At 43.0% G+C, this 72,089-nt stretch overlaps 1 protein-coding gene across 2 annotated transcripts; it reads left to right on the forward strand.

Annotated features, from left to right (window-relative positions):
* Positions 1–3,220: 3,220 nt before the first annotated feature.
* On the forward strand, positions 3,221–56,294 carry Snx19 (sorting nexin 19). 2 transcript variants are annotated; one of them, XM_004862646.4, is made up of 11 exons: positions 3,221–5,429; positions 8,251–8,389; positions 9,564–9,664; positions 9,781–9,900; positions 11,710–11,840; positions 13,048–13,144; positions 13,623–13,791; positions 16,314–16,443; positions 53,794–53,978; positions 54,782–54,869; positions 55,879–56,294. In XM_004862646.4, exons 1-11 carry the CDS (start codon positions 3,741–3,743, stop codon positions 56,009–56,011), a joined length of 2,982 nt encoding a protein of 993 aa, XP_004862703.1. In that variant the 5' UTR covers positions 3,221–3,740; the 3' UTR covers positions 56,012–56,294. The 2 variants fall into 2 exon arrangements, with proteins under 2 accessions (XP_004862703.1, XP_021098425.1); XM_021242766.2 differs by lacking the exons at positions 16,314–16,443; positions 53,794–53,978; positions 54,782–54,869; positions 55,879–56,294 and adding an exon at positions 13,894–14,014 and having other exon boundaries at positions 3,275–5,429.
* The last annotated feature ends 15,795 nt before the right edge of the window (positions 56,295–72,089 follow it).

Below are 72,089 nucleotides of genomic sequence, written 5' to 3' on the forward strand. Positions count from 1 at the left end.
GGCAGGAGATTCAGAGTGAGAAAGAGATGTGACAACAGAACAGAGGCTGGAGCCATGTGGAGCCATGAGCCAAAGAATACAGGTGGCCTCTACAAGCTGGAAAGAACAGAAAAACAGATTTTCCCCCTCTGGCCTCCAGAAGGAGTACAGCTCTGCCAACCCATTTTAGACTTTCAGAACTGGGAGGCAATAAATATGTATTTCTGGAAGGTACTAAGTTGGTAGCAATTTGGTAACATAGCAATAGAAAACTAATACAGGCGCCGATACACCAATTTGTAACCATAAACCTTTATTCTTCTCACTCCCTTCCTTTTCTCCAGTACACCTATCCTAGTCTCACAATTTGTCATCTCTCCTGGCTTTGTTTCCCTTCCTTGACACCCTGATTTTCAATTTTAGTGGCTCTCTGCTCAGGATGTCAAGGTCTTAACCATGTATTATTTATCGACCTTTTCATCTAACCTGATACTCCCCAAGTGGCAACAGACTAACTTCCTGCTTGCTTCTCTCGCACACTGAAGAAACCCAGGAGAAAATCACTCAACAATATCTATTAGTTTCATTACAAATTCATGATCTGTAACTTCAGCTACATCCTCAGTCTCTCTGTATTCCTTTACCTGACCTTCATTCATTCCTCTTCTATCCTCACAGGAATAATTCCTTCTTCTCCATTCACCTACTCCATCATTGAAACTCTCTTTAGGAAGTTACCATGTCTTCTGCTTTTTACATTGCAATGTAGCAGGTCTGATTATAGCCTGGCCTCTTGTCATGGTGCCCTTTGCTCTCCTTGTTCCTGTCTCTTCTCACATCCATGCTGCAACCTAAAAGACCTCCCTCCTTTACTCATTCCCTCTCTCCTCCACACTTTCATAAAATACACTTGGTTCTTTTCTATTTTGTGATGGAAGGGTGAACTTTTTATGAGCCACTCAATCTCCCAGTTAACCTCCCTCCTTTGTGTTCCCATTTTATCGCACACACGTCTACTGCAACAATCATAACACATCACATTAAACATGAGGTGGTGTTTAATTACATTTTCCTTTCTGTGCATCTCTCCTTTAAGCAAGATGAAAAGAATAACTATGTCTTATTCATCTTGTTATCCCAACACTCTAGAACTACACTGTTAATGTTATTAAAAATGATAAGACAAGAAGTCAGGACCTCACAAAATGGTAAATGGTGTGGCCAGACAGCCTCCCCACACCACAGTCACATGCACACACACACACACACACACACACACACACTACTGCACATCAGTTATGATTCTCACTTCCTTCCAGTGATTAATCTGTTTGGAGACTAAATATCCCAGACCCCTGGGCAGAAACTCATACCCATCTGAATGACAAGTGCATTGGCATGTCCACCAAATCTGCTTCAGAATCAGGAAGACACTCTTGGCTGCTTCAGTGCTGCAGACCATCTGGTCAGGTGGCATACTGCCCACTTACAAGGTCAGTCCCTACTGCCCTGAACATTCCAGATCTTGCAAGCAGAGCCAGGGATTTAGCTCAGTGGTTCTGCCACCTGCCCCAGATCTTGCAAGAGTGTAAACTTTCTCTGTGAGCTGCCAGGCAGGGTCTTCAGCAGCATCATTAGTTCCTCTATAATTTACTAATCTGTTTTAGTTCCCAACTAGGTGGCAGCAATATTTTTCTAGGGCATTGCTGTCATCTTCTGTTTCTGAGAACAGAATGGCCTGGAAGGACAAAGAGGGCCAGTGTCCACTTCTCATGTTCCTTTTCTTTGGGGAATCGAGTAGCAATGGAGTATGTAGTAGAAATATGAACTGGCTTTCTGGGATTGAAGGGGTGTTCCCAGTCTCCTTACTGGACACTTTGATCCTAAATTGCACTGCTTACTTTAATAGTTAGTCATAAACCATGTCTCACATCTAACTGATGGCTCATTTTGCATTAAAAACAGATCCTTGCACCAAGAGTAGAAATTGAGAAGAAACTACAGAAGAAACTACAATATGCTTCTTTTTGGCACAGTTTTTAGCTAGAGTTTGCCTGAAGATTCCTTTAACCATCTAGGGAGTGATGCTATAATGACAAAACGCTGCTAATGGCATAGAGTATGCTGAGGATGGGCAACTGATAGCAGCTCTATGCAAATGATGTATGTCCTGTGGTAATGCACAAAGAATAGCAGCACTGTAAATAGAATTCCTAAGGACTAAGATGGGGAAAGGAAGCAGGCATCACGCCAAAGGACACAAATGCTTGTTCACATGTTCAGTTCTATTGTCAGATATTTAACCTTCCTATAGGTAATTCTGTTTGTGTAAACATACTAAACCTCAAATCAATGAAATATAGAGAGCAAACCAAATATTGTGTACTACAAATTATCTAAAAACACATCTGCACCTCTGCCTTCATTTTCTATGCTTTTAGGAAGAGAGAGGAAGAAAAGAGATATGGATAGAAAGGAACACTCATTCTTAAGGGACAGAATAAAGGCTACCTTTTCTATAGGGTCCCAGTAACCACTGCAACTCATGATGATCTTTCCTTCCCCTGAATATCTGTAGGAGTTACCATGTTACTGCATCCCGTACAGACTCGCTTTACTAAATATCCTTTAATGTTCTTGTCATATATTCTCCCAGTTAGCCCCGGGGGGCTTGGGGACAGCTTCTCTTCCTCCATACTACCCATCACAGTGACTGAGCGCAGCAGATGCTGCAAATGTTTGACAGCTCAGGTAGTGCCATTAGTAAATTACCCCCATCACAACCCTGATTTAGTGATACAGTCTATGAAGTTTAAGGAATGAATTTGTCTCTGTGTTATGATTTGTAGTTTTATGACTAGTAGTTTGCAGCTGCTGAGAACAAGGCGGGCGGGCGGTGAATTGGGAATGGGGGTGGGGTGTGTCAGGCCAAAGAAAACACTTCCTCATGTGATTAAAACAAACTGGATCACTTTGTCCGAGAAATAAGTGATGTTTGTAGACAACATTCAATAATGAAGCTGGAGAACACCTTAAAGGCGCTGGAACTGAACTCTGCAGATCTTGCTGCAAGGCCGCACTTCAGGAAGCTTGGCCAGCCCTGTTGAGCCCTGGCTCTGGCTGGGAGACCCCCGGCCGCTCGCGGCATCACCACGACTCCCTACCACTAGGGGGCGTCGGCGGCACAGCACTGAGCTCACTGCCGCCTTCCCAGCATGCCCTGCTCCCGGGCCCGCGACCCGGAAGCTGTACCCCGCGGACAGCAGGCGGGTATCCCTGAGGAAGTTGGGGCTCCAGAACGCGGTGGCTCGGCCGCCTAAGCCTGCGTCGCCGCGGGCCGAGGCCGTCGGCAGGGTCCCCAATGAGTCCGGTCCACGCTAACCTGGGCGCGCGGCCCCCGGCGACGAGCGCCCGGATCCCGGCCGCCACTGAGCGCCAGCGTAACTGTCTCCGCCGCCCTCCGAGCCTGCTGGGAGACCCTCGGCCAGGGCATTCAGGACCCGCGGAGCTTCGCTCCAGGACAGGTTCTCCCCCTCTGGAACCGGCTGGTGGAGGGCTCTGGTGACGGCGGCCTGAGAAACAGGACTGCTCCGGTCGCTTTGTAGTGCCTGTAGGACTTCAAGAGCCCTAATCTCGGCGGAATCTCTGCATGGAAGCCCAGATCATCTGTCAGGATCACAGTTCATGCCCCCTTATCTGCAGTAAAATTGAAGTAAATTGAAAGGGGGCCGTCATCTAGAGAAGCCTTACTTCTTTCAGCCATGAAGGCAGAGACCAAGCCTCCGACCCAGGAGACCCTACCTGAGTCCTGCTGTAACCTCTGTAATCTGTGGAGTAGCCGGAAGCTGATGGCTGTGGGGGTCTTGCTCGGCTGTATCCTGGTCATCCACCTTCTGGTCAATGTGTGGCTTCTGTGCCTTCTCTCTGCTTTATTCATGGTGCTGGGAGGGTGGCTGGGCTCCAGTGCCATTGTGGGCGCTTCAGGTCAACTGCACTTGGAACGCTTCATTCCAGTGGCCACCTGCCCTCCGTGTCCCGAGGCAGAAAGACAGCTGGAACAGGAGATCGACCGCACCATCCAGATGATTATTCGTGATTTTGTGTTATCCTGGTATCGTTCCGTGAGCCAGGAGCCAGCCTTTGAGGAAGAGATGGAAGCAGCCATGAAAGGGTTGGTACAGGAGCTTCGGAGGAGAATGGGCATGGTGGACACCCATGCTCTTGCCCAGAGGGTTCTGACTCTCTGTGGTTGTCACCTGCAGAGCTACATTCAGGCAAAGGAGGCCACTGAAGAGAAGCAGAGTAGCCCAGTTCAGCCTTCCCAGCTCTGGGAGGCGTACTGCCAGGCTACTGCCCCACATCCTGCTGTGCACAGCCCTAGTGCTGAGGTAACACATACACGTGGCATTGTGAATTTGTTGCTTCAAGGTCTGGTGCCCAAGCCCCACTTGGAAACTAGGACTGGACGCCATGTAGTGGTCGAACTCATTACTTGCAGTGTAATCTTACCACTGATCAACAAGCTGACAGATCCTGATTGGATCCACCTTATACTTGTGGGTATCTTTTCCAGGGCCAGAAATGATCCCGTACAAGCAGCTAAAACACTCTGCACCCCTGGTGCTCTGGAGCAACCCTCAGTGCCCATATCTCTGCCACTGATTCTTGAGGTGGAGAATCTGCCAAAAGGGAGAGACCCTTCCCCAGGAGCAGCCACAGTGCTTCTAAACTACAGTGAAGCAGGCCCTTCCCCCGAGATTGAAGAAGGCCATGAAGCTATAGAGGCAGATTTGGGTGGGTTGCTTGAAGAAAGAAAAGTAGGAAACAACTCATCTCATTTTCTGCACCCAAATATTCGAGGCCCCTTGTTCTTATGTGAAGACTCAGAGCTGGAGTCTCCCCTCTCTGAACTGGGTAAAGAAACCATCATGCTAATGACCCCAGGCAACTTCCTCTCTGACAGGATCCATGATGCTCTGTGTGCCCTAGAAGATACTCAGGTTCTGGATCCTAAGGATGGTGAGGGATCTGAGGGCACTGAAGGAACAGAGGCTGAGGAGGGTCCAGGGACAGAAACGGAGTCAGGTCTGCTGGTATCTGTGCTAAATTCCTGCCCAGAGATCCAGATTGACACTGCAGACAAGGAGGTAGAACAAGATGTCACCTCCCTTACAGCTTTGCTGGAAGAACCAGTAAAGACCTACCCTGCACGACCCTCGTGCTTAGAGAAGGATCTCACAGATGGTATGAATTCCCTGGATCCTACTTTGCCACAAGTGTCACTTTCCTCCTCTCCACCTGGTCCTCTCAGCTCAGGCACCTTCAGCTTTGAGCCCCTGAGCAGTCCAGATGGGCCAGTTGTCATCCAGAACCTTCGTATCACTGGCACCATTACTGCCCGAGAGCACAGTGGCACTGGATTCCACCCATACACGCTCTACACTGTGAAGGTAACTGGATTAAAGTTGTGGGCACTGACTGGGTTGGGAATGGGTTTGGAAAGCAGAGTCAGTGAAGTTAATGTTCTCAGGGAGACAACTCTCACTTTTGCTGTGTTTAATTCACAAGCTTGTGGGAATGGTCTGAAGCTAATTAATTTGTAAAGCAGAGTAGACTCTTATTCTTTACCCACACAAACAGTCCTAGAAGCTCAGGATTCTTAGAATACTGACAGTAATAGTTTTCAGTGGTTCCTAAACCTGGCTGTATTTCATAATTGCTTGGGCTTTTTAAATACTACGTACCAGTTATGACAGACTGACAGATTCTGAATAGAATTTCAAAGAATGAGTCCAAGGATTCTATATATTTTTAAAAATAGAATGTGGAGGTAGCATGGAGGGCATTTTGAAGGATCTGCTGCTCTAATCTAACCAGCCCTTTTCATAACCTCTCTGCCAAGTGATTCCCAAGTCTGTTTAAACATCTCTAGGAATAAGGAACTCGTTATACCATCCGATGGAAATAATCTGCCTTGTCAAAACAAAGTGCAAAAGATTTTAGTATTTTTTAAAAGAACGAAAGAAACTAAGAGGGAAAAAATTTGGTAAGAGGATTCCTGGGAAAAACCCTGTCTATTGGATTTTACTTACCTTCTCCTTGAATTTCTTTCATTCTGAGTCCAAACATGGCCACAACCATGGGTACTGCCAATCCAATTAAAAGAGAGCGTGCTTTCCCTAATCTGCTGAACCCAGCTGCAACATGACCTAGCATTTGAACATTGTGACATTTTCAAGTTAAGAAAATAAAAGTAATTAGAAAACCATGTATTCATAAGCACATGCACATTCCTTATAAAATAGGTAAATTTTAGAAGTCTGGTCCTGAATAACTCAGACTAGCCTCAAAGGACAGGCGTATCTTTGTTAACATTTTGCCTGCCTTTTTATTCTTCTAATTCCGGATAATGTACAACTTTCTCACATAAAAGCGTTGGCTTCTGGTTCTTTCATCTTCTGTTTATAACTTTTTAACATTATATTAAACAGTTTTTCTTCCTCATTAGTAGAAAAATTAAGTTGACAAAAATTTTTTTGATCATATTCTTTCTCCTATTGTCTACTTTTTTGGGGGTTTTTTGGTAGCAGGGATTGAACTCAGGACCTTGTGCTTGCGAGGCAGGTGGCGGCACCACTGAACTAAATCCCCGGCCCATATCATTTTTTTATTGCAGATTTTGACACCAGCCACTACCTACTTAAAGTAGGCACTAGAAAAGGGTAAAATGTGTCTGATTTCTTTCACTTAACATTATAGTGTCAAGAGAAACCCGAAATGTAAACAAAGTGCAAAATAAAAGATAGATAATAGGGAACAGTGACATAGATCTTTTGCAAAGAAGGGCACCAAGAGGTGGAGGGGGAAAGGGGTTACAAAAAGGAATTAAGACGTGTTATGTAATACCAGCTCCCCAGAGTGGATGCAGTCATTACGTACTGCAAAATGTGTACCAATAAAACATTAAAAAGAAGGAAAAGGTAAATGAAAAATGATTAGCAAAATCACGTAGCCACTTGTGCATGGTTTGCGATTGGGTTGGGTTTAGATTTTAATGTGGGCATGGTTCTAAATTATGTATCAATATTACACTTTCTGATAGTAAAACAGTCTTCAGTTTACATGATGGAAGTGAACACATGAGAATTAAATATTGTCCCTCAAGGAGCAGACTATCCCACAGAAAGCATCATAACTCTCAGATTCTCCAAGTTTCAGCCTCCCACTCCCAAATTCCACCTGTCTGTCTTTCTTTTCCATACTGGTCTGAGGGACTGCTTAGCTCACCTCAGCTAATTGTGAGTACATCTCCCTCTCCACCTCTGGAAAATTTGAATACACCAGCCTTAAGTCCAACCATCAAGGAGATATTTGTTTCCCTCACTGGCCACAGTACAATCCCTCTGCCAAACAATAACAGTAACCTACTCCTAATAAGAGTAAGCACGTATATAATTCTCCCACAGCACTTCATTGTATCTGAACTATTTATGCACTGAGGCACAACTTCAATATATTCAGGGTGCTCACTCTTCCAGGAACATGTAGTATAAACCACCTTTCCCACTGCCAGCATGTGGAAGCAGCAGACTCGGATCCTGTACAGCATCTCCAATCATGTGATTTCCAGTGATATAAATATCATGTACACTGTACTTAGGAAAAATTTTCAGTTTACTTCTAAGAATAACAGTTAGGAAGATTAATCTGCCCAAAGCAAAACAATAACACATGCCCTGTAATTCATTCCAGGCAAGCAAATGACTTCTGCACATCTGCTGTTTGAAATTGTTCTTCCTGCTTTTAATAGAGATCATCACTTGTTGAGTTTATGGCAAAATGATTTTCCCCTTACAATGCCCAGCCTATAACTTAGAGATGATAGAAATGTAATCTCTTTTATAGGTGATATGCCTTCTGTTTTACTCTGTCTTTGGGGCTAAAACAGAGTGATAGAGCCATTTTTATAAATACAGCTATGTATCTGGGGGAGGAATCTTTTGGATAGAAGTCATAGGAGCAGTCAAACTCATTTCTGACTTTCTGGACCAAGATTATCAGAAAGTACATCTCATTCTTTAAGTCAGTTGCCTTTAGAGTTTGAGTTATTCCACTCAGATGCAGCAGGTTCTGCAAAAGGACAGGAACATCTCCCTCTCTTTATCTTCACTCTGCTGTCACTGCATGCTATTGAGCAAGTAGTCATTAAAGCCAGAGTAGAAGAATGCCTAGACCTGGCTCGTTTGGTCAATAACTCTGTTCCTTCAACAGTACGAGACAGCCCTTCACAGTGAGAACAGCAGTGCCCTGCAGCAGCTGGCCTACCACACTGTAAATCGCCGCTATCGGGAGTTCTTGAACCTGCAGACCCGTCTGGAGGAGAAACCAGATCTACGGAAGTTCATCAAAAGTCAGCATTTTCCCTGGCGCTGGACTGCCTATTTGCTTCTCAGCTGTCACCACCCTGCCCTGAATGCTTGATAGCCTATGGGTTTGTGGGGAAGAGAATCCAGGACTGGGGTTCTCTCTTCCCCAAGTCTTGCTTAGAAGTTTTGAGGTTTAGTGATGGACAGCTCTGATCACATTCTTTCTGAGGTAGTGCTTGGCTGCTAAATCCCTTGTTCTGAAGCCCCACCTAGTTTAAGCTTAAAATTAACATTTCTGCCTGTGCTCATGAGACAGTTTGAGTGGTTAAATTACTCTTTCCAGAACTATAGATTGATCACTCTTAAACATTAAAATGTTACCCAGAAATCTTTATCACTTTGTTTCCTTTAACAACCAGAATTTTTTTGTGCTGTTCGACATCTCCACAGCACAGAGAAAATAAGAAAATGTAATAAATTTAACTCTAAGGATAAGCTAATAACTGGCTGCTTTTAAAAAAAAATGTTGATTACCCAAATATTTTAGTAAGTTTGAGCATGTATTATGCATTTAATTTCTTAATAACACCTAATACTGAGGCAGGCTTGTTCATAACATTCTCTTCTAAGCACTTTACACCTGCTAGTTTGTTTAATCCTCATAACAACTATGAGACAAATGCTATCCTCTTTCCCTGAAAAATAAGACCTAGCCAGAAAATAAGCAGCCTTGAAATCTAGAGATCAAAAATGCCAGCCCTAGCCAGCCTATCCTTTCCTTACTTGCCTTACAGAGTAGCCCCTGAGCAAGAGGACAGTGATGGCAGGTAAGGAAAGGATAGGCTGACTGGGGCTGGCATTTTTGATCTCTAGATTTCAAGACTGATTATTTTCTGGCTAGGTCTTATTTTCAGGAAACCACTGTACATTATCCCCTTTATACAGAAAATAAGCAAATTCACAGAAAGATTATTATAGTAGAGCTTAGAACTTGGACCATTGGACTTCAGCCATTGTTAGCCACGTTAGCCATTGTTATGCTTCTCTTCACAATAATGAGAATACATTTATCATATCCCTGGGGATGTATTTGGAACTCCTGAAATTAAGTTAAAAATCCCAGGGAAATAATATTCAATAATTCTTTTCTTTATATTTTTTATGAATAAGCTCTTTGCGAATGTTTAATGGATGGATAAACTTTGTTTCGTTTTGAAGATGTAAAGGGTCCAAAAAAGCTCTTTCCAGATCTTCCATTTGGAAACATGGACAGTGACAGAGTAGAAGCCCGTAAGAGCCTCCTGGAATCGTTCCTAAAGGTCAGCATCTTCTCCTTCGGCTTTGTTCTCATTCTGACCCACACATACCCAGGGTAAGGTGGCGAGATCTGGGGACCAAAATTTCTCTTTAAAATCCTCTTGTCTTACTTTTGCAGCAACTCTGTGCCATTCCTGAGATTGCTAACAGTGAGGAGGTACAAGAGTTCCTTGCTCTGAACACTGATGCTCGTATTGCGTTTGTCAAGAAACCGTTCCTGGTCTCTAGAATAGACAAGGTACCAGGAGGGCCACTGCGCAGCTTGTGCTGTCTGTAAATGTGGAGTGTGTGTTGGAGTGGGGGATAGGCTTAGGAAATAAGGGAGATAGGACACGGGGGGAGGCAGCATAGAGCACTCAATAGAACATGTACTAGAACTTTGTAAGACCTTTCACCAAAAATTGGTTGGCTCTTCAACTTGCTAAATCATAGTGAGCAGTTGTTAATAGACAATTCCCTAACTCTGTAAGTGTACACATATCTCCTGGGGGAACTGTGGCATTGTCATTCTATGGAGGTGTGTAAGGGTATATGTGAACCTCCATAGTCAGGGGATTCCTTCTGGAGGGAAAAGTGATTCCCAGGGTTGATCAGTCAGGAAGGAGAGTCCACAGACAGGACACTAAGCGGGTTTAAATTGGTGTAATGCTTCCCTGCTAGAGACACCTTCTCATGAAAGTGTGTCAGTACCTGTGGAGATGGTAGGACGTCGGCGGAGCACATCCAAACCTATAAGCTGTAATGGCCAGCTGGTATCACCAGTCTCCAGGGAAGAAGCCTGAGGTTTGTGCTCATTAGAAGATGGCCATATGCTTTACATGGATGAGAAACACTGACTCATTGGCAGAAGAGGAGGTACCTCCATCTTCTCATCTAAGGCTGGAGGGACAAGTAAAAAGGAACTGAATAGGACAGATGTCAGGGGGCATCCACTGCTATGAGAAAACCACACACTAGAAGGAGACTGACAGAGTGCCACGCAGATGTGTTCTCTCAGTGATTCTTTCAGCACTTCCCAATTGGATGCCGGTTCTGAGGCAGGCACCATGCTAGTTGTCAGTGATACAGAAGTAAATGGGACATGTGAGAACCCTCCTACAGACCACAGTTCTTGAGCCCAAAGAGCAAGTCGTATTTTCTCAGCTACATCCACTAGTTGATGCAGTCCTCTGCTCTTCTCTGGTTTGTTCTCCCTGGTCTTCCTTGTGGTCTCCGTGATTATTAGATGTGCTAATTGTGCTCCCTGTGGGGGACTGTCACAGAACAAAGGCATGGTGTAGTGCTCCACCTATGGTTTAATTAGGAAGAGGTATGAGGAAAAGGAAATGGATTTATTTCTTGATAGTTTAGGATTTTATTTGTATATTTTCTTTTTTTACGCAAATGTCTGTTGCTATTTTCCCATTCTGAGAAATAGAGCCCATTCTTATTTTTCATTGAAATTATTTGGTTTGCTCTTATGAGTATCAAAGTTTATATTAACTCCAGAAAACTTTGATTTTTATCTGAGTGGTATTTATTTTTTGTACCTAAAGAAATTATTTGCCCTGACTAGAAAAAAGTTCTTTGCTCTATGTGAATTACTCTAAGCGTGTGTATATTATTTATGCCCTAGACTCTCTTTCTTTGTTCCTTATACTCCTACCTGAATTACCTCCACTTATTCACATCTTGATGAAGGTATTATCAGTTTGGAGACTAGAAATCACCTTTTTATGTAAAAAGGAAAAAAACTGAAAATGAAAAATATTCACCAGCCTGCAAAACTCCCAGGTTGGTTTTTATTTATTTCATGATTTGTTTAGGCTTATTTTTCCATAGCCTTATCTGTCTTACACTGCAATAAGAAGATTTCCATGGCCATAGAAAAAGGGGGAATGTTGTCATTGACTGGTGTTTGACATCACTAATAGATAAGGCTGTGCTAGATGGCTCGGCTCCTGGCTGTCTTGTTGCACAAAGCACAGTGAGACGATTGCTTTCCAGTTGGGTACTTTCCTTCTGGGGATTGAGTGGACTTACTGACCCTGCACCTCTGACCCTGCAGATGGTGGTGAGTGCCATCGTAGACACGTTGAAGACAGCGTTTCCTCGCTCTGAGCCCCAGAGCCCCACGGAGGAGCTGAGTGAGGCTGAGAATGAAAGCAAGCCACAGACAGAAGGCAAGAAGCCTAGCAAGTGAGAAGCCCTCCAATGGCCCAGGAACCTTTCCCCAGTTCTCAGGTTGATCCCCAATCCTGAGCAAAGGTCACTTCTATTTGCAGGCCCTAGAAGAGAAGAGGGAGGTCTGATGTACTTGCTTTTAGGTGAGAGACCCGGGGCTCCCTGATGCTCCACCAAGGGAGCCAAATGTGATGCAGAGGCAGCACTGCTGAGTGCTTGCTCTTCCTGTGAGAATGGGGGCGGGGGGGGCCCAGATTACCTCAGAGTTGTGACAAGAAGGAAAACTCTAGAATATGGATATTCTCTTTTCTGTGTTCCTGAGAAATTGAGATATTTCTTTCCTACTAAGAATTAAGGCTCATAACTATCTCTCTTTGCCATCATTTCTGGAAATCTTGGCTCAGAAATACATTTACTAGCAATAAACAGGAAAGGGCTAGAATGGAAATCTGCAGGGCCTCTTTTAGTAACTGGTTGACTGCTGCTGCTGTCTCCTGCACTTGGGCTCCAGCTGTTCCCTGGCAGCCCTCCACAATAACGTGTGGAAGGCAAGGGCACTACACTTACCCTTACTGGAAATTTCATGGGAATCTTAATCATTATAAAGAAGCAGGAGGGGCAGTCACTGATTATCCTTGTTTGCCACTGTCTCTATTCATGTTGAGGGCCAATACCAGACTCAAGGGCTTAGTCTTTTTAAACTGGGCCCATGTTTGAAAAGATGACCTTGATACTTATGCTGGTGAATCTTCTAGTTCTTGACACATTTTTTATCACTTACAATTCTTTCTCTGGTTTTCTTTAGAACACAGGGGAATAAATGATTCCACAAAAGGGTACCAACGATAACAAAAATCCTTAGTCTATGCTATTTATTTAATCTTCAACAAATTTTTAACATTATGTGCATAGTATGTACTTACCACTTTTCTAGCCTGTGGGACCATGACCATGACAAACTTGCTCCTATTTCTTGGCAAAAGCCTTTTCACAAATACACTGAAGGCATAGCTTACTGTAAAAGTGGCACTATAAAGAATTGCCAGAATATACTTTGTTTGGAGGATTTCAGCACCTAGTCTTTCCTGGCTACTAGGCATAGTAAGCTCCCAAGAATAAGTATGAGTGTTCTTGTTTTGGTGTGTTACCGGTACTTGACAGCCTTCTGTTCCAGTATCAGAACCATAAATTACATTGTTTCTGCCATTTGTTTCTCTACCAGGCCGAGACTGAGGTTCTCATCCAGCAAAATTGCTCCAGCACTGCATGTGACAGAAGCACACGACAGGATTCTCTATTGTCTCCAGGAAAGCAATGCGGTGAGAACCAAAGCAGCCCAGAGAACTGCAAGGAGTAAGATGTGGCCTATTGATCCTGCAGTTATAGGAGGTTAAAACAGTCTCTAAAGTCAAGACATGGTGTCCTGCTAAAGGATTTAACGTATCATCTGGGTCTCAACTTTTATGTTAAACATGTGCTCTTTGAGTGGCTGAATTCCTATCAGTTGTGAGTTGTCAGGTTGGCTTCTTAAAGGCAATAGGTGTGGGATAATGAGTGACAGGAAGAGAGTCCCTTTCTGGAAGAGAACAGAGATCTGAGTGTTCAGAAGTGGTGGTGCTATGCCAGGTTTGTTTGATTTGCACCTTGGGTAAAGAGAAACTTCCCTGAAGTAGTCTCATTCAGTGGATTCTGTGCCCATAGCTCTTTTGCAAGTGAGATGTGGGGAAACCTAGAGTGCTGCACTTGGGCCCTGCTTCCTGCATTCTTTATGTGATGTGCCACTGGCTATTTCTTCAGGAGTCAGAGATCCTGTCCATGTCTGGAATGGAATCCTTTATTAAAAAGCAGACAGAATTACTGGAAATCCAATCAACAGGAGCCCCAGGACAAATCCCCAAGAGATATGTGGACAGTTGCTTGTCAGGTGCAGCTGTGCCAGCCCAAGACCTGAGCAGCAGTGATCCAGGTAAGTGGCAAGGTCTCTGCTCCCCCAGAGAAGGGAGCCAAGGTGGAATCCACCAGGACTTGGGAGAGTTGAACTTTGTAGCTTTACTTTCTGTTGTTCTAGCTGAGTGAGTCATGTGTTGGACTCCAGCATGAGAGTTCTGGGCCAGTGATAAGGAGGACACAGTCCCCACCACCAAGGTAAGTAGCAGAGCAAGGCATAGACACAGGTAGTTTTTACCCAGCAGGAACAGATCCATGATATAATGTCAGTGTTTCGTGTAAGACATTTTGGCATACTCTGACATATGAGATTGCTGTCTTTATCTGGAGCTCTTTCCTCAGTGTCTGTGATACCAATTTCCTAATTTTCTTTGTGTCTATTTTGTGGTCCCTTTGTGGTCCACTGTTTTTCCTTATCAGCCTTCCGGAGGTTCAGTTTTGGCTCTCTACTTGTTCTCTGCACATTCTCCCCAGATACCTATCCATACTGCTGGCCTCTCCTCTCACACATCTGCCAATAATGTCTGTATACTGGACATCATAGAGTAACTGAAACACTCTGCTGTCCATAGTAGAATACATCTTTTTCACCAGATATGTTCCTTCTGCTTTATTTACTGCTATGGCTGATGATACCACCTCATTCTCTTGAGTAGAGCAGGGAGAGGAAAGAGGTATGCTTTCCACTTCTGCTTTCCACTTGTAAGGATTTGAGGCAGGGCTGGTTTGCTTCCAGGAGAGGAAGAGCAGATGTATTTAGGGAGGAAAACTTCAGAGGCTTAAATATTAATTAGTATACTTGCTAATCTAAAACTTCAAAGAAGAAAAGTCATGGATTCCACCAAGACTCAGAGATGTGGCTTGGGAAGGAAAGATCACAACAACAACAGAAGCCAACTTCACTGTTGTCCCTTGGGGCCTATGAACAAATCACCAGCCCTCTGCTCTTTGGAGCTCAATTTAAGTACATGACAAGTGGGGTTTGCAGGCACATCTCACTGGCTAAGTGAAGCAAATGGTATGGCAAAGCATCTGAGACCCCTTTAATACATCATAAAAAGAATGAGCAAAACAATATCATTCTACCCAAAATAAAGCCTACAAATTTTGAATATTGTATCTCTAAAGGGATAGTTTATGCTGGAGCCCTTCTTCCTTCTAGCCTGAAAGAGTCAAAATGGTCCTATGAAAGAAATGTATTATTCACTTCTAGACAAATAAGCAGCACTTTGCTTTCCACTTTTTTTTATTGCTATGACTAAGTGTTGCCACTTGGTGGCACCTTCAGGCAGATGCTTAATCTGAGGAGATAACTGTACTGAGAAGGATGCGATTTCCTAAGGAACAGGCCAGCCCATCTTTGAGCAAATCACCAGAGAGCAACTCATCAGCTCCCATGCCCCTTGGACACAGGACAGATAGAGAAAATGGACACAGGACAGATAAGACAACATGTTTCAGATGGGGTTTACAGGGAAATGGAATTCAGTTCAAGCACATCCATGCAGATCTGAAGTCATTCATGTTCTAAAGGACCCCTAACGGACGAGAGCTTGGGCAAAACTGTGAGATTTAGACTAACAGAAATGTTGGTTGTTTATAGTACTAAACACGGGTAAGACCAGGCATCTCACATGCACTGTAGAATATTATGTACTCCTGGGGAAGTTTCCAGGGAAGCAAATCAGAAGTGAAATGGGTACATCTACCCTATGTGGCACAAGTTTAAAGAGTAGATGTTTCTGACAATAGAGTATATGTGTTCAGGAAACTCCAGGTTAGCATGAAAATAAGCTCATTTGTGGCCCTTTAGATCCTCAAAACAGGGAAGAAACCAGTAAATGTCATGACATTTTTCCAGAGGTGTGGTGCTTTTCCTAGAACCACATGTTATCTGAGAATCAAACTAAGCCTCTTGAATCTCCACCCTTCAGGTCTTTGTAATGGAGATGTTTTTTCAGGAGAATGTAGCCCAAATCTTTCTCAAATCTGCCCACAACATTTCCATGATACATAGTGGAAGGCGAGGATGGAAGGGACAAACCCGTGCCAGTTCCAGTTAGTCACCAGTTGTGAGGTCTCACTTGGAACAGAATGAATTCAGCATGCTGAGGAAATACAGAAGAAATGGAAGCTAGGTAAATAAAATAATTATATGTAAAATCTTTTTTAAAAACACTAGGTAAGCTGGGCGTGGTGGTGCACACCTGTAATCCCACCACTTGGGAGGCTGAGGCAGGAGGATCACTGAGTTTGAGACCAGTGTGGACTACATAGACCCTGTCTCAAAAAACCAAAACCAAACAAATGAATAAACAGTATGAGAAACATAAGCAAAAGAATTGTGAAGACATGCAGAGCCATAAGTGAACTTTTTAGGTATAAAGTACATTTCTCTTGATTTCAATGCAGAGGGATTATAAAAGTATGTGATGGTCCATATGAAGGTGGAGGAGACCCAGCTGCCACCCAGGGCACTGAAAGACATTCCTGATGTGGGGTTCTCTTCTGAGTTACCTGTGATGCTCTTCTGTCCCTCAGGAGCAGAGACAGAGTTAGCTGACACAGCCCTGGATCTGATCTTCTTGCTCTTGATGCAGCAGTGGAAATGGCTGTGCACTGAAAACATGCAGAAATGTCTCCATCTTGTCTTTGGAACCCTTGTTCAGAGGTAAGGCTGCTGAGGTCTCCTTCTCATTAGAAGCTCAGACTGCTCAGAGTGGAATGTGATGTGGACCTCTGCACTAGAAAAGGGAAGCATGGAGTCCAGGGCACCTGTGGCCATGTGAGAAGATAGATTCTCTGTTACGGGTGTTGAGATGGCCTGGAGAGTATCAAAAACTTTTGTTAATCACCCTGTTTTCTAAAGTTTGAGGGTGTCTGGTTCTGTAAGACTGCTGGCATAATGCGCTTAGCTACAGATGCTGCTTGTGACCTTCAAATGCCTTATCTGAACTCTGCCTACTATGGAACAGATTCTCTACCCAGTTATATTCCAAAGTTCAGTTCTGTTCGCCTTGTTACAGGGGATTATTTCTTTTAACTGAAAATGTATTTCCACTGTGATGATAAACGGGGGAAAGACGAGAGAAAACAAATTAGTGCTCTGGATATAAAGATTGTTTTCTCCAAGAGAGGTATAAATATTCACTACTGAAGAAGTACTTATTGATATAAAATGGGAAAACATGGAGGGAAACTTGGATTTGCAACTTGTCTTTTATAATACAAGCTTTGTGATTCCAATACAACTTGATCTCCTGGAAGATTTATATACAGATCAAGTTTTTAACTGCTGATTTCCCAACCATGCAATGGATATAGGCTTTGCTAAACTGAAAAAGACCTGAGACACTGTCTCTGAGCCAGAGACACATGGAGTGCTTAAGTTTTATCTGCTCTTATTCTAATCTCTCTCTTATGAGAAGTCCTGGGAGATCCCAAAGAAAGAAGCCAAATACCTCTCCGCTAACATGTGGTTCATGCCAACAGGTCACTCAAAATAATCTTCTTTTGAAAGACAACTCTGTTATCTGTTCTACACCAAGTAGGAGATCCATTAACAATCTGTTCTATCTCCCCATACTCAAAGTTATATTGACTCAGTGAGGCTCAGTGAAAGAAGAGGATGCATATTTGTGTTTACTGAGTGCTTATCTGTCAGTACTTGCCCTCAGCTTACATATTTTTTTATAGTGATCAAGTGATATAGGTAGCCCCATTTTACAGAACAAGAAAATAAAGCTTAGCAAATGATGTGCCCAAAGTCAAAATGCCTCAAGAGTAATTTTAAACTGCATTTGTGTGACCCCAAAGCCAATGTGCTTTTCCCTGTGCATTGTAGCCTTACAACTGGTCCACAAGTAAAACCTATGTGTGAAATGCTGACTGGTCGCTGTACCTTTGAGCTTTCTCTGTTGTCCCTTTTCCATGTTCAGCTCTACCAGTAGGAAGTTTTTTCTGAAAAACAAATTCTGTACTCAGATTTCTCAGTGGTGCCATGTTGCCTGCAACACTGCTTCTTCCAGCCCATGTCCCAGAGTTCTAGGGTGCCACAGATGTACTTCAAGGAGACGTCTTAGAAACTGAGTGGACTATTATCCAGTTAAAGCAGTTTGCTTTGATCAGGTTAATGTATTGGGGAGCAAGGAAAGGCTCTTTTTATAAAAGGGCTCCACTATGTTTGAAATACATATTTAAAGCCTGAGGTGCAGCTCAGTGATAGAGTTCATGCATAGCATGGACAAGCCCCTGGGTTCAATCTTGAGCACACACACACAAGAAAAGTTTAAAATTTACGTTTATTCCTTTATATTAAAATTTTAGTTCCTTTCTTACTAACATGTTCTGGCCCCAGTCTTACTTCTGTTCTCCCCCTCCAAACAATCCTTCATTGTCCGAATATTCTGTGGTCTCTTTCCTCCAGGCCTTTGTTCATCTTCTTGTCTCTGCTTGAATGACCTTTCTTTCCTCATTCTTCTCCAGTTGCCCTGCTAGGTCCCTAATTGTCCCTGTTTTCATGTGCTTAACCTGACATTAAATATTTTTCAGATACTGAGCATTAAAAGTCATTGATTCTGTGAAATTCTCTATGGTATCCTCTCCCACTTTCCCCTAGAATGAAAGAGCCCTTTTCTCTGCCCTCAGAGTTTTAATAATAATACTTATGTCACAGGTATCGTATAAATTATCTGCTTTCCCTAAACTAGTGGTTCTCAACTAGAGGGCACCTTTATCCCCCTGGCGACTGTTGGCAATATCTGGAGAAATTCCAGTGTCACTGCCGGGAAGAGGAGAAGGAGTACCAACTGGCATCTAGTATGTAGAGAGAAGGTGCTGTTTACCATCTTGTGCTACACGGAACAGCTCTACCCCTTCCCCCAAACAAACATGCAATGTCGTTCCCCGAATGTCCATGGTACTGTGACTCAGAAACCCTACCCTAGACTATTAGTCCTTTAAGGGACAGAACTGGCTTTGTGTCCTCAGCAAATTACACAGGGCCTGGGCAGATGGACATTCATTAACTATTTGATAAAGGTATAAATATTTCCTTCTTAATACCTTTATATTTGAAAATATATTCCCCTCATGATTTATTTACTCATCTATGAGTATAGCAAATTAGGCCTTCATTTCTTTTCTCCCTCTGTTGAGATTCCCTTTCATGGCCTTCCCAGTGCTTTAAAAAATGGAAAGATCCCAGAACTTGGTAGTCATTTACATGATGAATTGGTTTCAGAACACAAGAAATTATTCAGTAGGAACATAAAAGTATAGGTACATCAGGAGAAATTCAAGAAAGATTGGGATCCATATTCAAAAGATAGGAGAGGTTTATCTGAAGTTTAGATAACTTGAATATTGAAGGACCTGGACTAGTTTAGGAGATTCACTGAAAACCTGGTATCTCACATGGCAAGAGTCTTTGGAAATGTAAGCAGGAAAGTTAAATGCAAAGGAAACAGACCCCCATGGATGCAGTAGATGTGGGTAAGACTTTCAGGGTTCAAATGTGGGCTAACAAACTTCCCAGCCAGATTGCAGTACCTCAGTGGAGGTGAATGGGATCTAAAGAAGTAATTATGCTCCTAGTCTGAGCTGTTTTTAGCTTGATGGTAGAAATTTGTTCAGGCTGTTTTGTAGCATTTATCCCACTTTATCTTAAAGTACCTATCTCTGTATCCCATTGAGGATTTATTTTGGTCTTATAACTTTATTATTGAAAAAAATTTTACTAAGGACTGGTCAGTAGTGAACAAAACAGACACAGCTCCTGCTTACTTATGTCTTACAATTGAATGGAGGTGAGCATTTAACTCAGGACCTTCCCCATGATCACAGAGCTGACGACTAGTGCTGGAGCCAGTATTCAAGCCCTTGTGCTCCAAAGCCCAAGTTCCATCTACCACAGTAGACTACTATTCTGTATTTAAATTCTCTGAGCTTTGGTTTCCTTATCTGGAACACAGAATCAGTAAGACTCTCTGTCTTTAGATGTATTACAAGTGCCCAGTAGACATTGGTCTTCAGAAATATTTGCTCTTTAGAAAAGGAAAGAACTAAAATGTAGTTTCTATTTCTAATACCTCTACCTAGTGGCTCCAGATGAGCTACATTTTTTCAGTCTTCAAGACACCCACCCTATACCAGTCTCTTGCTGCCTGCTACCACCATGTCTTCTGTGCCTGTCTCTTGAGTTATATAGAATTGGCCCTCTAAACAATGAAGGCTTTATAAGAACTGTCGAGGTGATTTTGTGCCAGTAGTCTCATTTGTTAAAGCAACAACCAAAACATTTCCAGTCTCGGAACAGAAAGCAAAGTACCTGGGCCCCTATCCAGTACAGACAAACACATGTTACGTGTATAGTACAGTAGCATTTTCCATGTGCTCCTGGCGACCTGGTGGGGAGAAATGCTGGAATCTATTCCTAATGAGAAGAGCTTTGGAATCAAGCTAATTTCCTTCCCTTTTCATCCCCATTTCACTGGACTCAGTTACCTGGATGGATCTCTGTCTGATGAATGAAAACTAGCAAAATCTATCCACAGTTTGTGTCATAAATAAAATCAGAAGGCTTATAGCTGAATTGACCTTGATTTTCTTTTTAATTTTTGTTCTTGGTTTTGCTGTCTGTTTTTTTATGGAGTAGCATCACTATTTGGAAAAGTGGAAGAATTCTGAATATATTTAGTGAATACTGTGCAAGAAGCAGATTTTGTGTCTACTGTTGAAAACCTTGCAGTACCTGTGGTCTGTCATACTTGTTCACCATAGATGTTTCCAGATAATGGTATTTTCTACTTGCTTGGTTATCTCATATCCCTTCTGACAAAATGTTCTTCTAATCAAACTGTATCTTCACCCCATTTTGTTTTCTGTTAGTTGCAAGGAAGATGGAACTACACTTGCATTGTCCTCACCCTAAACTTCCATAAACTAGAATCTTCACAGCTAAGGCCTTCAGTCTTCCCCTACAAATCATTGTTGCCATCTTTGTCATGATATTCCTGACCCTTTTCTTACAGTTCTTGGCTAACTGCCCAGAGTTCCAGAAGCCTTCTTAAGAAAGAAAGCAAGAAGTCAAGGTGAAACTAATCCAAGGATTTGACCCCTGTGGCCCACAGTCTTGTACCAGCAAGTCACCAAGTGATAGTAACAGGGCTCACTTGGGATTCAGAGTGTAGAAGCTTACAATCTCTTCAGCTCTCAGAGATTGGGAGATTACTTTATGCATACATGATATTGAATATTACAAGCATATTCTATCATTTAATCCCTTGCAAAGCCCTATAGAAGAGGTATTATGATCCCCAGTTATAATGTGAGGAAACTAAGGTTTACAAAGAATTGGGGTTTTTAAATCAAGATTACAGAGCTCATAAATATTACAGTGTATGCAGAATCTGAACCCAGATTTCTCTCATTTTCAGCTGTGATGATTCTCCAACTTTCAGGCTCAGACCTTTGCCCTATAATTTGGAGGAATGAAAGCTAACCGAAAAATCTTCGGTTCAGAGTAGTAGACATTCCCCAAGAAGAGACTGTCAGATAATTAATAGAATCCAAATTGCATCCCCATATCTTCACACTGACATGTAATAAAAAGGGCACTGTCATCTCTAAAAATCAGTCACATTCTACCCCTGGGCAGCCTGCGATTCTTATTTTTGTTTTTTTGGGTTTTTTTATGTCACCACTCTGATTTTATTGGTACATTGTAGGTTATACAACACAATTACATTTCTCATTGGGAATTGTACCTTTACATAATGCATCTTGGTTCTTATTTTTTCCCCATTCCTACCCCTCCACGCCCTCCACCATTCCCTATTTACAAAGACTATATTTCCATTTTTTCCATTTCTCATCATTTTTTCCTTTCCCTTCTTTCCTTTCCCCTGCCCCTCCCACTACCCCTACTCCTTTGGACCTTTTCTTCCTATTTTGCATTATCGATTATTCATTCTAATCATTGGTACATTTTAGGTATACAACATAATGACATTCATCATTGGAAATTTGCACCTTTACATAGTCTCTCTTGGTTCTTATTTTTCACCCTTGCCCAGCCCTCCCTTCAACCCCTCCAGTCCTCCCTATTTACAAAGATTTTGTTCCTATTTTTCCATTTTCTCATATTAATCCCATTCCCTTCTATCCTTTCTCCTAGCCCTCCCACTTCCTTCCCCTTTGCCCCTTTTCTTCCTGTTTCACATTACCTATTATACATTTAGTCCTTATTTACACTTTCAGTTTCTCACACCAGAGAAACTATTCAGTATTTACACATCTGTGTCCTATTTATTTCACTTAAGAGTATTCCCTAAATGTGCATCCACTTAGCTATAAATGTCTCTCATTTCTCATTTTTTTTGGCTAAGTAGTACTCCATTTTATAAAAAAACCACATTTTCTTTATCCAATCTCCAGTTGACAGGCATTTGGGCTGTTTCCAAGTCTTAGCTATTACAAACTGCGCTGCTATGAACATGGGCCCACATATATCACTGTGGTATGATTCTTTTAATTCTTTGGGGAAGATCCCCAGCAGTGGAATAGCGGGGTCAAATGTGATTTCCACTCCTAGTTCTTTGAGGTATCTCCATACTGATTTCCACAGTGCTTGCACCAGTCTACACGCCCACCACAGGTGAAACAGGGTTCCTCTTTCCCCACAGCCCCGCCAGCATTGGTTATTGGCTGATTTCATGATAGCAGCCCTTCTTTCTGGAGTGAAGTGGAATCTCAGCATTGTTTTCATTTGCATCTCTCAAATGACCAGTAATGTTGAGCATTTTTTCATGTATTTATTTGCTATTTCTACTTCTTTGTCTGAGAAATGTCTGTTCATTTCAGATGCCCATTTTTGGATTGCATCTTTAAATTTGGGAGGTCTAATCTTTTTAAGTTCTTTATAGATTCGAGATAATAGACCTTTGTCAGAGGAAGAGCAGGTGAAGATTTTTTCCCACTTTGTGGGTTGTCTCTTCACACTGCTGGTGGTTTCTCTTGGTGTGCAGAAGCTTTTTAATAAGAAGAGATCCCATTTGTTGATTGTTTGTGCTAGTTCACGGGCAACTGAGGTTTTGTTCATAAAATCTTTTCCTACACCGATGTCTTCAAGGGTTCTACCTGACCTCTGTTCCAACTGGTTCAGAGTTTCTATTTTAATATTTAGATCTCTAATCCATTTTGATTTTAGTTTAGTGCATGGTGAGAGATATAGGTCTAGTTTTAATCTTTGGCAAGTTGAAGCCCAATTTTTCCAGCACCATTTCTTCAAGAGGCTATCCTTCCTCCAGTGAGGGTGTTTGGCTCCTTTGTCGAAAATGAGATGGCTGAGTGTGTCTGGCGTTGTTTCTGCATCCTCTAATCTGTTCCACTGGTCGTCAGGTCTGTTTCTTTGCGGGTATCATGCTGTTTTTATCACAGTAGCTTTGTAGTATAGTTGCAGGTTGGGGATTGTGATACCCCCTGCCATGTCTCTGTTACCTAGAATTGCTTTTGCTATTCTGGGTCTCTTCTTGTTCCAAATGAATTTTTGGATTGTTTTCTCGAGGTCTATGAAGTATGCTGCTGGGATCTCAATTGGAATTGCATTAAATCTATATAGCAGTTTTGGAAGTATGGCCATTTTCACTATATTAATCCTTCCTACCCAGGAGCAGGGGATGTCTGTCCATTTTCGGATATTATCTTCAATCTCTCTTTTCAGAGTGCCATAGTTTTCAGAGAAGAGGTCTTTGATTTCTTTCATTAGGCTGATTCCTAAGTATTTCAGTTTTTTGGATGCTATTGTGAAAGGAATTATTTGCCCTATTTCTCTCTCAGTGCGTCTGTCATTGGTGTAGAGGAAAGCTATTGATTTTTGTGTGTTGACCTTGTAACCAGCTACTTGACTGAATTTGGTTATTAAGTCTAGAAGACTTTTGGTGGAATTCTTGGGGTCTTCTATATAGAGTATCATGTCATCTGCAAATAATGACAATTTGACTTCTTCATTAGCTATCTTTATTCCTTTTATTTCTTTCTCTTGTCTAATTGCCGTGGCTAATGTTTCCAGAACTATATTGAATAAGAGTTGTGATAGTGGACATCCTTGTCTTGTTCCTGATTTGAGTGTGAAGGATTTCAGTTTTTGACCTTTTAGTATGATATTGGCTGTTGGTTTTTCAGAGATGGCTTCTATCAGTTTGAGGTAGAGACTATCTATTCCAATTTTTTGTAGGGTTTTTATTATAAATGCATGTTGGATTTTGTCAAATGCTTTTTCTGCATCTATGGAAATAATCATATGGTTTTTGTCCTTGGCTCTGTTGATATAGTGTATTACATTGATTGATTTGTGTATATTGAACCATCCCTGCATCCCTGGGATGAATCCCACTTGATCAGAGTCTACGATCTTCTTGATGATCTTCTGCATTCTGTTTGCCAGTATCTTATTAAGGATTTTTGCATCTATGTTCATTAGTGAGATTGGCCTATAGTTCTCTTTTTCAGTTGGGTCTTTCTCTGCTTTGGGGATCAAGGTGATGCTTGCTTCCAGGAATGAATTTGGGAGTATTGCTTCCCTTTCAATTTCATTGAAGAGTTTAAACAGTAGTGGCAGCAGTTCCTCTCTAAATGTCTTGTAGAATTCAGCAGTGAAGCCATCAGGGCCCGGGTTTTTCTTAGTTGATAAGTTTTTAATGACATTTTCAATTTCATTGGTTGATATTGGGTTGTTTAGAATTTTTAGCTCTTCTTTGTTCAACTTTGGTAATATATATGTGTCTAGGAATCTGTCCATTTCTTCTGTGTTGTCCATCTTATTGGCGTATAGGTTCTGGAAGTAGGTATTGATGATCCTCTGGATTTCTGCTGGGTCTGTTGTAATTTCACCCTTTTCATTCCTAACTGCATGGATTTGGGCCTTTTCTTTCCTTTTTCTGACAAGGTTGGCTAAAGGTTTGTCAATTTTGTTGATTCTTTCAAAGAACCAACTCTTGGCTTCATTGATTTTTTTTGTATTCTCTTAGTCTCCATTGCATTGATTTCTCCTCTGATCTTTATAATTTCCTCCCTCATATAAGCTTTGGGTTTGTCCTGTTCTTCTTTTTCTAGAAGCTTGAGGTTCAGCATCAGGTTGTTTAATTGGGCTTGGTCTGTTTTCCTAATATGCCTATTCACTGCTATGAATTTCCCTCATAAGACTGCTTTCATTGTGTCCCATAGATTCCGATATGTTTTATTGTCATTGTCATTTAATTGAAGGAACTGTCTGATTTCTTCTTTAATTTCCTCTGTGACCCATTGGTTATTCAGAAGTGTGTTGTTCAATTTCCACATGTTTATGAAATTTTTTTAGTTTCTTTTGCTATATATCTCCAATTTCATCGCACTATGGTCTGATCATGTACAGGGGACAACTTCAATTCCTTTGCACTTCCTTAAACATGTTCTTTGTGTGAGTATGTGGTCTATTTTGGAGAATGACCCATGTGCAGCTGAGAAGAATGTGTATTCTTATTTTGTAGGGTGGAAGACTCTGTAAACATCTGTTAAGTTCATTGGTTCAAGAGTTTGATTGAGTTCTAGTATTTCATTACTTATTTTTAGTCTAGTTGATCTATCTATTTGTGACAGTGGGGTGTTGAGGTCCCCCACTACAATTGTATTAGTGCATATATGACTTTTCATGTCTGTTAGTATTTGTTTTATATAGTTGGGTGCACTAGTGTTTGGTGCATAGATATTTATGATTGTCATCTCTTCCTCTTGGATTCTTCCCTTTACAAGGATGTAATGTCCTTCTTCATCTCTCTTAATCAGTGTTGGTTTGAAATCTACTTGATCTGCAAGGAGGATAGCTACTCCTGCTTTTTTTCGGGTTCCTGTCGCATGCAGTATTATTTTCCACCCTTTAACTTTCAGTCTCTGAGTTTCCTTTTGAATGGAGTGTGTTTCTTTATGCAGCATATTGCTGGATTTTGCTTCTTGACCCATTCTGCCAGTCTATTTCTTTTGATTGGTGAATTGAGACCATTAACATTGATGGTTTTAACTGAAACGTATTGACTTGTCATTGCCATGACTTTTTCTTTTTGTTGGGTTCTCCCCCTTTCCATTTAATTTCTTGTCATGCCAGATGGGTTCATTCTGCTTTGCTTCCTGGGATTGTGATCCTCAATGTCTGTTCCTAGGATATTGTGTAAAATTCTTTGGAGTGCTGGTTTGGTATTCACAAAGTTCCTAAGGTGCTCTTTGTCATGAAAGTATCTTATTTCTCCACCCATTTTGAAAGATAGTTTTGCAGGGTACATCAATCTGGGTTGGAGGCTGTTTTCTTTTAGGGCTTGGAATATGTCCCTCCAAGCTCTTCTTGCCTTGAGGGTTTGTGTTGAGAAGTCTGCTGTGATTCTGATGGGCTTTCCTTTTTATGTGATTTGTTTCTTTTCTCTGACTGCTTGTAGAACTTTGTTCTTCTGTTGTGTTTCTGGAATCTTCACAATTATATGCCTATGTGTAGATTTTTTTTGTTCAAGGCTATTTGGAGTCCTATATGCCTCACTTATCTGTATGTCAAGCTCTTTTCCCCTTCTTGAGAAGTTTTCTGCCATTATTTCTGTGAAGAGATCTTTTGTGTCATCTCCACTCCTGTTTCTTCATTGAGCCCAATCAGTCTTATGTTATTCTTTTTTGCATCATCTAGCACCTGCTGGATTGGTTTCTCATGTTCCCTTATAATTTTGAAGCAATTTTTCTTTTCCTTGTCACTCATTGCAATCTTACCTTCTATATCTGAAATTCTGTCCTCACATTGGCTCATTCTGCTGTGTAGACTTTCAATGGAGTTTTTCATGTCCTGGAAATCTATTTGCATCTCTTTTATGGATTGCATTTGTGTCTTAGGTTGGGATTCCATCATGTTCCTGAGATCCTCTCTAGATTTATCATGTCTTGCACTAGGGGCACAATTTCTCCTGTTATCTGAGAAATTATTTCTGATTTCATTTTTTCCAGATCCCCTTTTGTTGCCAGTTCAGTGGGTCCAGGTGGTTGAGTATCAGATTGTTCCATCTCATTTCCCTTTGGGGTTGCTGTAGGTGATCTGGAAGTCTGGTTTTGAGACTTATTTACATGTTTTCTCATTTCGACTGGGGCAGGGGGCTGTTAGCGCCTGCACAGATTACTTCCTCTTAGCTGGGTGAGGTGGGACAGGGGCCGGGAGCAGCGGTAGGGATGGTGACCCAGAAGCCCTTTCCTGTGGGCTGGGAGCAGCGGGAGGGATGGTGGCTGGGAAACCCCTTCCTGTGGACCAGGAGCAGTGGGATGGTAGCTCAGAAGCCCCTTCCTCTGGGCCAGGAGCAGTGGGACAGAAGGTGGCCCAAAAGCCCTTTCCTCTGGGCTGGGAGCAACGGGAGGAATGGTGACTGGGAAGCCCCTTCCTCTGGGCCAGGAGCAGTGGGACGACAGCTCAGAAGCCCCTACCTCTGGGCCGGGAACAGTGGGACTCAGTACCTTGATCTGGTGGTCTGGTGTCCTCTGCGAACAGACTGAGCATTAAGAAGAGAAGCAGAAGGGCCTGGGATTTAGCTCAGTGGTGCCACCACCTGCCTCGGAAGTGCAAGATCTACTATGGATCAATTTATAATTTTCAACTTTGCAGTCGTACAAAAGTGATATGCATTCAGTAGAAACCGTAGTTGAATTTCAAATTTTGATGTTTTCTCAGACTTCGTATATAGTGTGATCCTCTCTGGAGCTGCTGGGCAGTGGCAGCCAGCTGCATCAAACGCTCCAAGGAGCTGACTGCAGCGAAGAACACCCGGGAAGGAACACACCGGACAAGTTGGAAAGTAAAACAGACCTTAGTCTGGCCAGATGGCACCCCCAAAGCAAAGTAGCTTAGAGAGGTGACTAGCCCAGAGTCTGAGGCTCTTTTTATAGGGGGTTTCAGGGGAAGTTAACAGGCGAAATTTACAGAAGAGGAACCGCGATTCTTATTTTTAAAACGTGGTTTATGTAGTGCCACACTCTTTGGCTTTGTTTGCTTTAGTATGCACCTAAGCTGGGGACTTGATAGGAGCTGCAGCACCCTCCCTGCTTCACCCCCTGCCCTTCCACAAGGGGTACAGAGTGAGGTCCAGTGTCCCCATGTCCTCCTGACTGCTGCCTGAGAGGCCACATGTCTGTTCTCTCTGAAGCTGCAGGGAGCTGAGCCACAGCCTTTTGCTGGCACTTGAACTCTTTCCTCTAAGTTCTGTGTTTTATGTTGCAATATCATTTCTCTGCTACCACAGGTAGCTGCAGCCACTTCTTTAGTTATCTTGAACACAGTGCAGTCTGGGCATCAGAAATGGTTCAGCCACCTAGATTTAGGTGCATCTCTTCCTTAAAATGTCCTCATTTTCCGACCTCCAGCATTATTATCTCCAAGCAGACATTGATTTCTTCTGCTTCCAGCTTCCTTTACTCGCCTTGTTTCCTTAAAAGACCTGTATACCTAACTGCCTTGGACTCCCGGGACTTCTGCCAAATTATAAGCATACTCTCTCTAGTCTGCAAGGAGGAAAAAAAAAGTAAATTCAACCTTATGACCCCTCCTTCTAAGCTAAGGTTGGAGGAGTTTTGATCCGAGCCAGGCTTATAAATCTCTCTTGATTGTTGATGGTGTGGAAGGAGTGCAGGGGGCAGCTCACAAGAAGTGAGATGCCCAAAAAAGGCATTGTTAAGTCAAAGGCAAGTCTTGCACGCATGCGCGCCTGACCTTGTATGTCAGCTTCTGTGCTGGGAACATCCAATTATGTAACACAGACACCGCCTTATTTGGGAGGGGAAAGGGAGTTAGGGTAGCAGTGTTAGCTAAGGAAGGAATCCAGCTTGTACAGACTGCTGATATCTGAAAACATAAGAAACTTTACAGTATCCCTGCAAGCATCACAATCAGGGTTAGGGAATTGGAAAACTGCTCTGAGCTAATCTGGGTTGCGGGGAAGAGGAGAGATGTATTGTGCTCCATTGATGGTAGGAGGTTTGGGGCAGGAGGACCCAGCCAAGGTAAGAGTGGTATTATTTTGGAGTCTGATGTAGAGTGAAGGAATGAGAAGCTGGACCAGCTGCCTGGATGCCCAGCCATGCCATGATAAAAATAGGAGGCAGGCCAGCAGTAGAGTACGGGAATGCCACGTCCATGGCTCTGCCCTCACCATGGCCCTGAGGATGGCATCAGAGCTGTGTCAAAAGGGCAGTAGACACATTCCTGGCATCATCATCAAGATTTTTTAAAGAATGAGTGAGTGTGTGTGTGCACACGTGGACTTGTGTATGTATGTGCTAGGGCACGTGGGAATAGAATTGCTTGGCAGAAATTAGGAAAAGGAAAAGAAATTAGGGAAAAGGAAAAGGTTCTATAATCTGTGGGCAGAGGAGAGTAAAAAATATGTGGTCAGAAAATTTACACAAAGCAAAAAAAAAAGAGTGTACAGGTGTCCGGAGTCCAATAAGGAGTGCACCCAGGAGAAAATTAAATGGCAAGTTCTGGAACTGAAGCCAGGCCATAGAATCATTTCTTAGGTAAGCTATCTCTCTCTACACCATCTCATAGACGAGATCAGGAGAAGGTGGTGGCAGAGTCTGGGGCCATTGAAGAGTGCTGGTCTACAAGGTGGGTGTCCATGGTCCTCTTAGGTCACTCCAGAATCTCAGATGTTCTCCGAGGGTAGCTCCAAGGGTCTTTTTTAGTGGGCATGTGTAAGTAAGACCCGTAAAGTGGTCTTAATGATGCTGGATATTTCTTAAGGGGAACTGCAGACTGCCACCAGAAGGGCAAAAGCCATGACAAGAGACAGGAACCAACATTTATTGCATACTAACAGTACCTGATAAGCAGTTGCATATTCATGGGACAGTGATGTACAATTCTATGCAATAGGAAGAGACATATAATTCCACATTTTAAAAGTGAAAAAAATTATATTCAGGTGAAATAACTTTCCCAAAAATCATAGAACTGGGAATTGCCACATCCATGATTCCATGTTGTCACCTTGGCTTCAAGAGCCATGCACTTTTCTTCACACCCCCTCCCCTTTGCAAGCTTTCTTCTTCCTTTTTTTTTTTTGGTACCAGAGATCGAACTCAGGACCTTGCACTTGCAAGGATGGTGACGGCGCCACTAAGCTAAATCCATGGCCCTGCTAGCTTTCTCCCAGAGCAGGAGCCACTAGAATTGGCCTCATTTCAAATTCCCTGTGCCTTATTCTTTCCCAGTCTCTTGCTTTTCACCTGACTGGTCTCAGGGACATGTACATCTGATGGTAGTACATAAACTCATTTCCATCTGTGTGTTCTGATTTATTCCTAAGCACTTGGGCCAGAGACTGATTAGACTCCTTAGCTATCTGTATCCTACATCCTATTCATGGTTTGGATGGGTATCAGAATGGAGATTCAGAGTTACCCAAAAAGCTTTACAATCTTCTCCTTTGCTCTCTTTTTCTTCCAGTTCCTATCTGGAAGATGTACTGTGTCTTGCACCTGATCTCTTACTGTGCACAACTTCTCCAGAAAAATGTGTACTTTGGAGGGCCCCACATAAGCTAACTGGAGCTCAGTCTTCAGGTGTTTTGTGTCAGGTTATTTCCTGGCCTGGAGGTAATATTGACTTGGGCTGTTTTTAGAGGTACTGAAATTAATTTCTTTGCAGCAATGGCTGCTCAGATTGCGTTGTGTCTCATTAGGAAGAAGGAATGTTGCTTGTCCTGTGCTTCTTCCATTAGACTGTGCTGAAGGGAAGTTCATCACCTCCATAGGCCAGGCTGGATGAGCCCCAGGAGTTTTGCCTACTCTACACAGGCTCTGCCTGACTTCTTTCTTGAGTGTTACTTATTCTACATCCTAAGTTAAAGCCATCTTGCCTATCCTGTCACATACTGACAGTCTGCACTTGAATGCACTTTAAAGTTGTGTCCGGTGGGTGGTAGCTGACTGCTCTGCACCTGTGCATTGTACGTTTGCACTCTTAAATTCTTCTACACTCAGGGGGAGGTACAGCATGGTCATTGGAAGAGTTATCTAAAAAACAGTGTCATGACATTGAAACTCCAGAGCCTTTTGTTCCCCCAAGTCATGTTATTGCTGTCTCTTGCCCATTTGTAACTACAAATAGGAACCTGAGAGCTTCATATTTTGATGACAGCTTTAGACTACTATGTAATACTCTGGAGGGCAGGGACTGTGTCTTAGCACTGTAAACATCTACTCTGAGACCTAGAAGGGCCTTAATAAATTTGTTCCAGTGAACGAATAAACACACCATTCCACTTGAATTAGTCCCTTTGTTTATCTAATGCGAACCTCAGGGGTTCCTCAACAGTTCTGAGAGGCAGGAAGCACAAATGGAAACTGAATCCTGCATCCCTTCCCTACAGAGCATATCACATCTTTAACTACACGGGTCTGGTTCCCAGAGCTATGTTTGGGCCTAAGCAAAAGCTTTTCCTTTACACCTCTCAGACCCTTCTACTGTTACTCTTCTTCTGAAAGCACAGTGCCCTTGTCCCTCTCAGCCCCTCCACTGAGCTTGCCTTCTCTGCAGGCTTGTCCTGCTGCTACGTCTTTTAGACTACTGCCTTTCCATGTGGCAAAAAAACCAATATGAGCCTTGAAGGCAGACCTGAATTCAAATCCTGCAAGATTTACTTTCCAGGTAACTTGGACAACTCACTTATCTCCCTTTGCTTCTCAGTCTACTTTGCCTCACTCATGAAGTTGAGGGATAAAACATAATTTTGGGTTAAACATTAGGGAGTGTTTATAGAGGAGGGTATGTAGACAGATATACTTTAGTCTGGTTTAGACTAAAGAATATTTCAAGCAGTGAAGTATATTTAAAAGAGGAAAGGAGCATTACTTTACCTTTTAAATAAAAAGTAACCTTTGAACATATTGTGAATATTAGCCAGCCCATGTGTGTGATTTTGTTGTTTTAAATATGTCCTGGGAAGGCCACCAGGCCACTGCTATGGGAGGCATAAGTACAGGAATTCTCACTCTAGGCACCAGGTGGCACTGCAGGTTCAACAATACCCATTGCCTGCTTCTTTGAGGGAGACTTGTTTTGCAATTACAGCTCCCTTGCCCTCATAGTGATAGAATCCAAGCAGTTCTGTGTCTTGCTCTATGAATCAGAGGCCACAATTCCACCCACTCTGTAGTGCTAGTGACTTTTAGACAAGCTAAGTTTGTTTCATCTTTCACACTTCTCCCCCCTGTTGTCAGCGGTCTTTGGCATATTCTTGTTTCCCTGAGGAGTGTGTACTGCCAGAAGTTCCCCCTTTAAAGTGGATTCCGTCCCTTACGAATACAGTGTTGGAGATAATTCATTCTGATCAAAATGAACCAGAAGGTTGTGGTGATGAGACCCTCTGGACATCTCAGATGATCAATACTCTCTATAAGTTGTCTAGTCCTGCCTTTGTGGGTCCTAAAGCTCTAGAGCCATATAATAAAGTAGAAATGATCAAGGTGGAAATAATCACTGCCAAATTGTCCTAATGTTAGGAATCCTGTCAACCTCTTACATCAAAGGCACTTCCTGTTGCTTTCAGCTGTAAATGGAGATTGTATGGCTCTTTCCTGTAACCTGGTTTTAGAGAAGCAATCATAGGTTCATACTTACTAGTTTTGACCTTTTTCCCTTCTTTTTTTGATTGTGTTGGAGATTGAACCCAGGGCCTCCTGCACACTAGACAAGTGCTCTACCACTGAGCTACATCTCCAGCCCCAGTTTTGGTCTTCCTTGTCCATCTAGGGCCTTGCCCAGTTCCTGTGGTGAAGTAGGCTTGTTTGGTACTGGAGTGGGGAGAACATAGGAGAGAACAGTGGGCAATACACTGAAGTCCACCTTTCAGATAATGCTAGCACCAAAGGATTTCTTGGGAGGAGGTTTGCTATATAAACGAAGCATCAAGATAAGTCCGCCAACCACCTCTTCCTCTTCCTCTATAGTTTCTTTTTGTCTTTTTTTTTTCAATTTTCGGTATTACTTCCCCATATTTTCTGTTAACAACTGATACCCCCAAAGCCCCAGTATCATGGAGATTCTGGCATTGACATCCCTCTGCCTTTATATCCTTAGAATCAGGATAGATAGCCTTCTACCGGAAGGGTTTTGAAATTCAGCCTATAGAGAGGCAACTAGAAATAGGTATCTTCAGATAACTCTTCCACACAAGGTCATTCTATTCATTTTGGTCACTCTTCCTTCTCCTCTCACCCCCACCCCTTTGTTTTTCCTGATTCTTTATTTCAGACATCTACTTCTCATATTTATCTTTTGTTCTCAAGGCTGGTTTTCTCAGCTTCCTCCAACCATTGTCATAGTATAGTTTGGACTGCTGCTATGTCTGCCGATTTAAATACAATCCTAGACAAGTCTCTCCCAAATGATGACTGAGCATACTCTAAATCTGTTACTTCTGATATCCACAGAAGTTTCGAGGTTTGGAGGTCTGCTCCTTCTGAGAGCACGTAATGTCCTTCTGCCATCTCCTAATTACTTAGCACCTCTCCCTTCCCACCCTCCTCTCCTGAAGTGGTGCTTCTGTGCCCCAGCAGCCTGGAGCTCTCCCTGTGAGTTACTCACTAAGCACCACAGGGGCTCTGGTTGTCCAGACAACCACTAAATGACTGTCTTTTTCCCCTCCTTTGTGTCTTGCCTTTCTTCCTAAGGACTTTGCACCCTCAGCCTGCCCCTTCCCCTCCAGCAAACTCAATTTTCTTCTAAATGAGTGGCCACTTTAATTATCTTTCCCTTGTCCCGGCCACCTCTCTGCCCTCACTCTGTAGGCTGAGAAAGAAAGGCAGGGTCAGGATAACTACCTAGGTACTGAGAATGAACCAAGCTCCCTGTTCACACGGAGCCAAGGAGAGAAGACAGAGACCTTTTGGATCCTGTAGGCTTGCAGTGCAAGTTTCATTGTTGAGTACACAGAGGTTTAGTCTTAAGGATTCTGAAATTAGGTTTCCATATAACTGATTACCTCCAGTTGGGGTAGTTCTCCAGTCTTATTAGTCACTCAGCCCCAAATGGGGCACCGCTCCTGTATTTACTTTCCTGACCTTCCAGGAGGGAGTAAGTTTACAACAGGAAAACTGAGGCATTAAAAGCAGAGCTCACTCTGGATCCTGCTATCCTGCAGTTCACTGGACCGGCCAGATCTGTGTAAGAGGGTCCAAAGGAGTCTTTTTCTCTGTCTCATGCACAGACACAAAAGGACTTTAAAAATGCCTTCATTTTATTTCATTTGATCTTGATGGTAACTTTGTGAGGAAGGTAAGACAAGAATTAGCCCGAATGTAAAGAAAGAAGCCAGAATTCAGTTCATCCAAGTTTTAAGTTGTCCAGCGAAGCTCAGCAGTGTTCATGGCCTTTCCATGTTATTTTTAAGGTCTGTTGGCCCTAATTTTTCAGTGCCCAACTATTGTGCATCAGTGGCAAAATGGTAGAGAGTGGAAAAAGTTGACAGAGGCATGCCAAATTTGTGTCATCTTCCACATGGACACCTAAGGGGCCACAATGCTGAAATCTAGTACAGATGACTAGAGCACTGTGGTTGTTCTCCAGAACACAGAGGACCCCAGTACCTGCCTTTTAGTCTGTGTCTCTTAGAAAGGTATTCGGAGCTTTGATCTTAGCCTTTTCCCCTTCCTCTCCCTTCCTTTCTTCTTATCAGCTTCAGGGAATGGGTTAGAATCAGTCTGAGGCTGCTCCATCCATCAGAGGCACTTCTCAGAATACAAGTGTGACTTACAGTCATCATAAACCCACTTTTTCTTTGACTTTCAGTCTCTTCTGTCCTCTGGGCCTATTTGCCAGGAAAACTAACAAAAACATAGGCTGCTGGCAGCCGACTCTCTTTTCTAGGATTTATAATGTGCCAAAAGGAAGCCTGGCTGACCCATTCCCTTGCCTTGCTCCTCTCTTCCCTTCCAGAGGACTGTGCAACTAGGCGTGAACTGCCCATTGCGTGAATTATTCATGATGAATCCCTCATTCTACATCTGCTGACTCCTTACAACAGACACAGCTGGTGTATTGGCCCCGGGCTTAATTTTATTATTAGCCCCAACAAAGTTCATTAGGAAAGTAAATCTAAAGTTTAGAGCCAACTGTCCAGAAAAAATGCACATCAAATGCCAAATACAAAGGATGTCTATATTGGCCACAGATTTTTTAGAACCTATCATTGTCTTCTTCCATCAGCATGAATAACTAAGAGGTAGTATTTTTGGGGGGCTGCTTTAAATAGTGGGATGTGTGCTTTCTGAAAAGCTTATTTTGAGTTATATGCCATACTTCAAGATTGTGTTTGTCCCATATATAACAGTAATTCACTTATGAACTAGTATTTATTGAGTATCTTTCCATATCAGGCACAATGTTAAGTGACAAAAATATATAAAAAGACCCAAAGTCCCTACCTTAGAAAGTTTAATATCCAGCTGGAGGTGCAAACTTAAAAATAAGGAGTTCTAGGACTGGGGATTTAGCTCAGTGGTGCCGTCACCTGCCTTGCAGGCGCAAGGTCTAGAGTTCGATCCCCAGTACCAAAAAAATAAGAAATAAGGAGTTTTAGTATAAAATTGAGGCTTTAAAAACTCTGTGTGTGATTTGGAAACAAGACTAAGTAATCAGTTGTGAGGGGTCCAGCGAAGAGTTACAGAGGCAGGTGACATCACGTGCGACTTAAAGAGTAAAGGAAGTTAGAATAGATGTTATCAAAAAAACAGAAAACAGCAAATGCTGATAAAGATGTGGAGAAAGAGAAACCCTCACACATTATTGTGGAAATGTAAGTTAGTACAACCATTATATAGAACAGTATAGTGGTTCCTCAGAAAACTGAAAATAAAACAACTATGTGATCCAGCTCTCCCACTGCTGGGCAAACATGCAAAGGAAATGAAATCAGCATAATGTACTAAAGAGATAGCTGCACACTTAGGTTTACGCTGCTCTGTTCATAATAGCTAAGATATGGAATCAGCCTAGGTGCCCATCAACAGATTACTACATAAATAAAATGTGGTACATACACATAATGGAGTACTGTTCAGCCATGAAGAAGAAGGAAATCCTGTCATTTGAAGCAAAATGGATGGAACTCGAGACCATTCCATTAAGTGAAGTAAGCCAGATGCAGAAAGACAATTACCACATGTTCTCTCTTATGCAGAAGCTAAAAAAGTTGACCTGGAAGTACAACAGTGACTACTAGAGATTAGGAGGGGTTTCTGTGCAGATTTGATCAGTGTTCACTGTGTGTAGAAAATATCACATTGAACGCCATTACAGTTAATATGTATTAATAACACAAAAGTGAGGGGAGTGAACCGCAGATCTTGCGGGTAGAGTACTTAGGGCAGGAGCAATAAAACAATGTGGCTTATCTGTGGTACTCAAAGAAATCGGGAGTGCCTAGGGATTTGTGGTGTGCAGAAGCTGACTCAGACAGGTCCTGTGCACCATTCAAAGGACACACCGTCTTCCCCCACTTAGTAGGAAGCAATTTACAGAACATATACAGTGATAGGATGATCACATTTGTGATTTAGGAAAAGCTCTACAGTAGCGCTCTAGAGGATTCATTAAAGGAGGAGACATTGGAGCCAGGGAGAGGGGAAGGAATTGGACTGGTGGAGATTCAAGGTGAAGGGGAGCTCACTGAGATCACTGCTGCATGGATGGTAGGTGGGTGATGGATTACTGAGCTGCTGAGGAGTAGGGTCAGCCAGATGCAGTAACTGTTTGAAAGGTCAGTCATTCTGGATAAGGAACCTGGGAAGGGAAACGGCAGGAATGACTCGTACCTTTGTGCCCTGGGGATTGAGAGGCTATTGTGCTGGATGCTGTAGTACCTTTCTGAACAGTGTGTCTGATTAGCTCAGGCATGTTCAGGGTGGTATGGCCATAGACCTGAGCAGTACACCTGAGTCATGATTAAAAGTCTTTTGTACCCATTAAGTCAAGAGATTATTATTACTTTTATTTTTATAAAAATAAATGATGTGGGCTGGGGATTTAGCTCAGTGTTTCTGCTGCCTGCCTCGCAAGTGCAAGGTGTCCCAAGTTTGATCCCCAGTATCAGTAAATAAATGAATGAAGGAATGAATGAATGATGACACCCAGACTGCATCTCTGGTAATGTCACCAGAATTCCAGGGCAAAGGCTTTAGCCCTGGAGAGTCCAGCAAACTAGGTTCTACCACCCGTCACAAGATGCCAGTTGGACAGATGGGCAGTGCTGAAGGCAGGAAGGGGATTTTGATCAGTTTATCTATAAAGGGACAATAAGGGCACCATTGTCCCCAGCCCTGTCTTAAGGGGTACTGGCATGAGCCCCTCAATAGATAGACAAGAAGCCCAGAAGTATGCAGAGTCACGCAGCCTGTCAGACTGTGGTCTGCTTGGTCATTTTCTCAGGATTGTTTGGGAGGGGCCTTGTCTGTAGCTTCCATGAGAAAGTTGTTATTACCTGGAGAGTAGTTGTGACCCTTCGCAAGATGTTGATTGTTATGGTTTATATCTAGATGTCTCCCCAAAGCCTCATGTGCTCATCAGTGGGGCTTGTGGGAGGTGACTGGATGATGGGAGCCTGATACTTAGCAGTGTGCATTGGTCCACTGATGGGTTTATAGCTGATTATGATGTTGGGGGTGGGGGTGGTGAACCCTCTTTGGAGGAAGTGGTCACTGGGGCCTGGGAGCATCTCTGTCTTCCTCCCTCCTCCCTTGATCTCTCAACTTCGTGTTGCACACCATGAGCTGTTTCTCCTCTCCCATGCCTCCCTGCCTTGGAGCCAGCCAACTCAACTATGGACTGAAACTTCTAAAACTGTGAGCCAAAATAAACCTTTCCTTCTTAGAATTGTGAATGTCCGGTGTTATGTCTGTGACAAGAAAGTAACTGAGACTCTTGTTGATCAGACCTGTTGTTCCTGCAGTCCAGGGTAACTGCAAGAGAGAGTGACTCAGAGCAAAGGGGACAGATCCAAAATGGAGGCAGAGATGTCAAGCTTAGTTATCCATTAGACATTTGCAGGCACAAGTAAAGAATCAGGTGCTTTTAGCAAACATGGCCTCAACGTCCTTGTTACAGTTATTATGTGATTTTTAGATTGAATATCTAAGGTCCAAATAATATTTGCATCTTTTCTTCTGTGTCTTTGGGAGAAACGTGAAACTATGGAACGAGTAGCTCACTAGATAGCTGCTACCACGGGAAGATTTTTTTAATGTTTTTGTGCCGTGGCATATGATAACTCACAGAGTAAGCTCCAGACTATAGAGCGAGCACAATGAAGACTAGTAGAAGAATATGCTGTGCAGAAGACCCATCCACGCAGGGAAGATAGAGAAGTTGAAACAAATATAATTAAAGTTAAAACTAGACATTGTGGAAAGCTGCTGACACAGAAAGGAAGACAGAAGTGAATGAGCAGTACTACAATTCAAGGAGAACCTAACAGTGTAAATTAATAATAACACTGCTTTGTGTTCTGTGCTAATAAGTGAACTTAAAATTCTAACAGCAGAGATATTCTGAAAGTTTGGGAACAGGATTGATTGACTCAGTAAATATTTATGATTGGGGCTATTGTGGGAAGTGCTCAAGGAGATAGCAAGAGGAGTTCAGTCAGGTCTCTGTTCTAAAATATTACAATCTTGTTTTTGGCATTTACAAGAAGCTCCACACTGTATGTTTAATAAATGAGCAAGCAAATAGATGATTCTAATAAAATATTAGCATCAAGTGAAACCAGGGAAGCTAACTGAGATCCTGAATAAAGATAAATTTTTTAAAAATAGAGGGAACACATACTGAATAAGGCAGATATAGTAGCAGTAGGACTAATAAGAATGGTGTCTGATAAACTGAAACATAGAATGAGCTGAAGTTGTACATAAATATTAAGGAGAAAAACTTTTAAAAACAAACAACCAATAAGAACATACAGGCAAAATAAGAACCAAGATATATCATGTAAAGGTACAAGAACCTAATGATGAATGTAACTGTTTTGTATACCTAAAATGTACCAATAAACTTAATGGAAAAAAAACAGTCCCCCCAAAAAAATTGTTTGGGATAGTATTAACTGGTTACATTGAGAAAGTATTCAACAACTACTGTTTGCTAGGCTATTTATATTTTCTTTGTCAAGGAAAATTGTCTAATAAGAATTGACAAACATTAAAGTAGAATTGAAGGTTAAAAACAGAAAATAATATAGGAAAATAATGAAAGCATTTACCTGTTACCAAGATCATATACTTGGCCTAGATGAATTTTGTATTCCATGAAACTGAAGCAATTTACTTTACCATTAAAAACCTAAAGTCTTAACAAACATTGCCATATGGAGATAGAGATGGACAAATATCCTGCCTTTTAAAAATTGTATAAAGATTATAGACCTTGACATTTCTCTCTAAAAATTCCTGAACCAGGTTATGAAATAGAGGAAGGCAAATAGTAAGCCCAAGAAAGCAGTATGGGATCAGTAGGAGTGTATCCTACCTGATTAGCATGGTTTCTTTTATTGGCAGGATTATGAGACTATTCGATGAAAGGAATAGAGTGGTAATTATATTGTACATGGATTTCAAGAAGCTTTTGTCATAAGGTGAAAATGGACAAAATGGACGTTTGTGTTCTAGACTATATAGTACTTTGAGAGATTTATGGCTAGCTGAAATGTCTTTCGTGTGAGAGAATAAATTGAGGCCAACCTGAAAAGAGATGTCTAGTGATGGTACCTTGCCCTTGCTCGTGTGCTTATCTTGTCAGCTGTTCAGTTTTTTATCAGTAAATTTGCAAGTAACTCTAATCTTAGATGAATAGTTAATATTTTGAGTGACAAAACTCAGTATTCAAAAAGATCTCAAAAGATTATAATGTTAATCTAAAACCATGAAATAGAAATTGATAGAAATAAATATTACAAACCAGAATTTAGATTTTTTTTTTTTTTTTTTAGTACCAGAAATACAAAGGGCAAGACTAGACTTCAACAAGGGGCACATTAATTTTTTTAAAATGTGGATTCAGGATTTTATGTGACTACACGTCATATGAATCAGTGCTTTTTTGATGTGCCAAAAGCTAACAGTCTTTGTCTGTCTGAATGGAAGTGTAGTATCTAGATCAAGGAAGGCACAAGTGCCCCGTCCCCTGTGCTGGGCAGGTCACATGGTCACATCTCAGGGCTGTGGAATTTTCGGTACTTTAAGATAGGAAGTACAAAGCAGCAGGCACTCAGAAGATGGAACCAGGATGTGGAGTGATACATTTCTCTGTCTCTCTCTCTCTCTCTCTCTCTCTCTCTCTCCTCTCTCCCTCTCTCATTTTTTTATTCATTAAATTTATTGATATATTTTAGGTATACAATATGATGACATTCATTCTTGGGAATTTGTACCTTTACATTATGTATCTTGGTTCTTAATTTTTCCCCATTCCCCTGCTCTCCCTTCAACCTCTCCACCCCTCCCTATTTACAAAGACTTTGTTTCCATTTTTTCCTTCTTTTCTCATATTTTATTCTTTTTCTTCTTTCCTTTCCCCTACCCCTCCCACTTCCCCTTCTCCTTTGGACCTTTTCTTCCTATTTCACATTATCTATTACACATTTTGGTCCTTATTTACACTTTCAGTTTCTCACACTAGAGAAACTATTCAGTATTTACACATGTGTACCCTGTTTATTTCACTTAAGAGTATGGCCTCAATGTGCATCCATTTAGCTATAAATGTCTCTAGTTTATTATTCTTTATGGTTTAACAGTACTCCATCTTATTTAAAACCCACACACACACACACACACACACACACACACACACACACACATCTTCTTTATCCAGTCACCAGCTGATGGGCATTTGGGCTGTTTCCAAGATTTAACTATTAGAAACTGTGTCACTATAAACACAAGTGTGCATATATCACTGTCGTATGATGCTTTTAATTCTCTCTTTTATACTTTTGTTATCTACGAGGTGCCCAGTTTTGAGGTTAGTAGAATTGAGGATGTATAGGCTGTAGAAGAGACATAAAGGGAAAATAATAGATGAATTAAGAAATGCAAAGTGGGTTGCGAGGAAGATGCCGAATCAGCCCGCTGCAGACAGGCAGGTCTGTGCACGCCCTACCGAGGTCCCGAGTTGCATGGAAGACACCAAATCACCCCGCTACAGACAGGCAGCCACCCAGTTCCACACTACAAAGACACAGAGGACACCAGACCACCAGACCACGGTACTGAGTCCCGCTGCTCCTGGCCCAGAGGTAGGGGCTTCTGAGCCTCTGTCCCACTGCTCCTGGTCCAGAGGAAGGGGCTTCCCAGTCACCATCCCTCCTGCTGCTCCCAGCCCAGAGGAAAGGGCTTTTGAGCCACCTTCTGTCCCACTGCTCCTGGCCCAGAGGAAGGGGCTTCCGGCCACCATCCCTCCCACTGCTCCTGTCCCAGAGGTAGGGGCTTCTGAGCCACCATTCCTCTGCTCCTGGTCCAGAGGAAGGGGTTTCCCAGCCACCATCCCTCCCGCTGCTCCCAGCCCACAGCAAAGGGCTTTTGGGCCACCATCCCTACCGCTGCTCCCGGCCCCTGTCCCACCTCTCCCAGCTCAGAGGAGGTAATCTGTGCAGGCACTAACTGGCCCCCGCCCCAGTCAAAATGAGAAAACACGTAAATAAGTCTCAAAACCAGACTTCCAGATCACCTACAGCAACCCCAAAGGGAAATGAGATGGAACACTCTGATACTCAACCACCTGGACCCACTGAACTGGCAACAAAAGGGGATCTGGAAAAAATGAAATCAGAAATAATTTCTCAGATAACAGGAGAAATTGTGCCCCTAGTGCAAGACATGATAAATCTAGAGAGGATCTCAGGAACATGATGGAATCCCAACATAAGAAACAAATGGAATCCATAAAACAGATGCAAATAGATTACCAGGACATGAAAAACTCCATTGAAAGTCTACACAGCAGAATGAGCCAATGTGAGGACAGAATTTCAGATATAGAAGATAAGATTGCAATGAGTGACGAGGAAAAGAGAAATTGCTTCAAAATTATAAGGGAACATGAGAAATCAATCCAGCAGGTGCTAGATGATGCAAAGAAGAATAACATAAGACTGATTGGGCTCAATGAAGAAACAGGAGAGAGTGGAGATGACACAAAAGATCTCTTCACAGAAATAATGGCAGAAAACTTCGCAAGCAGGGGAAAAGTGCTTGACATACAGATAAGTGAGGCATATAGGACTCCAAATAGCCTTGAACAAAAAAAATCTACACATAGGCATATAATTGTTAAGATTCCAGAAACTCAACAGAAGAATAAAGTTCTACAAGCAGTCAGAGAAAAGAAACAAATCACATACAAAGGAAAGCCCATCAGAATCACAACAGACTTCTCAACACAAACCCTCAAGGCAAGAAGAGCTTGGAGTGACATATTCCAAGCCCTAAAAGAAAACAGCCTGCAACCCAGATTGATGTACCCTGCAAAACTATCTTTCAAAATGGATGGAGAAATAAGATACTTTCATGACAAAGAGCACCTTAGGAACTTTGTGAATACCAAACCAGCACTCCAAAGAATTTTACACAATATCCTAGGAACAGACATTGAGGATCACAATCCCAGGAAGCAAAGCAGAATGAACCCATCTGGCATGACAAGAAATTAAATGGAAAGGGGGAGAACCCAACAAAAAGAAAAAGTCATGGCAATGACAAGTCAATACGTTTCAGTTATAACCATCAATGTTAATGGTCTCAATTCACCAATCAAAAGAAATAGACTGGCAGAATGGGTCAAGAAGCAAAATCCAGCAATATGCTGCATAAAGAAACACACTCCATTCAAAAGGAAACTCAGAGACTGAAAGTTAAAGGGTGGAAAATAATACTGCATGCGACAGGAACCCGAACAAAAGCAGGAGTAGCTATCCTCCTTGCAGATCAAGTAGATTTCAAACCAACACTGATTAAGAGAGATGAAGAAGGACATTACATCCTTGTAAAGGGAAGAATCCAAGAGGAAGAGAAGACAATCATAAATATCTATGCACCAAACACTAGTGCACCCAACTATATAAAACAAATACTAACGGACATGAAAAGTCATATATGCACTAATACAATTGTAGTGGGGGACCTCAACACCCCACTGTCACAAATAGATAGATCAACTAGACTAAAAATAAGTAATGAAATACTAAAACTCAATCAAACTCTTGAACCAATGAACTTAACAGATGTTTACAGAGTCTTCCACCCTACAAAATAAGAATACACATTCTTCTCAGCTGCACATGGGTCATTCTCCAAAATAGACCACATACTCACACAAAGAACATGTTTAAGGAAGTGCAAAGGAATTGAAGTTGTCCCCTGTACATGATCAGACCATAGTGCGATGAAATTGGAGATATATAGCAAAAGAAACTAAAAAAATTTCATAAACATGTGGAAATTGAACAACACACTTCTGAATAACCAATGGGTCACAGAGGAAATTAAAGAAGAAATCAGACAGTTCCTTCAATTAAATGACAATGACAATAAAACATATCGGAATCTATGGGACACAATGAAAGCAGTCTTATGAGGGAAATTCATAGCAGTGAATATGCATATTAGGAAAACAGAATGAGACCAATTAAACAACCTGATGCTGAACCTCAAGCTTCTAGAAAAAGAAGAACAGGACAACCCCAAAGCTCATACAAGGGAGGAAATTATAAAGATCAGAGGAGAAATCAATGCAATGGAGACTAAGAGAATGATACCAAAACTCAATGAAGCCAAGAGTTGGTTCTTCGAAAGAATCAACAAAATTGACAAACCCTTAGCCAACCTTGTCAGAAAAAGGAAAGAAAAGGCCCAAATCCATGCAGTTAGGAATGAAAAGGGTGAAATGACAACAGACCCAGCAGAAATCCAGAGGATCATCAATACCTACTTCCAGAACCTATACGCCAATAAGATGGACAACACAGAAGAAATGGACAGATTCCTAGACACATATATATTACCAAAGTTGAACAAAGAAGAGCTAAAAATTCTAAACAACCCAATATCAACCAATGAAATTGAAAATGTCATTAAAAACTTATCAACTAAGAAAAACCCGGGCCCTGATGGCTTCACTGCTGAATTCTACAAGACATTTAGAGAGGAACTGCTGCCACTACTGTTTAAACTCTTCAATGAAATTGAAAGGGAAGCAATACTCCCAAATTCATTCCTGGAAGCAAGCATCACCTTGATCCCCAAAGCAGAGAAAGACCCAACTGAAAAAGAGAACTATAGGCCAATCTCACTAATGAACATAGATGCAAAAATCCTTAATAAGATACTGGCAAACAGAATGCAGAAGATCATCAAGAAGATCATAGACCCTGATCAAGTGGGATTCATCCCAGGGATGCAGGGATGGTTCAATATACACAAATCAATCAATGTAATACACTATTATCAATAGAGCCAAGGACAAAAACCATATAATTATCTCCATGGATGCAGAAAAAGCATTTGACAAAATCCAACAAGTATTTATCATAAAAACCCTACAAAAAAAATGGAATAGATAGTCTCTACCTCAAACTGATAGAAGTCATCTATGAAAAACCAACAGCCAATATCATACTAAATGGTCAAAAACTGAAATCCTTCACACTAAAATCAGGAACAAGACAAGGATGTCCACTATCACCACTCTTGTTCAATATAGTTCTGAAAACATTAGCCACGGCAATTAGACAAGAGAAAGAAATAAAAGGAATAAAGATAGCTAATGAAGAAGTCAAATTGTCCTTATTTGCAGATGACATGATACTCTATATAGAAGACCCCAAGAACTCCACCAAAAGTCTTCTAGACTTAATAACCAAATTCAGTCAAGTAGCTGGTTACAAGGGCAACACACAAAAATCAATAGCTTTCCTCTACACAAATAACAGACTGACAGAGAAATAGGGCAAATAATTCCTTTCACAATAGCATCCAAAAAACTGAAATACCTAGGAATCAACCTAATGAAAGAAATCAAAGACCTCTTTGAAAACTCTGGCACTCTGAAAAGAGAGATTGAAGATGATATCAGAAAATAGACAGACATCCCCTGCTCCTGGGTAGGAAGGATTAATATAGTGAAAATGGCCATACTTCCAAAACTGCTATATAGATTTAATGCAATTCGAATTGAGATCCCAGCAGCATACTTCACGGACCTTGAGAAAACAATCCAAAAATTCATTTGGAACAAGAAGAGACCCAGAATAGCAAAAGCAATTCTAGGTAACAGAGACATGGCAGGGGGTATCACAATCCCCAATTTGCAAATATACTATAAAACTACTGTGATAAAAACAGCATGGTACTGGCAAAGAAACAGACCTGAGGACCAGTGGAACAGATTAGAAGATGCAGAAACAACACCAGACATACTCAGCCATCTCATCTTCGATAAAGGAGCCAAACACCTTCACTGGAGGAAATATAGCCTCTTTAATAAATGGTGCTGGAAAAATTGGGTTTCAACTTGCCAAAGATTAAAACTAGACCTATATCTCTCACCATGCACTAAACTAAAATCAAAATGGATTAGAGATCTAAATATTAAAATAGAAACTCTGAACCAGTTGGAACAGAGCTTAGGTAGAACCCTTGAAGACATCAGTGTAGGAAAAGATTTTATGAACAAAACCTCAGTTGCCCGTGAACTAGCACAAACAATCAACAAGTGGGATCTCTTCTTATTAAAAGGCTACTGCACAGCAAGAGAAACCACCAGCAGTGTGAAGAGACAACCCACAATGTGGGAAAAAGTCTTCACCTGCTCTTCCTCAGGCAAATGTCTACTATCTCAAATCTGTAAAGAGCTTAAAAAGATCAGACCTCCCAAATTTAAAGACCCAATCTGAAAATGGGCATCTGAAATGAACAGACATTTCTCAGACAAAGAAGTAGAAATAGCAAATAAATACATGAAAAAATGTTCAACATCACTGGTCATTCGAGAGATGCAAATGAAAACAATGCTGAGATTCCACTTCACTCCAGAAAGAATGGCTGCTATCATGAAATCAACCAATATCAAATGTTGGTGGGACTGTGGGGAAAGAGGAACCCTGCTCCACTGCTGGTGGGAGTGTAGATTGGTGCAAGCACTGTGGAAATCAGTATGGAGATACCTCAAAGAACTAGGACTGGAAGTCCCATTTGACCCCACTATTCCACTGCTGGGGATCTTCCCCAAAGAATTAAAAGGATCATACCACAGTGATATATGTGCACCCATGTTCATAGCAGCACAGTTTGTAATAGCTAAATCTTGGAAACAACCCAAATGCCCATCAACTGGAGACTGGATCAAGAAAATGTGTTTTTTTTTTTATAAAATGGAGCCATAAAACATAAAACTCAGCCATAAAAAATGAGAAATTAGAGACATTTATAGCTAAGTGGATGCACATTGAGGCAATACTCTTAAGTGAGATAAATAGGACACACATGTATAAATACCGAATAGTTTCTCTGGTTTGAGAAATTGAAAGTGTAAATAAGGACTAAATGTATAATAGGTAATGTGAAATAGGAAGAAAAGGGGCAAAGGGGAAGGAAGTGGGAGGGCTAGGGGAAAGGATAGAAGGGAATGGGATTAATATGAGAAAATGGAAAAATAGGAATAAAATCTTTGTAAATAGGGAGGACGGGAGGAGTTGAAGGGAGGGCTGGGCAAGGGTGAAAAATAAGAACCAAGAGAGACTATGTAAAGGTACAAATTTCCAATGATGAATGTCATTTTATATATACATATATATATATATATATATAAATTTTTTTTTTTTTGGTACCGTGGATCGAACTCGGGTCCTTGTGCTTGCACAGCAGGCGGCGAAACCCCTGGCCTTGTCATTATATTGTATACCTAAAATGTACCAATGATTAGAATGAATAATCGATAATGTAAAATAGGAAGAAAAGGTCCAAAGGGATAGGGGTAGTGGGAGGGGCAGGGGAAAGGAAAGAAGAGAAAGGAAAAATGATGAGAAATGGAAAAAATGGAAACAAAGTCTTTGTAAATAGGGAAGGGTGGAGGGCGTGAAGGGAGGGCTAGGAATGGGGAAAAAATAAGAACCAAGATGCATTATGTAAAGGTACAGTTCCCAGTGAGAAATGTAATTGTGTTGTATACCTACAATGTACCAATAAAAGAATTTAAATAAAAAATAAAGAAAAGAAAAGAAATGCCAAGTGCTGTTTTGGAAAAGATTTGAGCAAGTATCTGTTGATTCTAGTTCTACCCTATGGAGTTCACAGATACTAGTTCAAATCTTTCCCAAAAGACAGTGCTTTGCATTTTTAAATTCAGCTGTTATTTCCCCTTTATGTCACTTCTACAACCCATACATAGAACTAGGACAATTGACTTTAATTCACGAAGTGGCAGATTTGCATTGCCAATATTTAAGAAGTATTTCTGATGAGCTACAATTATCCTTTTCAGGAACTAAACAATGTCCTGCTAATGGGCGACAGAACTAAGGTAAAAGCCCAAGTTTCTGCCCTCAGAGACCAGAGCCCTTGTCTGTGCCTTGGTATCACAGAGTGGATTTCTGCTTTGGGAGGAGGTTAGACAGACAACTCTAGGTTTCCTTCTCATTCTCAAGGTGTATGTTCCCTCTTACTGTGAAATCCTCCCTAGTGGTTCTAAGTGTTTTCATGTGTGGAATTCATGAAGTTGGAAAAGACAACCTCTGAGATTCGACAGATGAGTTCTTGAAGTTCTTTCCTTGTTTAAGAATCCTTCAATTTTTAATTCATAGTAATTATACATCTGTGACTTCCACATTGCTAATCAACCAGAAACTTCCTAGATATGAACGTATGAAATGCAGATGCTTAAATTGTGGTGTGTATAAAGTCTATTTTTGGCAGGTGTGTGTCAGAGCCATGGATCCATGATTTGAAAGATGAAAGCAAATGTCAAAGAAGAAATTATACACACTTTGAGCCACTTTCAGTTTCACAGTAGTCACTGGGAGAAAGAAGCTGGGGTTTCTTACCATGAGAGTTCACTTCCTCCTGATTCTTCTCTTACCCCGGGCAAGAAAGATGGTAACGTAAATATACAGTCAGAGGGCAGCAGTGCTGACTTTCTCAGACACAGCTGAGTAACTCGGGGTGGCCTGTTAATGGGACCAAGAGGCCTAGAGCTGCTGACAGGGAGAGCTGTCTGTGAACACAAGAAGAGGCCACGCTGAGAAGACCATGCCTGGAAAAGGAATCAGACAAGAGGAGCATTAACTTTTATCACATGTGAAATTGGCAACAACAACTTGTTTGATGGGAAATGCCTTGAATCTACGCTGTGCCCCAAGACCTGCTTTCCTTTCCACTCTGTAGATCAGGGCTACTAGATAAGCACTCATAGCTTGTGCCAATATGAATATTTTTCAGGCTGCTTGGGTCAGGGGTGGGAGTGGGCAGTGTTTACATGAAGCTAAAAATGTGACTTGTACTCCCCTCCTCTCAGAATTCCTAATCCTTTATGCTGTATCTGTTTTTCAAACTTTTTAAAAAACTTTAATCCACAATGAGAAATAAATTTTACATTGCAGCCTATAGAAATGCACACATAATACACACCTATGTGTTGTATACATACATGTGACAAAAATATCCCAAAACAGGTATTGTACTTTTATATTTTCCATTTCCATTTAGATTTCCTAAAATAATGTAACAAACAATAAAACAGATTACGTGAATTGTAATGACATACAGTCCACAATTTGAAAAATACTGTGCTGTGACCATCCAGTTTTTAAATGGCTACGAGAACAGCCTGACACCCAAGATCCAAAAGACCCTAGGTCTAAGGCAGTGATTCTCAGCTGGAGCCATTCATCCTCAAGGGACATGTGGCGATGACTAGAGATATTTTTGATTGTCACAACTAATGTCTACTGGGGGCTGAGGAAGAAGTAATGTGCTGAACATTTACACAGCACAGAACAGCCCTGCATAGCAGAGTTAGCAGCCCAAAGCTTCAGCAGTCCCAAGATTGAAAACCCTGCTCAAGGATGGTAGAAAGAGCCAACACTCTGAATGGAGGTCTTATTTTCAATGACAGAAGCTGTCTCTCAACATAAGGGGCTGTTAAAGATCAGCTCCCCCTGACCACCTTTTCTTTTTCTTTGAACTGTATATATTACCTTAGGATGAAGTGGAAGCATAATCACTAGGGGTTATCTCTTGTGGACAATCCAGTGGACAAGTAGGCTGTAAGGAATGTTATTTTGAAAGATTACACAGGGCATTTGTGTTAGGATATTGTGATTGCTCTTAGGAATATTTTCTGTCTTAGGATTTTAGGATCCTTCTCTATGACTCTTCCCATGAAGCCATGTTGATTCAGGACCCTTCCACACATATAGCCATAAGAGCTCTCTTAGAAGAGAAGTGAAAGCAGTTTAGCTAAGTGGATTAGACATGGTCTCTGAGTCTTCTCCCCTTACTCATGAGATTTGATTCTTTTGTTTTGATGGGAAATGACCTTCTGCTAACCTTGAAGTGCCATCTTAAGCTCTAGTATTAAACTGTCTCCTTTTTAGCCGCTGCTCCATTCCTCTATCTGTAACTATTTCAGACCAGGTCCCTTGATCGTGGAGTAAAGCTCTCACAGTGTCATGGCAAGCCCTTATCTCCATCTCCTCCTTCCTCCCATGCCTGGCATATAAGAAGCTCCTAAATGTCTAAGTGTTAATTTCTTGTCATGTTGTTGACTATTTCTGGGCCCCCTCATATGGCTCTTATGTGCTCTGAATCATTCAGAGATGGCTTGACAGAATAGACCTGCTATGGCTTTTTTCTTTCTTTTGGGGGGAATACAGGTAGGATGGTAGGAGCGAGGATCCCTAAATCAAATATCAGAACTGAAATAGTAATGGAAAATAAAACCAATGTTATTTGAGGCTATTCTCTACCATATTTATTTTAGCATATTTACCTCATGCGTTTTGTATTACATAAACAATAGCATTTGTACTTAGTTAATGGTTTATTATAAGCAATTTATAGTAAGTAGTAGGACATCGTGTGTGTGTGTGTCCTCCTTGAAACTTTAGATTTTTCTTAGCCAAAGAGTAAATGGTACCAACTGATTACCACTTAAAATAATGCCACAAACAGTAAAACAGATTATGTGAATTTTAGTAATATACAGCTCACAATTTGAAAAATATAACAGAAACTGATGCTGCAAAAGCTCCTCTGATTATCAGTTCCATCTCTTTTGCTTTCAAAGAGCTGTAAGGACACAGATGGCTTCTAATCTTCTCACTCCTATGTTAAGAACAGAAAGGCAACATGTGGATCAGAGAGGATGGGAGCTAACAGGGAGGGTCAAAGGGTCAATGTCTCTTTTAATTCTCCTGCACCTAAGCTTTTTGCCCTCCCTGTTCTCACTCAGTCTCTGAATAAATAGGGCAGAATGAAGGGAGTTGTTAAGTAAAGAAATGGTGGTGGTGGTATAGATAGAGTTTCACTTTAGGGAAGAACAGTAAAGGAAGGGAAGGCAGGGAAGGAGAGGAGAGAAGAGCACCTTGGATGAAGAAATCCTCACCCTTTTCTCTGTTACCTAGAGCCCATTGATGTTTGGTTCTATCTAAGAGTCAGGCAAGGCAAATTATATCAGATCCCCAAATCTGGCCATTTACAGCTAAAACTGCCATTGTGTGTAATGATAAAGTGTGTCTTAGCAACTGGGTGACCACTAACAAATTTTAACAGCTGTACTACACGAGGAGCAGGGCCTTTGGGGCAGGGGCTTGTGATGGTTTTCTTGGTCTGGGTTTTTTCATGACATTTGTGATGAACTCTCAGAAGTTCTGTGCACGAGAGCTGTGTTGCACTGAGACTTCTGCACAGGCTGCCTAGGGTTGGGAAGTGAGGTAGGCCGAAGCGAAATGTCAGGAGAATAGCCTTCTTTTTCTGACAGGAATGTGTGGGAAGAACCTGGACAAGAGGAGAATTCTGGAAAGAGCAAAGGCTCAGGTGTCATGGGGTGCAAGCATGTAGCCTGTAGGGTGTGGAAAATAACAAGGAAAGGTGACACTTCAGCTTGTGTGAGTGGAAGCCACACTCTAATGTCGGTCCTCTTTGTAGGCCCAAAGCTTATTTTCTTTCTTTCAGTTTATACACATCGTGTTTCATGCATTCCTAGGTCTGACTGCCAGGGCCTTCTGTGGACCAGCTGTGGGGCCTCAGGTGCCTTTGTTGCATTCGCAGTTGATACGTTTTTTTTTTTTTTGGTACCAGGGATTGAACTCCGGTCATTGCGCTTGCGCAGCAGGCGGCGAAACCACTGAGCTAAATCCCCAGCCCCTCGCAGTTGATATGTTATTTGTAGGTTTTGGTCCTGTCAATCAGCTCTCCTAATGAACTTCCACAAACTTACTTCACTCACTGAATTATTCTAATCAGCAAGTGTTTAATTTTGCTTTTGCAGACTCTGGTTCTTCCTCCCAGGGTTCCCACTTAGAATTCGATAAGTTGTAGTCTTACAGACTTGTATACATTCATATTTTGTCAAATTTCTTTGGCATCCAGCATATGTATATGAGATGCTAACTTGCCTTGGAAGAGAGCAGAGGGCATTCTTGCCATAATACAGTGTAAGGTCATGTCTGTCCCCATTGGATGGGTTAATGATAATGCCAAAGAAATCAACTTCTGTCTTATCAGACATACCCAGATGACTGAGGTACCTAGATGGGCTGTCGTATAATGCTGAGTCTAGGAAGAATTGTGTGCATGCTGATAGCCTTGAGGAGGAGTTTCAGTCACTGGCATTCTTGACTCCAGAGGACAGAAATAAGGGCAAAGTGGCTTATTATCTACATTGTAGAGTGAGAAGCTGGGCTAGAACTACCTCTGACTGAGTGTGTCTAGCTCTAAGATTCTTCGGGGTCTTTGAAGATTTAAGTTTGCAAGACTTTACCACTCCCCCTCAAGTCTCTTAGGTGACAGCCTCATACGAATTGTTCAGCTTAGCAAAAACACAGGCTTGTCCGTGGCTTGAGGTGAGGAAGGGAGCCCGTGGGTCACTTGATCTCCGCAGAGAACCTGATCAGGTCATCGCAGCCACCTCCCTTTGGTGACCCTCTTCTATAAACAGGAACAGGAATTTGTGCCACTGGATCCCCTCTCATCAGGTGGCTTAGCCTCGCTGAATGAAAAGCCCTGTGAAAAGGAGACGTGGCCCTAATAATAACAGACACGATCGTGAGGGCTATTCTGGGTAAGAGGAGCTTTGTGCCGCACTTGATCTCCATCAAGGTCTGCCATTCCTTCCCTGCTATTACCTTTCAGATTTGCTATTCTTAGAATCATTTGTGAGCCCTGGGCTTGGGGGATTGTAGCCCCCAGAACTGGAATGCCCAGCTTGAGTGGAATGCAGACTGTCTGGCATAGTGGTGGTTAAATAAAGTTTGCCTTGGCAGCTCCCTCTGCTCTTGGATGGGTGACAAGTAATTTGGGTATAGGAGCATTGGCATGAGCAGCCACGTGTTGTGGTCCCAAACGGTCTTCTGGACATGAGTAGAAGCAGTTGAGGGTCCATTCATGACTGGAGTAGGCATGGCAGTCTCAAATGCAGGGCATGTAAAGGAGACCTCGACAGTCACCTCAGCTAGTGACCATGCCAGTCTGGAAAAATGCTGAGACAAAAAGAGAGTAATGCTGAAACACCTTCCAGATTTGATATATCTGCCTGTCAGAGTTACTGACTAATGTTTGATGGCGAAACAAAAGGGAAGCAGTTATTATAATGAAAACAGTTGTGAGCAGTCAGCAAATATTTCTTGAGCACTAACACACTTTGGTACATTTTTAAGAGAATCATGATGTAGAACTCTTAAGGCACTTATAATTCAGTTGAAAGCTCTATGCATTCGTATTCCAAAGTAAAATACTAGTTTCAAACCTATGCTACAATGCTAAGTGCCGAAGGAGGTCTAGGCAGGAGAGTACTTCTGGCTAGGCTAGTCTACAAGGGTTTTGTGGAGGAGGGGAGGTTAAAGCAAGACTTCAATTTCAGGAGAGAAAAGAGGGCCTCACCAGCAAAAAAGAGGGCCTCTTCCAGGTTATAGAACTGCAAAGGTTATGAGGAGGCCTGTGTATGCCAGAGCAACAAGAGAGGGTTAGGGGCTTCTTGTGCAAAAATCACCAAGCTCTTACTCTGAAGGCTGTGGTGCAGGACAGTAAGGCAGTTAAAATGTTCCCACTGGTAGAGAGCTACAAATATTAGGTGCAGCCCTCCTTAACACCTTAACACCTTAACACCCTGTTCTGAAAAACCTGACTGCAATACATGGCTCATTGTGAACACTCAGTAAATAACACTGTTATTATTGTTGCTCATCTTCAAATTCTGTGATCTCAGCTATTGAATTGGCTTGGTTTTCATTGTGACTGTTAGTGCTGACTTTGATTTGCCTCATTCTGATTGCTCACATGATTCATGCTTAGCCCAGTAGGGTAGGCCTTCTATAAGAAAATACCATAAACTGGTGGCCGATAAACAACAAAAATAAAATTGCAGTTTGAAGGTTGCAAAGTCCAAGATCCAAGCTCTGACAGATTCACTGTCTGGTGAGGGCCCATTTCCTTGTTCATAGAGTGTCTTCCTCTCCCTGTGTCCGCACATGGTAGAATGGGTGGGGGATCTGTTTTGGATCTCTTTCATAGGGACACTAAGTTGCTTTCTCCAGGGCTCTGCTCCCATGACCTAATCACCTCTCGGGAGTCTGCACCTCGTGATACTGCCACCTTGAGTGTTCAGATTTCAACCTGTGAACCTATGGGGACACAGTCATGCGGCCCATTGCCTCACTGTGCCATTGCCTTCTAGTTTATCTGAGCTTCCTTCTCTCTTCCACCACAGGTGGCTAGAGGTGCAGGTGGCTAATCTAACATGTCCACAGCACTGGGTGCAGTACCTCCAGCTTCTTCAAGAGTCCATCTGGCCCGGTGGAGTCTTGCCTAAGCTTCCACGACCTGTGAGGACTCAGGACCAGAAGGTGGCTACTGAGAAACAGGCTTTGCAGAGCCTTATGGGAATCCTGCCAGGTAATGACCAATGAGACTGAATATACTTATAGCTCTTTCCTCCTCTCCCATTGTGCCACTATTATCCTACACCATTCCCCTTTTTCAAAAGGGCCTAGAATATAACTAGGCTCAAAAACTAGACTGATAGGAAAATGGTCGAGGCAGGACTTCTTTCATTCCTCACTCAGGGGATGGCAAGGGAATGGAGTGAATCACTTCGGCTGTACCCTACCTCAATACCAGGGCAGAATCCTGCAGATATTTGGGGTAAAAACTCGAAAGCAGATCTGAGGAAGCAGTGCCTGCAGGTGCAGGTCTCAGAGCCATTCTTAACAGCTGAAGGCTCCGAGTTCTTGGATAGCTCATGGTGTTCAGGGACCAGGGAAAAACATGACACATCCTGCATAAACTCAGACTTGATGAGTTAGAGACATAACTGGAAACTATTTCTTCCTTTGTGTTGTTTTAGAAAGCGGGGAAGGCAGTAGTAGCCAGGGAACAGTAGTAAACTCAGTGCTGGACCATGAGTATCATTTACCCTTACTAATCCTCTCTGCTCCAGCCTAAATTGTCACCTCAGAAGTAGTACCTGCACTTTTGCAGCAGGTTACAAAATTATTGCTTGCGACCCCATTTATTTAGGTACCTAACTTAAGAAACATATTTCTTTTGGCTTTTCTCTGTAGTGTGAGATTTTAGTTTGGCTATGTGGTTTGGAGATGTGCCAGCAATGCCCAACCTGTATAAGATGGCATATACTGTATACTCCTTCTGTAAGACTTCAGTAGTAACACAAAAATCCTATATTTTTCCCTCATCAGATTTTTTAGTAGAAATCCTAGGAGTGAACAAATGCCAGCTGAGCTGGAGGCTTGTTTTGGAGTCCCTACAGCAACCCCTCATCAACAGGTAGGCTAAAATGCATGTACTCTACACCATCTGCAGAGAAGCCATCTGAGGTATTTGGGGTTTCTGCGTGGAAACCTATATTCAGAGGAACAGGATAGTAGGCTTGACCTGCCTTGTTCTGGACCCTTGACCACAGCAGCTAATGTCTGGCTCCCACACACACTAAGTAAACTCCACTGTTCAGGCTTCAGAGCTGGTGATTTTGGGTAGGTAGCTACTGCTGGGCCAGCCACCATTTATGTCTGGGCAACTCAGTGCAGGGCCTCACACGAGCTATTGAAAATCCCTTTAGGCTCATTCAGTGTGCCTAACAGTTCTTTCTTTCGAACACCAGCCAGCCTGTGTTAACGCTGCAAGAACACATCCTGGCCTGTACTTCCCATACAGTGATTTGCCAGCAGAAGTTCTTGGCCTCACAGCAAAGCTGTGACTAGTGCTGGGATCAGGAGTTGTCTTTGCTTACTATGAAACAGAGAAGATAGTAAGGTTGGACCCTAATAAAGGGACCAGAAAGGATGGATGAAAACTGCAAGAATAATTCAGAAGAGGTGGGCTCCATCCCTTAGGTTGAAGTGCTTTTGGAAAGTCTCAGGTACTCCTGCACCCCTCTCTCAAGTCCTACCCCAAAGTGGAGTGTATCTCTGACTCCTACTCCTCAAAGATCCTGGCTTTGCCTCACTTCCTGTAAGTGAACCTGTAGACCTACTGTGATTAATTGTGGAAACCGGTGGTCAGTGACTAACATCATGGGGATCTTCCTTCGTAGTTCTTCAGGGTAGTGCAGATGTGCTAACTTAACTATGTAAAAAGAAGTCGAAATTTGTAAAAATATAGTTTCAAGTATTATTCTTCCCTTTAGCAGTTTTGCATTGATTTCATGGCAGTTTGTTCATCAAAGTGTTGCTGTTCAGTTTATCATCAATATTGGTTGGGGGAGAGAGAAGGATACACAGGATCCTGTTTGTGACTGAGCCAGCCCTTCTCTAAGTTGTGCATCTGTTTGTTTCAGACATTTGATTTTCTGCCTTGGTGACATCATCCTGGAGTTCCTGGGTCTCTGTGCCTCTGCTGAAGACTCTGCCTCAACCACCACCTCCTCAGATGCCCCACACAGCCCCAAGAGGACGGGTCTCCCCTCTTAGTGGGGCTACTCACGCCTTCTCCCAAGGTCAGGCAAGGGAACTTACTCAGCCCCCGTGTCCTGTCAGAACACCTATGCCCTGGGGACTGGGGTGTGGCTCAGAAGGCCTGCACTTCAGTGGCTCACTTCTCCTGGTCGTACTCCAGTTGTTGCAGGTGACAAGGGGATCTATATATATATCAATTGTATGTATAGCCATTTCTGTAGCTTTTTGTGGGTTGTTGCTAATAGGTAGATCCTGTTTGCTTTGAAGGAGGAAGCTATGAAATAAAGGATTGAGCTCCTTTCCTTCTCTTTTTGCCTTGCTCCCTAAGATTGTTTGCCACAAGCCTGGCCCTGTGCATATGTGTGCCTAATTCACCAACACACAAGCTCTGGATAGAACAGGGAGGAAAAAACTAAAGCCAGGTTTCCTTGGAGGAGAAAATAATCTTTTGAGCTTTGTTCTACCTGAACTGAAAAGTCACTCAGGGCCACTCTTGAAAGTACCCCAAATCCTACCCAGTTTTCTCACAATTCTAAAAGAAGATGGAAGAAAAATATTTCTCAAGGGACATCTCGCTTATTGGCTGTTTTTCAGCCTAGCAGCCATATGGAGATGTCATGAAGGCAGCTTTCCTGGGAGGCTACCCTTTTCCTGTCCAGAAGGCTTCAAAGCAAACTGCCAGAGCTTCTGGTAAATCCGCCCTGCCCTGCACACCCTTTCCTGAAAGGGAGTTGCACCACAGATTTTATGAGCTTTCCTCCCAGCCCCCTGCTCAAGAGCCCTTGAGCATTTGGATTTCTGACTTTCCCTCTGTCTTCAGCAAAATCACATGGCATTATGTATTCAGCCTCAGTGTTTCCAAAGAGAAAGGAAAGCTCTGGCTACATGGATGAGAAAGGCCAGAGAATAGAAAGCTGGGGGATAAGGGGCCTCCTTCACAAATCTTTGGCAGGAAACTTTTATTCTGAACAGATAGTAATAGCAGATGTACAGAGAACAGCCTTTGCTTCCTGGTCCTTAAGGATCTAGTCTTAACACAGCATGGAGGTAAAGGTGCTCTGTGCATTGTATTGTTCCCTAGAAAGATGGAACAGTTCAGAGGAACTGCTGATATGATAGAAAAGGAGGCAGACAGAGTCCCAGGGAAGTGCTGCCCACTAAATGCATGTGAGTGACTGGCAGGAGAGGTTTTTGGGGTACCACTGGGACATACATCACTGTCCCCTCAGCCCTGCTTTCAGGAACCATAAGCTCCTCCCACCTGGAGAAGGTTCCTGGAGTTACTCTGGTGAGAATGGGGTGGGCCATCAAGGACCAGTTTAGAGTTCTTTTAGACTCAAGTAGGTGATAAGCACACAATTAAAATCGTTTGTAGAAAAAAAAATTGTAAAATTGTGTTACTTTCCCTCCCACACCCCAAACCCTTAACCATCAGTCATATCCTGGAGTGACTGGAGGCTTAGCTATATTGTTCTTGCCAAAGCAAGGGGATGAGTGAGGTAAGGTCTCATGACCCCTTTGGCCTTAAAAGTTCATTGTGACCATGACAAAATGGCTCTGATGTTCTCAAAACATCTCCCAGCCTAGACTTTGACAGGCAGAGGTGGCTCAGCGTCTGCACCTGGAGTGATGCATTCAGGGCTGAGCACCCTACATCTGCCTCAGTGCAGGCCATTCTGTTCTGGATGGAGAGGACAGGCAGCCCAGTTTCTGCTGCCCTCTGTCCCCACACTTGCCCCTCATGTGTAGCAAGCCTCCCGTGTTGCTTCAGTGTGCTACCAATTCTGGCTCAACTGTGACACAAATTCAGTAGGTCATTAAGCTGACACACTGCATTCCCTTCGGCAGTGAATACTAAGGAATCTCTTGACATTTCCAGCCCAAAGAACTTCCTCATATTTCATGTTATGTAAGAGACCCCACCTCTTCTGCTTGTCCCAAAAAGACAAGCTGTCCTCAGACCCTCCTTCTACCCAGGAGGGAAGGAATGGATCTCACCAAGGATATAATCAGCAACCTACACATGTGGGTGGCAGGTCCAGACAAGGAGAGAGCAGTGTTTGGTAGAGAGCCACAGGTGTCAGGAAAAGAAGCTCCCACGGGAATGAAGCATTAACCCAGAAGTCTTTTTTTCATCTATTTGTGACTAAGTTTTATTCACTTGTCAGAATTTTAATATTTGAAATGAGATGAAAGCATTTTCTCTCTTCTAAATAACACCTCTATTAATAAAAAGAAGAGAGGGATACTGTGTTCTTTTCTGTCAGATTGTAAACGTGATCCTTGCTCTTGCTTATTTGAGCTCAAGAAAGCTGTACTTAATCATCACAGATAGCCCACATTTTTATTTTCATGTTTTTAGATGAGGTTTTACAAAATCCAAAAGAAAAATATACTCTTGAATCTGAGCAGAGGATCATGTAGATGCTCAGATTGTGTTCAATTTAAAATGAACATTTTTAAATGAATACAAGCTACCCCAACTTCCCATTTTGAAATGTCCAAGTCATTGTAAAGAAACACATAAAGTGAGATCTACCATCTTAGACTGCAGAGTATAGTACATGGTTGCTAACTACACATAGCACAGTTGTACATCAGATCTCTAGAGATTTTTCATCTTGTATAACTGAAGTTTATGCCCCTTGAATAGCAATTTCCTATTTCCCCTTCCTGCTCTCACTGGATGGTGGTGTTAGATTGAGAATCACCATTCTGTTTTCTGCTTCAGTGAATTTATATAACTGCCTATAAGTGAGACCATGCAGTATTTGTTCTTCTGCAACTAGCTTATTTCACTTAGCATATTTTCCTCCAGGGTCATCCAGACTGTATGGATGTGACACACTTTGTTCATCATTTACCCACCGACAGACCTTTGGGTCGCTCTAACATCTTGCTTGCTGTTGCCTATTCCCATTTTATAGATGGGGATGAGGCGCAGAGAGGTTGTGGCTTAAGTTATTTTAGAGGAAATAGTAGAGCTTAGATACAAATCTCATCTGCTGCAAAGCCTACATACAGAGCTACTATACTAATCACCTTTTTTAACTCATTAAGCAGAATAAGATAAGGTTCTCACTCTTAGAGTCTACAGTGTAGTCTTGGAACTCCAAAACTTTTTCTATAAAGAGCCAGAGAGAACCATTTCAGGCTTTGTGGCTACAATCTCTGTTGTCGCTACTCAGCTGTTCCATTGTAGTGTGAAAACACTCATCACCAAGCCATACACAAATGTGACTGTCCTAGTAAAACTTGATTTAGAAAAATAGGCCAACTGACCAGACTTAGCAGTGAGTTGTAGGTCTAGTTGAGTGAATTAGTGCTACTGAGCTGTAATGCGCTTGAAATTCACTTAGGGTCTTATAAAAATACAAGTTTGGATTCAGGAGTCTGGGACAAGGCCTAGTAAAAGTTCAAGTTCTGTATAAACATTCCTCATTTAACAGCCATTAAACGTTAACGTTCCTGCAACTAGGTAATTAAATGAATTGGTCAATAAATGAGAAATTGTGTATAGTATGTCTGTTAGATTATTCAGAACAAAGATAGTCAAAGAAAGCTCCAACTTGTTGACTTTGCCTTTATTTGCTTAACTCTTAACATGCAGTACTATAATGTATAACTATATGTAAAACTACAATACAATCAGAAAATTACACTATTGTGTAAACAAGGTATACCGTACAAAAACAAGATTGAGGCTCTATAAACAAGATGTACAGTACTGTACCCCCCAAAAGCAAAACAAAACAAAAATAAAGATGGGTCATAAGTTCGAGTGGCAGGTCATAAGTCCAAACAGCACCCCCGGTCCTAAGTCCTGAACAGTTGTTACACAGGTAAGGTGGTTAAAAAAGGAATATCTTTACTGTGGGAATTCAGATGGCCTGGCTATGCCATGCCTCTGTGTTGGAGGAAGCAGTGGAGATGCCTGCCTTCAGGACCCCTTTGGGCCAAGCCACTCCAGCAAAGCAGTTCCCACAGCACCCTCATCAGCTGCTGTTCAGCCTTTTTTTTCAGAGAAGGATGTGTTTTCTCAGGATGAACACAGGTTTGTCGGCCAACACTCCTGGATGGGAAAGGGATGGAACCAAGGAAGGTGTGATAACTGGGCGGAGGGGAAACCATGATGCTTTTGTGTTGAAGGCCCAGCTGGGAAAGCTTGGCACCTCTGTTTTCACTGGAAATGCCAGGAATCACAAGGCAGTTGCTACTCACACTGGCACTGGATGAGAGAATGAAGCATGGCAGGGTGAGTTCAGGCAGCCCATCACTGCTCCTGTGTGCAGAGAGATGCTGCTACAGATGAGTGGGATCATTAGGAGAGAGCCAGGGAGGGAAACCTTCCCAGCTGTGATTTCCACATCCTGATCCTTACCTCAGAGACGACACTGGCTGCTTTAAAAAGAAATGTGACCCCAGAAGAATGTTAAGTGTTAAGCAAGAAACTCATCAGAACCTTCCTCCAGCTGTAATCTGACAGCAGCGATGGAATCGGACGTCATGGACAAAACGTGGGCATCGACAGTGCCCTTGGCAGATAGCTGAGCTGTTAGACTCCCTGAGGCTGCTTGCCACCTCCCTCTCACTTACCACCCACCGCTGGTCTCAAAGTCCATTTTCCTGGAGACAGGAACAAGCATGGAACAGGTTGCAGAGGACTCCTCTCAGCTTTGCAGTGTATTCACTAGTACGACACAGATTTCTCCACAGGCTTTCCTTGAGCCATTACCTGCAAGCACATCTGTGAAGTCACAGCAGTTAGTGGGATGTTGGACAGCTGGAGGGAAGAATCAAAGGAAAACCAAAGAAACACTACCAAAATACAAACAGAAAACATTTCCTGAAGTGACATTATCTCTTTCTAACCCAAAGAGATGCCTTGTCACCAGTCAGTGTCTGTTTAGGAAATGCAAACTAATTTTAGTATTAAAACATTATTAGTGGTTAAGAAACCCTGTAGTTTATATATAAATCATCCACATTGTGGCTTTTCAGTTCCCCTTATGTTCCACATCACAGCTGCACCAGTTCTCATTAGCAAGGGAGAATTGGCTGTGGTTACTTCTAGAAACTTAAATTTACTCATGACCAAGCTACATAAAAACAAACATCACCCATTGCAGATAAAGAGACTAGCATGTCCACAGAAGCTGTGACTTGTCAATCTTGAGTTGAGGTGGATTTGGTGACTTGTCAGCCTGACTCAGTGATGGCGAAACTTTTCGAGCTTTCAGTGATAATAAACAGCTTGCTGTTGCACACGTACCATAGGTTTGCCGCCACTGGCCTAGGTAATCAGCCCTTTCTAGGCCCCTCTTGAATCATCCTGCTCCAGTAGCTATCAGAGGGATGAAGCCTGAATGTTCCAATGAAATTGCTTATGTGTCAGAGAGAGAATAGATCTTCCGTTAAGGGAGGAAAACCCTTTCAGAGTTCACATCCTTTACAAATACTGGTTCTATGGAGTGAATCAGTAGTGAGAGTAAGCCAGTTCCTTTCCAGCTTCATATGGTTGTGTTCAAATTTGCCTTCTGTCACCAAGGAATGCAAATGATAAAAGGATCATGAAGGCATCTTTCATTATGGCCTCAGGAGTTTTCAGGAAAGTCACATGGGCTTGGCTGGCAGGAGGGCTTTTTCTTGGGAACAGAACCTATTATGGAGATGCTTGAGGCAAAAGGTTGAGAAAGTTTTACAGAAACCTAGGGGTGTGCATTCTGTCTCAGGTCATCATGCCTTTTCCCACTTCTGGCCTTTGGCCTGTGGGGCTTGTTTCCATCTGGTGGGTTGCCTACCTTCCTGCTGCTGGGCGGGTGAGCTTCTCTTACCTGTAGGACTGTACCTTCTCCGGGAAGCACTTAAGTGACCTCACAGGCAAAACTGCCTCCTCCCTCTCAGTTTTCACAGTGGCTATCAAGTCACTGTATGTGAGGTTTTCCGTAAGAGACTGTGATTCTTTCAGAGCAACAAACACATGCTGTATGTCTTTCATTCCTATTATACTCCTGTGCCTCCTTGTCCTTTCTATATATATGTACCTAGTTAGTAACAAATATGAAATAAATACTAAAGTTTACTCTATTAAGAGATTATGCTTATTAACTTTAAAGGGTAACATGAATACATTTAATGAAAATAGATGGGAGACAGAAGATGGATATGGGCAAGTGAATAGCAAATGTTCATCTGTAGGACTGTATATCTTTATTCAGCAGCAAATATCAAATGAAAAAGGTTGTTATTTTATTTCCTGTGCCAGAACCCATACGGTTTTTTAACAGTACCACTTGCAGTCTTAAGTATGTTGGCCATAAGTTTCCAAAACTAAGTTTTTTAAACAAAATGGGTCCTGATTGGAAATAGTTTTTAAAATCAATCCGTCATAAAAATAACCCAGCATCCCTGCTGATCCCATGTCCCTTCCCCTACTGTAGCTACTTTTCATCTCATCGAAATTGAGAAAAAATATTCTCAACTCCTCCCTGCCACAGACACAAATCTTTAAGGGATCAGTTACCATAATAACCACAAATAAAAGACAACTTTCCCTTCCATCCACTCTCCTGATTCTGTAAAATTATCCTTTGAGTTCCTTTGGTCCCAGGTTTATTTCATACCTTTTCAAATGGCTTATTTAAGCCATGTCTAAGGTACCACAAGGAAATCTTCAAAGTTAAAGCGAGAAGTATGAAGAAAAGCAGGCAAAGCACAAGCTTCTCACTTGTACAGGATATTTTCTATATGCCTTCTACCTACCTGCACTGAAGTTCCTTTTGAAAAATGATTGATTTGTTTTGTTTGTTTGTTTGTTTGTTTGGTGGTACTAGGGATTAAACCCAAGGCTTTTACACTGAGCTACATCTCTAGCCTTTTTTTTCCGACAAGGCAAGGTCTCATTAAATTGCTAAGTTGCCCAGGCTGGGCTTGAACTTTTGACCCTCCTGCCTCACCCTACCAGAGTGTGAAATGTAACTAGAAGTTTAGCTTCAATCAGCTGACTTAGCATGCTCCAGTTGCTTGAAACATACACAGCTGTCTTCACTGACCAGGGAGGAGTGTATAGGTAGTCACATTTCCATCTCACCTACCTTGGGGGTTTCCCTCTGACCTGCCCCTGGAGCATGTAGGTAGTGAGCTGCCATCTAACCTGCCATTAGGCTTTACCTAGGTGTCTGTCTCCCTTAGTGTGCTGTTGACAGTCCTTGAAACAGACTGTCTTGCTTACTGCAGTTCTCTCAGTGTTAAGTCCAAAACCAGAGCTTACACACCTTCTCCTCTTATGCTCTATCGCCCCAGGCTCCTTGGCAAGTTCCTCCACCCTCTGCATAGGCAGGCGAGTGATCCCCGCACCAGACTTTGCCCTCACATGGTTGCTTAATCCATGAATGACGTTGGCAGCCTTCTTACGGCAGTGAGCAACATTTTTCTTTCCTCTGGTGAGCTTGGAATCCTCATCACCATCTGACAGTTTTCTTCCATCTTCCCTTAGACAAAATGGAGCCCACACCCTTCACAACCCTCTTGTCTGAACCAGAGGCTGCAAGAACACCCAGGTGTGAGCCAGCAAAGTAGATCCAGAGCTGTCGTCTCTCTGGACATCCTCTCTGCTGTGAATACACCAGGGGCACTTACCTCCAGCTGAGAAGAAGGGTTCTGAGTGAGGAAACAGCTGCAGTCACCTGCACCCCAAACCTGTGTCAAACTTGCCCAGCTGCAGAGCTATTGCCACAGTAACCAGCCTGGAGCTCCTGCCTCCAATGCCTTGGAGGCACCTGCGTGATCTGAGGTGGAAATGTTCCAGAAGCAGACCCCAGGCTGGCAGTTCTTCGCTCATCAGTGCATATCCGATTATAGCCTCTCCACAGCCACAGGAGGAATCAGATGCAGTTCTGGGCTTAGTAAAGATGATGTTTTTCCCACTGACAGGCAGACTCTGGGACCCTCAACCCCGTGCCCTGGAGAAAGGGCTTTTTCAACATGATTGTTTCATTTGTGTGGTATTAAGCCTGAGTTAAAGTGGGAGAGGTAACCACACCAAAAGAAGTGGCTTGTCTTTCTGTCTGCAGCTCTGGTCTCTGCTCCCAGTGTGTACAGGCGGTGGGAATGCCAAGGGCAAGTCTGTTCCCGGCTGATCAGTGGGCTGGTATTTAATGAATCTGATAGGTTGCTTCAGCTCCCAGAGCACCCACCTCCCTCCATAAGTGCGTGCTGATTTCAATTTGAAAGAACCTCCTTGCCCCCAGAAAACAGGTGATTATGTCTATTTAACTCTATAGGTAATACAAAGGCAGAGACAGAGCCATCTCAGGGATGAGCAAACAAACACAAAAATTTTGTTTCAAGCCTTGGAAATGTCACAGGTGCATGGTATGTATCTTGAAAAATTCCTACTTACCCCAACCCCTCCAAAGGGAAGCAATGAAATGAACGCGCATTTGCCTGACATTTAAGGAGCTAGTTTTAGCTTCTTGTCAAGGGTCCTAGAGATCTTGGACCAATCTCCTGACATCCCTGGACTTCTGTTTCCATGCAAAGAGGCTAATGGGAGCATAAAGAAGAGCCTGCCTGACAACACTACTAGAGAGCAGACACTGTCAGGTCTAGGCCAGTTTCTGGAACAGTGAAGATGCTCTCCAAATGCTTGTCATGGAAATGAATGAATGATGCTGTTCATCTTGACTTTTGTCTGCACAGTAGAGATTTTTTCACCTTCACTTGGGTCTCAATGTAGGGGAGAGAGGGAGGGAGGGAGAGAGGGAGATTAATGAAAGGGGAAAGAAGTAAAGAAGGTTTGTGATACTCTAAGGGAAAGAAATATCCTTGGCTTTCTCTGGGCTCCTTGGATAAAAACTTCTCATCCTACATTTTACCCTTTGAGTCAGACAAAAGCAAGTTGATTCGGGATGCCACATAGATTTGAAGAATAAGCCACACTCTCAACTTTTCTCCCAGTAAACATACTTTACTGTGACATTTCCATACATGCATGTCATGTGTGTTGGTGGTACTCACCCTCCTGATCAGCCTCTCTTATTACTGTCTTCCTCATGGTCCCCTTACCTTTTCCCAACAGCCCTCTATCTACTTTCATGTCATCTTTTTTAAAATTATTTTTTTCTAGATTCCACATATAAGAAAAAACATGCAGTACTTGTCTTTTAGAGTCTAGCTTATTTCATTTAACATGATGAGCTCAAGTTCCATCTGTTTCTCTGCAAATAACACAATTTTATTCTTCTATATGGCTGAATAATAATCATATACATATGATAAAGATACATATCCTTATCACATTTTCTTTATCCCTGCATCCACTGCTGGGCAGATAAGCTGATTCTGACTCTCTAACTTGGCGATTGTGAATAGTGTCATGATAAGCATGGGTACACAGGTATCCCCACAGCACACTGGCTCTGACTCCTTTGGGTGGCTACCTGGGAATCACATCCTTACATTTTCATGGAGTCCGAGGACCCATTCACTCCCTAGTAGCTTTTCTCAGGAGGCAGGGGAATTGATCATCAAAGTACACACTTTATTTTTCATCTTCCAGTGTATTTTCCATCACCCCTCCCATGTCTTCTCCTCATCCTCTGAGGAATAGACTTCAGCTATACATAGGGCTTTCTACATTAGCAAGTGTTTTCTATCCATTACCCAATGTGGGCCTCAATAATGACTCTGTAAGATAATGTGGTGTCTTACTGGAGAACAGAAGGAAATTGAAACAGAGGGCTTGTCTTTGGCCCAAGCTCACCCACCCCCCCACCCCACCCCCCATATTAAGGACAGAGCACGTGGAGGGCTTTGCCAGCAGACACCAGGGCAAGTCCCTCTCCGCCTGTAGCTGGCTGTGTCCCTGCATGAGCGATATAAAACCTCTGGGCTTTGCCTGTCAAATGGGAACAAGAACTGTTTTCCCTTTGTAGAGTTTAGGCGAGTCCATGTAAGTAAGAACAATGGCTAACACACAATGCATAATACATGTTGTTCATCACCAGCAAAGCAGACTGGGACCTAGGTCTTCTGGCTTCTGGGTCAGACGTTGTGCTGCCTGCACCAGTGTTATCCTGAATGCAGAGCTGGGAACCTGAGCCTTCCAGTAACAGAAATCCAGCAAAAAGTAATCTTTGTTACCAGTCCAGTAGCAAGGTCTCTAGGCGCTCCATTCAGTTAGCCCACAGTGCCCTCTGTGGCTCTCCAGCCCCTAATCCTTAGGATTCCTAAACTGAGCACTCTCTTCCAGTGACTTTCCATTCCTCTGGGGAAAGGGTCTTCTGCTCTTCATCTTCAGTCTTAGGAAACTAAAGGCTGAGAATGATTAATTGTCCTGAGCCTGTGCTCATTACTATTCCCAGACTTTTGCTCCTACACTGTGCATCCACTGGAATGGTCCCCACATGCCAAACCTTCTGATATTTGACCATTTACAGATCCTTAAGTTCAAGTCTTGATTTCACACCCTTGTTATTTACTCCCTGTAAGTGTGGACCACACAGAGTGTTGGTTTCTGCTCTCCACTGCACTTAACAAAAGACTTGGTAAACAGTGAGTTCTGGATTCAGGAGTTGATTGTTTGATGGCCTACGGTGACTTTTCAGAGAGTTCAGGATGATCAGAGAATCTCCCACACCTTTCACCTGCACAGTGCCTCACCAAGGGGCTTGAGCTTGCAGGGAGTGGGTGGTAGTTCTCCCTGCACTCGATCGGAGAGCTCAGGACTTGTCCTAAACCCTGTCATTGTGCACCCAGAAACACAGGCCTGAACCAGGACTCCCACTCTACAATGCCAGCAAAGAAACCCAGCATGACCTTGTTCTGCAGTGAAAAACAAGTGAAAGTCATCTGCCAGGGTCACTTGGCTTCAAAGCCCTGTGACAGAAGGGACTCTGCTGAAAGGGCAGCTCAAATCCAGGCATTAAAATAACCAAAATGGTGTTGTTTTCTGACCAAATTCCTTTCCCTGTCGGGTTTGTGATTTTCGAGCCTGAGAATGTCCCTTGCAGCTCAGGTTTCTGGGCTGTCACACTGGTCTCCGACCTGGAATGTGAGCTCTGGAAGTTGAGGTCTGATGTAACTATGTCATGGTCCCAGAATGGAGAGACATTATCTCATAGATGGTGTCAGCAGGTGGGCACCAGTGTGCTGCTGGGAGTATTCCACACCCAGTACTCTCTCTGGACAGCCTGTCTGATGCCCAGGCGCCAATCTGGGCTCTAGTAAAGTGTGGTTGTGCACATCTTCACCCCAGGAGGAGGGGCAGCCTCTTTCTGGACAAGCACATTGGTTGTCACAAGACCAGGAGCACCTGAGGCCCAGGGCAGATGCAGGCATAGCCACTCACATGAAGACAGACATGCGCTCAGGCATTGCTGAGCCCCCATCCTTCTTCAGAGGGAAACCTGGGGACAGAGCTACTCTTGACCAGGGCAGGTGGGGCTGATGGCCTATGAGATAACCACCTCTTTCAATTTTTGGACAGGGAGAGCCCCCCAGGGAGCTTATCAGCCTCTCCAACAGTAACAGCACTAGTTTCCGAACCATCTTGACTTTGGAAGTTTGTCTGGATTAAAAGCAGCCACCTCTAATCTTGACTTGGAAGAAGTCAGGTTGCTCCTTCCTCCTTGTTCAGCCTGCTTCCACCACTGGCTTCCCATTGCTCTGCTGTGAGACACTTTGGTTCCAACCAGGCTACTTGCCAACTAGTGCAGGCCCATTGCTGTCTTCTCCCATGGTTCATTCCTCCTTGACCAAAAGGGCCATGTCTTCCTGTTTTGCAGGGCCCTTTCCTGATTAAACTCCCTGATCTTTGCCAGGTGCCTCTGAGTACCCCAACCACTCTCTCCAGAGCTCTTTCAGGACTGCAGTCTGCACTTGCAGGGCTAGGAGTAGAGTCCAGGACCAGGTGCGTCCTAAGCAAGTGCTCCTGATGTCTGGTGTGCACTTCCTCTCACCACTGGTTCCACCTCCCACATGGACTGGTGCAGACAGGAGTCCCCAGAGCCTCACACTCAGCCCTGCTCACCACCTGGCTCAGGGATGCTCCTGCCCTTGTACCCCTCAAAGTGGCTCCTCAGAATCACAGCCCCTACTCTCCCCAGGCTAAGCACACCCTGGAATCAGGCCTTTGCACCCTTAAGTTCCTTCACCTGCATGATTTTCCCCCAGTGTCCACCCCATTGTCTCTGTCTCATGCTACTCTTGCAGTGGCCACTTTCCTGAGTACCTCATCTACAAAGTAGCATTCCTTCCCCCATGATTCCTATCCTGTTGGTCTTGTATTTGGAGTACTTACTACTGATTTACATGACAGATTATTACATCATATACGATGTTTAAGTTTTTTAGATTAAAAAAAGCTTGAATATATTTATGGGTTACAACATGATGCTTTGATATACATACATATATATATATATATATATATATATATATATATACACACACACACACACATTGTAAACTGGCTAAATTTAGCTATTTAAAGTATGCATTATCTCACCTGTCACTTTTTTGTGGATGGTGGAAATTCTTAAAGTCTACTCTCTCTGAAATTTTCAAATATACAATATATTGTTGTTACCTGTAGTTGCCTGTTGTATATGAGATCTTTTGAATTTATTCATCCTACATGACTATCTCTGTCCTCTAGCCAATATTTCCACAATTATCCAGCCCTCTGCCCCTGCTAACCACCATCTACTCTGTTTCTATGAGTTCTACTTTTTTAGATTCCACATGTAAGTGCAACCATGCAGCACTTGTCTCTCTGCACCTGGCTCATTTCACTTAAGGCAATATCCTCCAGGTTATAGTGTAGTTTTGGGGGGGTTTTTTGGTACCAGGTATTGAACTCAGGACTTTGCACTTTCAAGGCAGTTGACAGCACCACTGAGCTAAATCCCCAGGCCGTATAGCATAGATTTTTAAATTTTGTATTGTGTGTGGCCCCTGTCAGAATGAACGAATGCCCACAAAGGCCAGGTTCCTGCTGTGTCCCCAGCTTGTCCTAGAGCAGTGTGAGGAATGCCATGGACACCTGCCCTCTGTTGGATGAGTGGATACACTTGTGTACACAGTGAGGGTGACGGTGCGTGACAGTGTATCCTGCAGTGGACCACAGCATGGTAAAAGCTTCCTCTCCAAGAACCAAAGCAGCACGTAGACTCTAAAGGTCCTAGAAACTGAGTCCCCAACAGGATGAAGAGATGGAAATGAACATGTGGGAAGCCACCGCCGTTGTTGCTCTCTAGCAGGAGACTCCTAGAGCATGGCTTGTTGCAACAATTCATTTGGCTAGATAGAGTTATCAATTTTCTACCAGAATTATTTTAACTATAATTAGAGGTCAAATAAGAGAATAAGTCCTGCAAGATAAAATTGGCTCCTTTGTATGTCCGAGTGTTTTGTGAGGCATTGCTAAAAGGGAGCATCTACATGATTTGGTCCAGGGTCCTGTTAGTAGCTTAGCTCTGCACAAAACCACTGGCACATTATTTCTTCATTCTCCTGTCCTTTGTGTGTCAGGCAGGCCCCCCTGCAGGACTGTCTGGATTTGCAATAAAGGGAAATACAATAAAGTGCAGAAAGCTAAGCTCCCTGGCCTCCCGGGCCCTAGGATGTGTTACAGGACCTCACTCAGGCACCACTAGGAGTGGCTCAGCCATGCTGACAGCAGTTATCAAGAGGTTCCTGTGTGGCAGAGGCTGGTGGAGTTTAACTCTCCAGAGCATTCCAGGAAAGTCCTACCAGGCCAAAGTCTTCTTCTCCAGTGGGCTCCCAAGGGCAACTGCCTCCTGCTCTCCTAGGAAGATTGTGTCTGACAGCAGTGAAAAGCAGCAGTTTAACAGCAGTCATTTCTTGGCAGGACAGATTGGTACGAGACTTGTCCCAAAACAAAATAAGCCTTTCAGAGAAGTTTATTTCAAGTCGATCTCACGTTCATTCCCAAGATACTGAGATTTGTACATGGCTGACCGAAAAGCCCAGGCGGACCCCCAGCCAGGGACAGCTAAAGACTGCCAATAACACAGTGGAGCCGGGGGAGTGTTTGGGGGCGGAATGGGAGCAGCTGGTTCAAAAGGGAGGAGCTGGCAATGCCAAGGAATCTGTCCTGGGGAAAGACCTTTGCATACACATGCCAGTCTGCTTTTCTGAATGCTGCAGCCCTGGAGGTGGGGAGTGAGGGTCGAATAACAACCCCTGTCTTTCCTTCCACTCCTCTTCCCCCTCCAGTCCCTTCCCATCATTCTCCACAATTCTTTGCTCTCCAATGGCTTCCTCTATTTGTTACCACAAACTTATTTCACTTCCTTCCTCTATTTGTTACCCGGAGCAACATGGACATTTTGCCCCTGGGGAGTACAGCATGTCACCTGTGCCTGGCAACTCATTACATCTATGCCTTTCACCTTCTGCTCCTAATTTGCTACACGACTCAATTTTCAGACTCCACTCCCCTGCACAGCCCACAGAATCACTCAGTCTTCAGAGTGGGAGGTCCTCAGGAGCATCAAGGTGACCAAGGGATAATGAAGTCATTTCTGCGTCTCATCTTCCAACTATCCACAAGAGGGCGCCCAAGATGGCCAAAGCCAGGCCATGTGCGGTGGGATCAAAGTCAGGAGGTGGCGCTGTTGCTTTAGCCATGGAGAAGGTAGCGGCCGTGAACACCCAGGCCAGGAACAGAGTGTCTCTCTCAGGTGGGAGGGTGATGCCCGCAAAAAGTGCCGGGCCTCTTCCTGGCGAGGTTGGTACCCAGGCTGGGCAGCGAAGCCGAACCCCAAACGCAGGGCGTGGGAAATAGATCCACCGCGCCAGGGGACAGAGTCCTGGCCCCAGAGGAATTCGCCCTCAAGGAGGTGCTGAGAGCGAGGGAGGCCTTGATGTGAAGTGGAGGTATGAGGAGGGAGTTGTAGGGAAGGAGGCAGTAGCCAGAAGGGCCCCACCTTCCAGGGTGGGAGGGCAGGCAGGACCCAGTCCAGGCTGCCTGGGGGTTCTAGGTGAGCCCTGAGAAGCTGGGAAGAGTCCCCTTGGAAAATATCTGGAAAAGGCATGCTAGGCAGGGGACCAGGCAGCTGACTGGCACAGTGGATGGGGAGGGGTCCGGGACACAAGGACCAGAGTGGCAAGCCTGCAAGCTGTGGGCAAATGTCCCCCAGCAGGCTCTGTGGTGCATGTGCCTGGTGCCATTACAGATTGCCCCTCTGTCCCTAGCACACGCGCTCATTCTGGGGTACACAAGCCTGCACTCACATGGAGATTGTCGGTTGGCTGGAGGGTAAAGGAGAACCAGGGAAGGCACTGGAGCCATGTCCCCCTCTGCCAGCTTTGGCCATTACTTGGAGTCATCCCTACATACTGTTGTTTCTCTTTCTGTTCTGATCAAGACATACAGCAAATACACTACGATCTTGACTTGTTAAGATCTGGACTCGAAGAGCAATCACCTATTTACTTGGTCAGGTCAATGTGCACATTCCTTACCCAAGATAAGAAATTCACTAGTTTATCAAGGCCCCGTATTGGCATTTATTCATCAAAACCGAAGTTCACACCCATGTTTTATAGAATGAAAACATGAGAACTGGAGAGCTTAGGTGCCTTCCTGGGCTCAGCCAATCAGCGAGGGGTGCACTGGCACAATCCGGGCCACTTCGCCTGACTGCACACTCTTCCCTACACAGCCTGTGCCTCCTAGTCCTTAGGACTTTACCACCCAGCGTCACCAGGAACTAGCATGTTCACCCGTTTGGGGAACAACACTGCTCCGTGTGACCCGCAGAGTCCACAGACAGGGGTCCTGCTGTTTGCAGAGAGGGACAGTCCCAGAGTTTTCATCTGAAACCCCTGTCCATGCAGTATGAGCACCAAATGGCCATCAGCACTGATGGACAGACGGTGTCCCGTGAGCTCAAAAATCGGCACAAGAAGGCTTCATCCTCGCAGTTCTGGAAGGGGTTTAAGAGTAAGGTGCCGAAGACTCTATGTCTGGCAACCACCCCTTTCCTCACTGTGGCCTCACATGCAGAAGGGGCAAACTCCTCCAGGCCTCTTTCATAAGGACACTAATCCCATTCACAAGGGC

The sequence above is a fragment of the Heterocephalus glaber genome, unplaced genomic scaffold (assembly GCF_053883595.1).
Source record: "Heterocephalus glaber isolate CG9 unplaced genomic scaffold, H.glaber_assembly_v1.0 deba00001446, whole genome shotgun sequence".
Lineage (NCBI taxonomy): Eukaryota > Metazoa > Chordata > Mammalia > Rodentia > Bathyergidae > Heterocephalus > Heterocephalus glaber.

Coding starts and splice junctions, on each gene's coding strand:
- Snx19 (XM_004862646.4), top strand. CDS start 3,741: ATGAAGGCAGAGACCAAGCCTCCGACCCAGGAGACCCTACCTGAGTCC. Junction 5,430..8,250: donor ACACGCTCTACACTGTGAAG/GTAACTGGATTA, acceptor TTCCTTCAACAG/TACGAGACAGCCCTTCACAG. Junction 11,841..13,047: donor GAAGGCAAGAAGCCTAGCAA/GTGAGAAGCCCT, acceptor TTTCTCTACCAG/GCCGAGACTGAGGTTCTCAT.